At 41.5% G+C, this 72,089-nt stretch overlaps 1 protein-coding gene across 1 annotated transcript; it reads right to left on the bottom strand.

Annotated features, from left to right (window-relative positions):
- Window positions 1-9,825: 9,825 nt before the first annotated feature.
- On the bottom strand, window positions 9,826-36,832 carry EGLN3 (egl-9 family hypoxia inducible factor 3). The gene is made up of 5 exons (XM_018082837.2): window positions 36,442-36,832; window positions 14,901-15,020; window positions 12,877-13,013; window positions 12,121-12,194; window positions 9,826-10,951 (listed from the first exon to the last, which is right to left on the bottom strand). Exons 1-5 carry the CDS (start codon window positions 36,796-36,798, stop codon window positions 10,914-10,916), a joined length of 726 nt encoding a protein of 241 aa, XP_017938326.1. The 5' UTR covers window positions 36,799-36,832; the 3' UTR covers window positions 9,826-10,913.
- Between the last annotated feature and the right edge of the window lie 35,257 nt (window positions 36,833-72,089).

Below are 72,089 nucleotides of genomic sequence, written 5' to 3' on the forward strand. Positions count from 1 at the left end.
CAACATTTCCTGCATTTTAAGACACTCACAATGCTTTTACTTCTTCCTTCACTCCTCTTTCCACTCTCCCTGTCTGTGGAAGAAACAGTACCAGGTCTTTTAGCTTGTCCTCACAGGCTATATTTTCTAGGTCTCTAATTATACTCATTTTTTTCAGTGGACTGATAGGAGAACATTTTTTTCCACATCTTTCTTGAAAACAGCTGATCCACAATATTCAAGTTCACATCAAATTTTCTCTTGAATCAATGAAAATGTACTTGTTCCCTCATGTAACGACTTCAATGGGTTAACCAGAAAGGTCACACTCCCCCCTCAGCACACAGACATGCTGTGTAGCCTAATACTCAGGATCTTCTCCTGGAGGGAGTATGAAGCCAGTCTGACTCTCCTTGGGTAAGCTTGGTGTCAGACCTTTGGCCTCCTGCATCCACGCATTGACAGACAGGTGTAGAGGGGGCAATTCCCCTCCCTCTCGCTATGGTCTCAGTGCTGGTTTTGGCTGGGGTAAAGTTAATTTTCTTCACAGTGGCTAATACTGGGCTGTGTTTTGGATTTCTGCTGAACACAAGGTTGAGAATATAGAGATGTTTTTTGTTTTGCTGAGCAGTGCTTATACAGAGCCAAGGCCTTTTATGCTTTTCATACTGCCACGTTGGCAAGGGGACTGCGAGACTGGGAGGAGACATAGCTGGGACAAGTGACCCAAACTGTCCAAAGGGATATTCCATACCATATGGAATGCTCAGTATTTAAAGCAGGAGGAAGAAGGAGGAAAGGGGTACATTTGGACTGATGTTTTTTGTCTTCCCAAGTAAGTGTCTGATGGAGCCCTGCTCTCTTGGGGATGGTTGAACCCGTGCCTGCCAATGGGAAGCAGTGAATTCGGTTTTTTACTTTGTTTGTATGCATAGCTTTTGCGTTCCCTATTTAACCATGTTTATCTCAACCCACTAATTTTCAAGCTTTCACCCTTCTGATTTCCTCCACAATCTGGCTGGTGAGGGAGTGAGCAAGCAGCTGCACAGTACTTGGTTGTTGGCTGGGCTTAAACCATGACGTTCACAGGGGACCCAGGCCTAGAAAATTCATGTCTGCTCAGCACTGTCAAGACTGAGCCAGCTCTTGACCAACCAGCAGAAGATCTGTAGGTGTGCTGGGAACTCTGCTAAAATAAATGTAGATGATTCTGGTTGTAGGCAGGAGATTGGGAAGCTCGAAATGCAGGTCTTTGGCATGCAGTGTAGCACGTGGGCACCCAGGGACAGATGGTTATTACAGTTTAATAAGCTGTGCTGCTCAGCTGATAGTGGCTCAGATTCCTCCATCTTCTTGACCCTGGGAGGGGCCCAAGCACTGCATTCATACAACTGAACCACAGACCACAGCACTGGCTTGGTTCCGTCATGTCCATGCCTTAGAACTGCAGCGCAGGCAGCTAAAAATAAAGTAATCAACCTTTCCCAAATCAAAGAAAGATATTGCAGGTGAGAATCAACACAGTGGAAGCTAAATAGAAGGCAAAGTAAAACATTTGAAGAAAGAGAAATCAAAACAAATTTCTGTATTGACACTTGTTTTTAAACTAAAGACATAATTATCCTGTTGCAAGCCTTGGCTACAGAGAAAAACATCTTGTTGGAAACTAATTAAAGAATTAGCCAGTATTTAGCTTCTCATAGATAAAGGAGCATAAGCTTTGAAACAGAAGTGTTTGCAGTAAGCTTTTGAAAACTCTCTGAAGACAGCTGAGCTTAAGTCTGTTAAGACTCTTACTTTGACTACTAAATGTCTGTTCAAATGTCTTTTTTTTTCTGCCTTGATTTTTTTCTTCTTATAAGAGAAGCTCCTGGTACCTCTAAACAACAGGCATTTTCTCCCTTGCTTGGAGCATGGGGTGGTGTGTTAACATATATCACAGTGATGAACACAGGTCATCCACTGAACCACTGTAAAGGTGGGACAAGTGTTAAAACTGGCATGGAGTGTTTAGTAAATTAAAAGCAACCTGCTGTCACTGCATGCCACAACATCCACCTGAGGTTACGTTCTGACCAGACCTTTCCCAAGCACACCTATCTGGCCTGGCCCACCTAGATCAGCACCGTGTCCTTGACAGACAACCTCTAGGTGTTATAGGGAATGCCAAGCCCCTTTTAAAAAGCTAACCAACTTCTTGGTCCTGTGGGGGGAAACTTTCACCCAAGTGAAACGGCCATACACCAGCTACCCGCAAGCACCCTCAGTGGAGCCCCAGCTATGCACTCAGGAGTCCTGACAAAAGCAGAGGCAGCCACTGCACTTGGATTGAAACAGCAACTACATTTACCACTTTATCCCCTTTGTATAGAGCATTTAATAATTTTGTGTAATAACTTCTTGCTCCCTGTATGGACTAACCACCAAGACAGAGTGCTTAAATGCAACATGGGAGTTCTAATTCCCTCTTTGATTTAAGGATTGTTTCTCTCCCTGCCAGAAAAGTGCCATTAAGTCTTCTTTTCTTACTTTTCTGGAAGTGTTTTCCATTCAAGTTCAAGAAGAAAACCAAGCCTTGGTTAGTTTCTCTGTTATTTCACATGAATGCAACATATATTGAAAGACAAAAATATTTCCAGCATAAAATGTGGATTATACTCTCTGTCTTTGGGAGGGAAAAAACTTCAACATCCTCCTCACTTTACTGGGGTATCAGCAGTCACTGAGAAGGAAGGCAGGTATTTCCCATGGGTGATCAGGAGATTTTACAGTACTGCTGCAGGGAAATGCCAAGCCCTCTTGGGTTCTTCACACATGGTTAAAAATAGCATGATTGGCAGGTTGATCAAGCCTGAGTTTTTGGCCAAATGTATAGCGTCAGTCTCTTTTTTCCATATTTTTCTTTTTCTTCTTTTTATTTTTTTTCTTTTTCTCTTCAATCTAAATACGAAAGTGCCGTGCAGTTTTCATGAAATTTCAAAAGTTTTTATGCTTGTTTTCAGCTTTCCACACTAATGGTCCTTTCTTATCTTTGCCTTGAGGTCTGGCCAACATCTTGGCCATAGGCTCAGAAGGCCTCTCCAGACCCTGAGGTCTCAGAGCAGCTGGGACACATGCTTGTAGTCATGCAAGTCACTGCTGAAGCTCATCCTAGGCCATTTGCCACCACTATATTATGTACAAGGGCTCATCCCCAACAGCTTAGAAGCTTGTGGTGAGGGGGTGGCTGCTGAAGGTAGGTTGGCAAGGGCCTTGAGTCCCAGGTAAGAGCATTAAACTGTCTGGGAATACAACTTTGGAGACGTATTTTTTGGAGCTGTCAGGTCCATCACAGGCAGCCTCTGTAAAACAGCCCACAGCTGAGTTTTGCCCCATGGAGGCATTTGATAGGAGATGCAGCTGATTTAAACAAACAAATCCAGAGTTGGCAACTGTTGCATCAGTGATAGCACCAATCATATTTCCCTCTTGACATGCTCCTGACTGACATGCAGTAATGCCATGTTGCAAAACAGCTGGCAGGAGACTGGCAGGAGAACTGGGAACTGCTGTGATTTACTACAGTGCTGCAGTCCAGCCTAAGCCCGCTCCCTTGTGAGCACAACGCTAATAAGTTTTACTTATATCAAAAGCAAATGCTACACTTCTGTTTTTCTAACTCCTCTCCTTCAGTTTACTTAAGAAAAAAAATTATTTAAAAAAAAAAAACAAAAAAAAAAAAAAAAAAAAAAAAAAAAAAAAAAAAAAAACAACTTCAAAGATGCCCCTTTCAGGAACAGTAAATATTTAAAGTATAGATTCTTTCCTATGTCAGTCTTGGCAAAGGGAATGAGTCCCTTCTGTACACTGAAAAATGCAACATATCTTTTCTCCAGTAACGGTAGCTAGTGAAAGAGCCTGGGAGGTTAGCTGAGTGGGCTAACAAGGGCTCAATAGTAAAATTACTGCTGTCTAAATTATTCCACTTTCAAAGATGTGTTATGTGGTTCCATTCTGCAGTCCTTTCAGGAAAAAGAACTAGCTTTTATTACCAACCTTGGTTGGTAACAGAAGAGTGACTCAGTTATCTCAAATTAATTCCTTCAGGAAATCAGGCTTCCCTCCAGCCCAGCCGCACTGGGAAACAAACATACACTAACAAATGCAGACACACACACCTGCCTGCCACCTCGGATACTTTTGTCTTCCCACTTCCCACAGCATCTGTCCAAGAACTGCAAATTGACCAGGAATCGTGCAAAAAGGGGGCATTTTTCCCCATCTTCAATATTAGTGGTGGCCTGGCTGAGGTGTTTACATGCCTAGGCTGCTGGCTGATACGGCAGTCAAAACTGCCTGTCTCTTAGGTGTGGATATTAGGAAGGGAACTGCTCTGGGAACTAAGGATGTGACCTGTGGGCACTGTAGCACCCAGCACTGTAATGCCTGCATCTTATGAGCACTTAGTTTCAAATCCCTCCAGTGCATGGAAGGAGTGAAAAGAGAAGTTAAAAAAAACCCCACAATTTAGAGTGGTGGTACATGTGGGAACTGGCAAGAGCCATTTCCCCTTCCATGACAACACTTGCAGGTGGAGCCCTGAGGAGCAGGATCTCTCTCCGGTTCAGCACAGGACAGTCATTCACACATCTCCTGTCTCCCAGGAGAAGGCTCAAGTGCCTTGCTCGGCTGTAAGCACAGATACCTCCTGGATCCATCTACATGGGGTTGTGACAGCATCACTAGTGCTGGTGAGCTTTACAGAAGACAGGGGAAGGTTTTTACTGTTGTGCTGCTGGCTCATTCCTTAAATAGCTCTCTTGCCTATCTATGTAACGCTCTGGTGTGAAAGAGAAGCCTGAATGGAGGATGGCTTTGCTCCCTCTGATGGGAGCTGTGACTTCAATCCCCTCTGCCAAGGAGCAAAGGCAAAGCCTGCAGAGGGTGGTCACAGCTCCATGCTGTAACCGCTAAATATATAAATGCTTGGGTTCCCACTCTCAGCTTTCTATATCAGATTCCTGGGCTCATCCACATTGGCAGGATGATGTATCCGGTTGCAACTCACACTGGCAGAGGGCAGCTCAGTGCCAAAGGCCACTGTTCCCAGGGTGCTTGGCAACCTTGTCCCACTCTTAGCTCACATCACTGCCCTGTGGCCACTTCTGCCAGCCCAGGTCTGCTCTCACCTATTACTGTTATTAGAAAAGCACAACATAACTTGCTTGCCACAGCACCACCAGCAGCTGTACAGGGCAAAGAGGACCTCTTTTAAGTAGTGCCAACCCTTCTGCCGCTGTTTTGCTATACTGGATAATGGTTTTTCATTAAGAAATTGTCTATGCTGCATACAGCATTATGGTGTTCAAAACATCATGCAGCAGCAATGCTTCATAGGTCAGAGGCCATCAGGGACCAGGAAAATACTTTAGGTTCACAATTCTGGAAGTTACTAAATTTTAACAGCTGTATCAGAGAAACAAGGCTTGCAAGGGGAGATAGCATTTTTTATTAATCAGACTGCCACAGCTGGGAAAAAAGGGATACATTCTGGCACAGAAACCCTTCTGTTTAAAGGCACTGGCTCTACTCATCGGAGAGCTCTTTTCCCCAAGTGCACAAGTTTAAACCTTCATTCTGATTTTGCTGCTCTGAGGTGTTCTAGCACAAGAGAGTCAGCAGGTATGAGCTGAGAAACTGTCAAAATTAAAGGAACTAATAACAGCTGCATGTAACCACAAGTGATCTTCAGAGCTCCACCATTTAGACTACAGGGTACTTCTTTCCATGCTTCTCACCAGCCCCCCCATACAGCAGGCTTTTAAGAGCCAGTTACATTCCGACTGCCCTCCTGTCAAATCAGTGTCCAGTGTGTTGGCTAAGATCAGGGATCACAAACTGCCTCCTCTCTGGCAGGAAGACTTACCACTGTGGGTGTCCAGCACAGGAGCACTGGGCATGCTGGCACTGACTGCATTTGCTACAACATAGGAATTGCTGTTGACTGCAGTTGACCCAGTGCAGCATCTCCAACTTTGTTTAAAATAAGCACACATGCAGATGAAATTATCCCTGCTTTTCACAAGACAGACTAAAAATTCTATCTGTGCTTTGTGGAAGAGGATGGGAGTTTTACCAACTCTCTGAGAGACAACATTATGTGGGAAAGGGGAATTGATTTTTACTAACCTCTCTTCCACTGTCACGCTACTTTTCAATTTTCAGTGCAACCTCTGATATCAGATGCATTCTCAAGAGTCATGGGAATTGTCAGTGCAAATATATTTAGCCATATCCCTTTGGGTAGGTGGGGGAGGAAAGAGACCCCTAAATAGCTGTAAGATAACAATTACTGCAAACATATTTGCTTAGGGAAAGTTTAGTCAGAGTTCAGAAAGAAGTTCTTGGCAGCTGGATGGCCAACAGCCAGCTTCTCAAACTGTCCCTAAGAACCTTTAGTCTGTGAGGAGCATGATCAGAAGAGAAACGCCTCTGCTTTCCTTAAGTCTTCTCCACATGCTCTAAGCACTCCTCAGTGTAAAAGAAATGCTTAAATAAATGGCAAATTATTTAGCGATCTCTTCCCTTTAACAAAAACAAAAACAAAACCAAAAACAAACAAACAAACAAAACCAAACAAACAAACAAAAAAAAGTAAAATCCAAGCCCTGAATGATAGAACGCATGTTTTAAATAGGAAAAGGAAAATTCTCACTATTCACAATACTGCAAAGGAATCAGAAAGTTCACAGCTCTACTAAACGGGTAAAAATGCCCTGGCTTTCATTCAACTGCAGCGTTAGTGGGAGTGAGGAGAAGTCTCCCACACAGCCATAGGAGAAAACTGTGGGAGTCAGGGTGGAAAAGTAGCAGGGGGAGGATGTGAACACTGTTAAAAATAAAACTTACCAAACAACAATTGAATTGTGAGAATGTTATCTGGTTCAACAGGAGTGTGAAAACAAATAGGCATTTCAAGAAGAGGGCCACTAGCAAGGTAAATAACTTTCAAATAGCAGGATGTGACCAACGAAATGTACCAAACTGAGGACAACAAAAAAAGGTCTCCCCAGCAGCAGAAGACAGTGGTGGATATGGTCTTCAGTGTCACCTCTGTGCAGTGCCACTACCCTACGTCCAGCAGTGTGGCACTGCACCTATCCCTCACATCCCTGGCCATAGTAAGACACAAGACTGAAGAGATTTGCACAGGACAACGTTTAACATGACCCAGTGTTTATTGACTCCTGCTACAGTTTTTTTTTAATAGTAACAGGAACACAAAATGTGATGTATGGTAAAATACTACTAGGAGTTTCTATATGAATCCAATGCAAAGTGCCAGCATTGTTGACCAGCATACAACCTGACAAGAGAAGATGTAGTTATAACTCACTCTCAGATATCTGCTGGGAGTACATCACAAAGTAGAAGTAGTCATTTGCCTGCAAATAGATATTTTCTTCTAGATGCAAGTGGTGTTAGAGCCAGCTATTTTGCAACAACAAATACATATAATATATTCCAACATTTTAAAAAACACAATTGGAAAGGACTAAAACTGTTTAAAGATAGAAGGAAAAAAGAGTGGATCTTTTTAGTCACTACTTCGTAGAGGTCATTCCTCATAGAGTCAGAAGTAATCTAGAGAAAAAGATTTATTAGAGGCTACTTTGCTCAAAAGGCCAGTGGCTGCAGGTTTAGGAATAAAAATAATCTCTTGATTTTCAGCACTGTTTCCCGGCCTTTTTCCTCCCTGCACAACAAAAACCACCTGTCGAAAATTGTGGTTTGGTGGCTCTGCACATTTTTCCCATGCAACTGTATTTGAAAAGGCAACCGTATTTCTTAAGAGCCATGAAAAATTTGTATGACGTGCACATGTGGCATGAAATATCTTCCCAGATACAAATTATGAAGGCACATTTTCTAAAGGTTATGAAAAAAAAGCCCAGAACTTTTGGAGGATTAAACTTAAATGCCTTAGAGAAAACACTTTCCCAACTGGCTAACAAGTGCTGTTTGACCATATATGATTCAAACAGCTTACCATGAAGACAATACCCAAGGAAAGAGCCTCGTTGAAATGCCCTCCCCACTGTAGCAACCTGCTTCCCCCACAGTTCTTTAGTCAACTGCATTCTTACACAGCAGTTTGCAACAATTCCAGAGACAGGTAAGAGAAATCTATGTAGAAAACATCATACCTGGGTATTCCTACATGAGCAACACCCCATACCTCCCACCCCCAATTAAACTACAGTATCTTCAAGGAGATAATCCCACTCTTCTGGAAACAGGGTAAAAGTCCAAAACAGAGGACTGAGAAAATGGTTTTAAAATCCTGTTCCCTCAACTTTTTTGCACTTGATTATGTGTGTTAATAAAGACAGGGCTCTCTGACACAGAATAATCATTCTGTCTTCTATCTAGATGAGGAAAATATTGGCTAAAAATGAAAACATGTACTTTATTTACAATAAATGGAATCATACGGCTCCATGCTCCATCCACCACCCATGTGTTGCTGACCACTGCAGAAAACAGGTGGTAACAACATTGGTAACTAAAGTACTTCCCTTTTTCAAACTTTAAACAAAAGCCTTTCCCCTCCCATCACGTTGGGTTTTTCACTGTTCCAGGCTCCAGTAAGATGTGTACTAACATCTCTTATTAGTGCATTTTTAAAGTTACAGTTACTAGAGGCAAAGCAATACTTGCTCTGCTCTGTTTTAGCTGGTTTTACTCCTTTTAAAATCATGCAGGAGTTTAAAATTTACATAACATTATCAACTTTGCATAGTAATACAACAGGTGGTGTTCCACCACCTTTTCTAAATAAGGGCCCCCTTTTTCAACACCTCACATGTTTCGAAGGATTACCTCTCACTCTCAAGGAAGAGCCCTAACTTTCTCCTCCCACATGGGCATTGCAGAATGAGAATTAAGTTATCATTAAGTTTCCTTCAAATTTATGGTGTGTTACTTAGAAGCAACTATAGAGGAATAATGTTTTTCATAACATTAAAGGACATTTATCAGATTATTTGTTGTTTTCTGGTCTTGAGTTGTAAGAATATTTGTCACACATGTTCCCTCATACTCCTCTCTTAAGGTGCAGAGTGGTCAGGCCTATAAGACCATAGCTGGATCTCTGGGAGAAGCCAGAGAGAATGAGGGGTTTCTTAGCACTACTGTATTTACATTCAGCATTCAAGGACAGGCTGAAGAATGCCCAGTTTATTTTCTTTTTTAAGACATAAAACTGCTTTAAAAAATACTCCTTTTATATTATAATTTTTTAAGTTATGAAAGTTATTTTTTTTCTGTCCTATGCAGCTGTTACCCTTCTGCCGCTGACATTTAATAGTTGCCATTGCACGCTACTTTTCCATTCCCTAGCTCAAGTGCAACAGAGCTGGCCTGCAGACCCATCACTAGCATGACAGCCTGGCACAGTGTGGTGAACCAGTGCAGGGGCCAGTGGTCCAGACAGACGACCCTCACCACTGTGGGCAGGTGGCACGGGAAAATATGGGACACGGAAGGGGGCATCTATTTGGAACATTTAATAGGGTGTGACATACACGCTGACAACATGAGATAAAAATGAATGCAAGTGAGTATATTAAGTTGAGAACAGTTAGTGTGAGTGATAAATACACCCACCACCAGCTCCCAGCTTCACTAAGAGCTATTCTGAACTGCACAGAACGTGCTGGTTGTAGAAGCTTAGACAGATTGGAGATAGCTGACCAGTTACTCATTGAGTCTATTGTTTAAAAAAATAATGGAGAAAAAAATGTGTGCTTTGCCATTGAATAACTGATCCCACAGCTTGGGCACAACAGTAATAGTTACCTGGAATAACAGACCAACTGAAACGTAATTGCTGTTTCATTCAAATTACACATGCATGCAAAATTAAACAAGTGTGTTAACTAAGAATAATCAACATAAAAATCAAGTCTAAGTTACCCATTATTTATCATATATTTGTCAGACTGTCAGATATCTCTTTTCCTTTCAGATTCATATCTGTGTCATACAGAACATAACAGATGGAGAAGTCACAAAGCAAACCCTAAACTCTGCACATCACTGGCCTTTAGTGCCAAAGTATTATGTGCCATAAGCCTTCCAAGTTTACCAGACTTTAGGGAGAAAACAGCTGCTGTACCCAACTGTGAAAATAGAAAATGTAGAACCCATCCTGCTCAGAACAGAAAGGAAATGGTTTTACAAAGTTGTGAACAGATACATAACTACTAACCCCTCAGTCCTGAGACAGAAAGGGCAGTGCAACTAGTGCAACTAGCTAGAACTTGCTTCTTGAAAAGCAAACAAAATCCAGGAAATGCAATGATTGTGTAGACAAAAATCTGTTTGGAAAGTTATGCTATCAAAGAGCTGAACCAATGTTCTGCAAAGTGATGAACAGTACATCAACAGGTCCACTTGAGACAGACCATGAGATGACACTCTACAAATCTGTGAAATATCCAATTTAGTTTCACATGTCCAATATATCTCCGTGCCTATTAGCAGTCTGCCACAGATTTTAAACTTACAAAGCTCCTTCCCATTGAGCTAGACTTTTTCTTTACCATAAAGTGCAAATAAGACTCAGGTTTTTACCACTAGTTTCAATGATCATTATCTTAGTTACAAGAGTGATCAAAAGCCAGTTGGCTTAGCCACTACTACTAGGCTTAGTGATACTCTTTTTTTTTTAACCCTGGTTACTTTTTCCAGCAAAAGGCAAAGAGAAAACAAGTGTTCCTTTTGCCAGATGCAGCATGACAGGAGGCTGCCTTAAGTACCATCAGTATAAGATGCACATGCTAGACACAATCAGTACGTTCTTGTGCATAATAATGATTTGCCATTGTTTGCTGGAAATGGAAGTCATCTTTGGGATCTTATTTCCTCACAAAGAGTTCAGAAACAGTTCATTAGTCTTCATTAAGAGGTGCTTCTCTCTTCCTTGCATCTACATCAAAAAAAAAAAAGAAAAAAGTGAGAAGCAGTTAAACCAGGGGGTTCTGACAGTACTCATCTGAAAACTCAGAAACAAGTTGGTTTGTTTTCAATGGACAATACTTTCCATTTCAGAATTGTGATATGAATCCACTATGTGGCCTGAAATGCTGTATGACACCACAGCATGTTAATGAAACAGTCACACCAAGATTTTGTACCTTTGTCCCACTGAAACTGAAGATGACCCATACAGTATTTAAGAAGCCCAATAAACTTTCAGACTCCAGATTAGTGATACTTCCTCCCCCCACTTCTTGGCTCACAATCCCCTTTAAGGGTGAAGCCAGTATTTGCTTTGCATATAAGTACAGAGATGACAACAGTCTGTTCTGGAAATCATTCAACTAATTACAACTTTGCTGAACCCAGCTGCACATGTTTTCAAAACGACAAGTGCTCTCCACACTGTATTTTGAGGAACTGCCTGAGGCAGCCCCTGAAGACCAAATGTTACACTGCTCCAAACAGCAAACCTTTGATCATGGTCCCAGGTATGGTGCTGGGACACATCTGGGCAACTCAGTCCATGACTCATATGCCATTACTACACTAGCAGGTAGTGTGGCTGCCACTAGAAAGCTGGGGTCATCTCTTTGTGGGCTTCTGCCGAAGTGTCTGTGGGCTGACTTGAAGCTACTAGGTAGCTCTTGAAGTGCACCATGATCACAGCTACTCCAGTACTGCCTGCCAAAAGATGCACTTACATGTATTTCTAAACTTGGTTTCTTTCCAGCTCATAATCTATACGTTCCAAGGTCACTATAAATTTTTCCACTTAGAAATATACCTCCTAAATAACAAAAGATGATCTGACTCTATGAGTAGAACCTTGGGTTGGAAAAAAATCTCAGTCATTTGCTGGGAGAAAAATCAGAAACTGTCTCTCCTATTTTCCCCATCAACAGGGATACTAGGGCCAGGCCTAAATCTTCTTCTGCCACAGCTTCTCCAATTTGCATAAAATAACTCACTACTGATTAGAGGTGAAAAAGCTTTCTGAAAATGCATTATATACCCCTCTAGCTACAGAATCATTCCTGGTCTGTGTCTGACTTTGGAAATATCAAAATGCATTAAATTCTTTCTGGTGAACATTTATTAAAAAAAAAAAAATCATACCTGTTAAGCTCCTGAACTTTTTTTTGGCTTCTGCTCTTTCTTCGGCATCAAAATACCACACAGTCATGGCATATCTGTAAAAGAAAGAAATCTTGTGTTTGTTTCAACTTTTGCTATTAAAATAGAACTCTGGAGTTTTATGCCCATGGAGAAAGCAAAAAACAAAACTGGATTAGCAGATAAAAAAATAGGATGAAAATGGTTCATCTTTATAGACAAATACAGACAGCATTTTAGCATGTATTTTATCAAGTCAAATAGAAACATAGGTGAGAATTTCTGCTTGGGGGCACAACAGAGAGCACAGCCCCTGGTAACAGAGGGCAAAAGTAGCTTTCAGGCCTTTGCATGTTTTTCTGCTCTGGGACGCCTGTAGGCAGCTTGGGGGTTGCCCTGCATCACATCAGCTTTTCATAGCCTGCTGACAGATGGTAGTCCCAACAATCCCGATAGTATTACAAGGGCAAAAGAATAACCCAGCACTTCCCAGCTAAATAGCTATGCCTGCTTCGAAGATTTCTCCTGTCAATGGTTAAAGGCCTTTTTTTCCATCACACAAGGAAACTTACCATTCAAGCTTGCTCTTCCTTATTTAATGAGAGAATTCCTAGTGACTAACCAGAAAATTCACTCAAAACCTATTTTTTATGCACGTGTATTTAAACATGATGGCCATAATGTTAGATACAAATATTGGTAGAAGAGCTGCTTTGGTGTTTTTCCTAGCCAAATACCAATACCAAATATGCTACTTACCTGGTTGCATAAGAAGGCTGGACTTCATGTGGGTTCCTTCTATCTGACCAAAAAAAAAGTAATCGGTCAAAAATCGGCTCAACATCTGCTACATAGGACTTTCCTTCTGGGAATATTCGAAGAATTCCACCATGCAGCTGAAAGAAAAGGAAAGATTGCTTTTTACATATATAAACATCCATACATTCATGGGAACCATAACTTATTTCTCCCTCCTCAACACCTAACAAATGAGGAATAAACATCTAATGATAACCAAGACAGCTATGTGGCAAAACCTTACTGAATCTCCTGGCCACCTTAATTTTCCCAAACAGCTTGTAATGCTTCAGCATAACCTTCTATCTAAAGTAAATGGAACCAAGATAAAGATGACGCTAGCCCTGTAGCAAACACTGGGAAACTTCTGAGCTCCCAGTCACATTTCTAGAAACAGTGAATACCACAGAGCTGCTCCACCTGATCAGCCTGAATTCAAACTCTCCTCCCAGCAATTGGTAGACACTGCTTATAGTGTTTCAGTGCCTACATCTGATAATATATGAATTAACTTTTATGCCCTGAGAAGACTGAAGTCTGTTCTATTGTTAGATTTGTAAAGCTTCCCCTTAATACATTATAGCTCCCAGTCATCATTGTCCCTACTTAGACATAGCCTCGTTTCTCTCCCATATAATTTCTGCCTTTCCGTGTGCCACAATATTTAGGGAAAAGGTCTGATGATCTGCACGCACTGTGGAAACTTCAAAAGATGAAGATGAACCCTGCCTCATCCCTGTTGCTGTTAGAGGGTTCTTTGGAGGTTTTTATGATGCACCAGAGTACAGCGAAGATGCTGTCAACCCAGCACTGACCCAACGTAGTACCTCTATGCGGCATGCAGAGCTCAGTGAGAAACTACTAGGTCAGGTTTAAAGCCACAGTTGCTTTCAAAGCCCAGTACAGTTATACTGTTATATTGCATCTCCTCCAGCATACACTTACATAAAATTACTGTCACACCTACCTAATGAACTCCATCAGTGTCCTGGATTTCAGTTAGCTTTTCTTAGTGCCCACTCAGGTGCTTCCTCACTATCTGAGTAAGAGTGCAGTGCACAAAATAAATTGGATATTTGCATTTCCTCCCACATCTCCTCCTTTATTTTATTACATTGAGATGTTTCACTTTCATACTCTCTGTAAAGGGATGTGTTTTTCTGCAACAGTGCATTTTTCAATGGCATCATCTCTATACCTGAACTCCCTTATGGGGGTTCATAGTATTTACATGTGCTTAAAGAGCATCTTGGCCTGAAAACGGGTTAGAGAAGCAAAAAACACTGGACAATTTTCAGTAGATCAGCCACGTGAATGGTTTGTGCTGCATTATGACAACAGAATTGTAAAGAGACATCCTGCAGTTTTACAAACCCTTCTTTTGTTCCTAACTTAAAGGTACGGTACATTCAAGGCTGACTTAACTGTCTTAGTAATATAGGCAGAAACTAGAGCTCTGTGCTGTCAAGAGACCCACTGGTAGAATCAAAGCCAGAGAGCATGAACCAAACCATGTGTTTATTCCTCTTACTAAGCCCCACTGCTTCCTAAAGAAAACCACAAAGGGAACTGTCTGAAGATGTTCCGCGGGTTAGCCTGAAGTATCAAGAATGATAAAGGCACAAATTTGGACTGTCATTTTACTCTGCTCCCAGAATCCACTTATTCTTTAGTGGATTGTTTTTCTTTCTAGTGCTGTTTCCTCTAAATAAAGTGTTAAGAGCACACAGCCCAGTGCTTAGAAGCTTTATTTTATAGCAACAAAACAGTATGTGTGTATGATGGGAGAGAGAATGGTAAGGAAACGGTTCAGCTTTTTACTTCCAAAGGGTTGCCATAAACACCAAGAAAAAAAAATGGAGAGATGAAGAATAGATCAGCTGTTCAGAAGCTCAGAGTTCACAGAAACAAACCAACAGCTCCAAAGCTCTGTTTCTGAAGTAGTTTTTCTTTCATGTTCTGCCTCAAACCTGTGGCTTACTCACCTTGGAGTCCCAATTCTTATTCAGGTAATAAATACAGGTGATGCAGCGCCCGTCACCATTTGGATTGTCCACATGACGAACATAACCAGTTCCATTTCCAGGATAGCAAGCAACCATAGCCTGTAAGATACAGATTGTAAAATAATTAATCCTACAAGATGCCTAACTTCAGTTTTAATTTTCTAAGCATCCTCCCATCACCAGTTTGGTTCAGTATTTTTCAGCTTATCAATCCAAAACCTGCAGCAGACACCACCAGAAGGTATATTTGCACAAACTTCTTTCACAGGAGAGGTTAGCCAGAATGAAATTCCAAACTGGAAAATAAATACCCTTCATAATTCACAATATATACACTAAGGTAGAAAAAAATTGAACTAAACTAAAGCACTAATATGTGTGGTACAAGTTTGTCATCTACAAGCTACGTGACTTTGAAGGAGTTTCAGCTGAAGTTTGCTTAGGTTTCTAAAGATAAGCAGTCCTTGCAAAATTGATTTGCCAGTCATAATGAAAGTAGAAAGCAATCCGAGCACGTCATGCCTTACTACCATCATCCTCCTCTGTTCATATCTTCCAGTCACTGTCATAGACCCCTAAGTCCAACACAAAGTAAGGGTTCCCAGGAAGTGTGGGTAAAAGTCCACAGAGCAAAGTCTGCAAAAAACTGCAGCTCCTTTGTGCTGTGTTTGTACAGGGCAGGGCATGTTTGCTTTCATGGACTGAGCCACAGAACTAACCAAACAGCTTTCAGAGCATACTTCTCTCTTTGATCATCTTCAGACTTGCTGATACAATCGCTTAATTCACGGTTTAAATTTCACGTTGAATGATGAGATAAGCCTAACATGAATTACTCCAAACCACATGACAGTCAACGTCTTATAAGGCTTTTTACAGCAAAGATGTTGACATCATTAGCAGCCTAAGCAGAATGCAGGGAAGAGCAGGTGAGACTGTTGGTAAGGTATAGATCTTTGTCTCAGAGTCAAGTCTTCACTATTGGGGCTACTTGGTAGTAATACCAATCAACATTAAAGTTGTTGCAAAGTTGTCTTGTTCCCAGTCCTCTGACATTTCCTTTCATTGCCTGCCAGTAGTAGCAGCAAGAGTGATGGGAGATGATGAACTAAGTTTGGTTGGAAAGCTGCACACAGTATCCAGATGTGGTTTCTCCAGAGATGAGAGGGCAATAATCACTCCCCTCAATCTATGTGCTGTGCTTCTGTAAATAGTGCCCTGGAGCCTCTTGTGCAGGAAGCACGCTGCAGGCTCATGTTCAGTTCACTTTCCACCAAGACCACCTGAGTGTTCCCAGGCTCCCCGGGGTGGGGAGAGCAGAGCTGATCAGAGCTGCTGGCAGCCCCCAGCCTGCTGCAAGGCACTCTTCCTTCCCAGGAGCAGGACTTGTGTTTGCCCATATTTATTTCCATAAGGTTCCTGTTGGCCTGTTCCCTGAGTCCATCTGGGACCCTTTGGCTGCAGCCCTGCCCTCGAGGCCATCAACTGGCCCCCTCAGTTTGGGGTCTTCTGCACACTTGAAGAGAGGGCACTCTACCATCTGCTTCAGGTTACTGATAAATAAGAGTGGTTAACATGATAGGTCCCATGATAGATCCCTGTGGTGCTCCATTTGTTACCAGCCTCCAGGTATAATATGACTGATTGACCACAACCCTCCAAATCCAACCATCCAACCAGTTTTTTGCCCATCTAGTTTTCCATCCATTCAGACCATAACATCCTACCTTCAGATGCAAGAGTATTGTCCATGCCTGCCCCCCAGGACAAGGATATGACTGTGTACCATTTGTATGACCTGCTCCAATGATCTGCCATGCACAGTTGATAGCGTTGGAGATTGACAGTACAGCCTTTACTAAGACCAGTTGAAATTTTTATCTAAGAACCCCAGAAGTCTTGTTTTCCTCTTCCAAGCACATGCTAAAGCCATGCTGTTCTCATGGGGCACATGACCAGCTAGAGTATAGCACATGGTGCTTTAATCACCAAGGTAATCACCATGCCAACAAACACCAGCGCAGAAGCTATTGCCAGCCAGCACAGAGGATCCCTTGAACCCCCGGCTACCAAGAACAAAATCTATCCACAGGAGTCAGCATGTATGAATTAACTTTCCTTCCTCCCCACAAGCACCAGAACAGTACCTGCAGGCAGAAGTAAGTCACCAGGACCTGTTCTTCACCTTGACACCTCAAGCCACAGATGCCTAGAGACTGGTGGCCTACAGAGGCAGGAGATTATGCTAAACAAGAGCAAATACCTTTAATTCCAAGTAATAAGCTCTCTTCCATCACACCTGGCAGTTGGCTAGATGTTTTGCTGTAGACCCTGTCTGCTCTGTTGTCATTCTGCCATTATATATGGCTTCACAGCTGCATCTGCATTTCACTATCAGCCTGATAACAGCAGTAAGGGTCAGCCTACAGCCAGTGTTGGAAACAAGTCTGTTAGAAGCAGAAGTCTGGCGGAAACCGCAAGTCAGCTGTATCTGCAACGTAAAAATGGTCTGAGGGAGCTGTGCCCTCACTGGTGAGGATAACCCACCTCACACATCCCTCCCCCCATCCCAGCTGCTAGCACAGCAACTCATGCAGGTGCACTCTTCACCCATCCCATGCACAGCGAGCTGAATTAGATCTAACAATTAAAATAGTAACCTTTTGCGAAACTGGATCCTCATACACTGGGAAACACAACCTTGGTGCCCAGCAAAGCTGCTCCATCATTCCCCTCTTCAACTGAGCAGGGGCAAGAAAAATGTAATGAAAGGCTCACAGGTCAAGATAAGGACAGGGAGAGATCGCCCATCAGTTACTGTCACAGGCAGAACAGACTTGACCTGGGGAAACTAGTTTAATTTATTGCCAATCAAATCAGAGTAGGAAAATGAGAAATAAAACCAAACCTTAAAACACCTTCCCTCTACCCCTCCCTTCTTCCTGAGATGAGCTTCATTTCCAAGTTCTCTATTTGGTCAGCAGTAGGTCCACCTTGTAGCCAGCTGGCATTGGCTCTGTTGGACATGGGGGAAGGCTTCTAGCAGCTTCTCACAAAAGTCACCCTGGTAGCACCACCAGCTACCAAAACCTTGCCCTGCAAACCCAACATATCCTGGGAGCTGAGAGTGCAAAGGAGAAGGGGCAGCGATTCCAACAGACAGGCAGGGAGGAGGGCTGTGCCAGGGGAACTGGGTGCTCATCTCTACCACAGGCACAGCTGCTTCCAAAGGGGATGTGCAGCTACACTACCAGTGTGAGCTCGGCAGAGCTCTGCTAACCATACCAGAGGGATGACACAAGATGGGAACAAAACTTTGTTGACTGATAATACCTCGTTTTTAAGTCGATGTACAACACAAAATTATGAAGACCTTAAGTCTCTCTTTGGAGAGTAGATATTATTCCAAGATTACTGAACTGCCTAAAAAATTAATTCAATATTACTACTCTTTTTTAATGTCACAATCAAAAAGCTGCTGAACAACAACAGACTGCAGGCCAGATCCTTAAAGGGATTCAGGTGCTTTACTTACTATGGAAATCTGGGCAGAAGGCCAGCGTTTTCCCCAGCCTCCCCCACATAATATGTTCTCTTACCAGAACGTGTGCTTTGTCTCTGAGACACTGATGCATTATTTATTTATTTATTTATTTACAGTGTGCACCTTTTGCAATTGCAACACTGATTCCCTGGAGATGAAGTGGAACAATTTCCACAGAATTCTAAAGCACTGGCCACACTCTAGCTTAACTTTCAGAAAAGAAAAGAGAAAAAAGTTTTTTAGTAGCAGCAGCAAAAGGAGAAAAGCAGAAGTGAAATATCCTTTTCCTGGCACAGTGAATATTTGAATGAAACCTTAAACAATGAAGGGAAATCATTCTGGTCCTCCTAGATGAAATGATATCAAGCTTTATCAGAGCACTGGCTGGAGCAGCTCCAGAGCAGATCAAGCTGGCCTCAGCAGGGATTCCAGCTGTTAGCACTACTTTTGGATTCATTCGAAGCAAACAAGAAACAGGAGATGAGATGCATGACCCAGACTTAATTTAGGTAATTGGTGAACAATGTTATTTGCCAGTTTAGTGCACAGTCTAGCTACAAAAGCCAGATGCTCCATCACAATAATCAAACCATTTACCAGGTGCACATACGGAATGTGAGTAAAAAATGTTTCCTATACTTTTGGCTATTGTGTCCAGAAGAGCACACTCCAAATTTTTGGATACAACTCCTTCCTTCATTAACCAACTCCAAACCTAAACTAACTACAGCAGGCTGTAATGAGCAGGAACATACCTAACTTTTTTTTTCCCAATACAATCCATTACAATGACTGTTAGTTGGCTTAACTTCCTAGTGTAAGCACTCAGAAAATTTCAGCAACACTACCCTTTTCTAAGTTAAAATAGAAAGGTTGGTCTTACTGAACAGTTATAAATTCTGATATACAGATGCATGCCTTTCCAGTCACACATACACACACCATCATATGAAGACCAACGCTCTGTTAGTCTAATCAACAGTTATAAATTAGAAACTACAAAACTTGGAAAATGAAAAGCAAATCATTAAGACTTAAGTTTCTGCACTGTCATTTTCAGGAATGTTAGCTTTCCCAAGAGGGTGCAAATCAATCACAAGTTAAACAAGCGGCAATTACCAGCTTTAGTAAGGGCCCAGGAATCATCAGTAAATTCCACATTGCACAGAAGCTTGCAAAAATGTTATTCATCACTCAGGTTAAGTATTACACTCAAGTCAGCCAGAGAAATCTACAAGTCAAACTGCAAGACACCAGCAAAGTTTGGAGGCAGATAATAAACAACTGTTCCATAGAGAGGATTTTTCCCTGCCTCCCAGTGCTTCTAGCAAGAAGAAAAACAAATTCTCTTAGCTGATGGCCAGGATCATGCTGTGAGACATGATTCTGCTACGTTTCACAAAATAAGCAGTGCTAGAGCAGCCTGACACTTGGAACAAAACATTTCAGAAAATACCTCAGCTAGAAGATGCTAACACTGCTTAATAAGAAGCAGTGATCACACCAGGTCAGAAGGAGAAGCTCTCTGTACCTCCTACCACTAAGCTAGGGCCTCAGTACACTCCTAGTGCAGATTGCATAGGTGGTATTGTAACCCCATACCTGTATTTTCCTGTATTTTCCTCTCAGAACTAGTATGACCTTTGCAGCCAGCAGAGAAAATCCTGACCCGTGTAACTCTATCCCGCCAACACAAACCACCTTTGCAGATTAAGCTACAGACTCCATAATATGCTTTTCCATTTTCTGTACCAGATTTGTACTGTATATTGCTGAACAGCTGCTACTTTTGATCCCTAGTGTAGATAATTTCTTGTACATCAAACAGTTAAATTCAGAAATTACTTGTAAAGTCTGTTAGATGAAAGGTGCTATACAGGCCCAAAGCAATACTCCTCTACAATATCACTATGATGGTTGCCTAGAAAACCAAGGTATTAATAAGAATTAACAGTGCTATAGCCACTATAGCTTTCAAATATGTTTCTATTTGGCTACACACTTCCCAAATTTCAGCCCAATATGTGGTTCTCAGACCTGAACTTGAGGGCGAACAAAAATAACTTGACCAGTCCTCTAGAAAATGAGGACTACCAGGGTTCACTTGATAGTCTAAGCTCATGTTGTGCTCAGCCTGATTCTAGTTCATAGATGTGCACAGTCTGTACATCCAGAAAGTGAAAGGCACCCAGCATGCTCTACATTAAAAGAACATGAGTAGTCTGACATTTCATGATCAAAGACAAGAGATTCTCAGTTGAGGCTTGTCTGACACACAAGCACAACAGGATGTTTCTTTAGTAATTTCTTGTTGCACCCAATTGCACCCAAGAGTTTTCTGCCATGTAGCTTATAATGGTTAAGTATAAAATATTCATGAACATTATTAAATATTAGTTTGTTTGAATTTATGAAAGTTAAAACACTCAACTGCTATACTGAGGCATGAACTATGAAAATTGGTCTAATTTAATACTCTGTAGGGATGGGAAGAAACAGAGGGAAGAAAATTATGTTAAAACACCAACAAATCAGAAACATTAGCTTTGTGCCTGTTGGACAGGGAATCACCAGTTCCAAGAGGGGGTGAAACCCTGATCGCTGCAGTCATGCAACACATGAAATGGGCTTCAGTGGCAGTATTGCATAGGAAACTGGGCCCTCATTTCCTCACCCATAACTGGATTATCAGTCTTCAATCAAACAGCTGTTAGAGAGCTAAACCTTGCCATCTCCTCTTTTATCAGCTTCTTGCTCAGAGGCGGAGGCAAGAGAGAAGAAAAGTTTTGTGAGGAAGAAGCTTATGTTTTGAAATTAAGAAATACTGGGGAAAGTGCTAGAATTCGGCAGGGCAAGACACACAGAACTTTTCACTTCAACTTTCAAGTTCATATGGAGGCCTAAACAGAAGCCATGTGAAAGACATCTGAAAAGCAAAAAAGCCAACAGAAATAACAATAAACACCCTGGTGAAGCAGTTATTTTCTGTCTGAAACACAAAGCAGATCAAACTCAGCTCCAAAAACAAGTTGCTGAACACTTCCTTCTTAGCTTGCAGAAGTAGTCCTACACAAAGTCACCTTGGATGCAGGTTACAAGTGTCTAATGAAGGGGTAGATGAGCCATGGCAAACAAGATATGAAAGACTGATAGGACCCTTTACCAGTAGGTGACTCATCTCTGGAGCACTACATCTTAGATGAGATTGACATGATCACAGTTATTTTTGCTCCTGGCTCTTGTATTATGTCAGCAAACCTGAGCATTTTAGAGGAAAGAAGAACATTCCTATGGCCGAGATGCAATCACACAAGTGAAAATACATCCATTCTCAAAATTTCTCATCTCAGGTGCATAACACTGTTTTCATGATGCCCATCAGGGGGTTTTTTTGTTTGTTTGGGTGGTTGGTTGGTTTTTTAATACCTCTCTGCTGGGCAAGTACTTGCATCTGTACAAAAATCTTGTTTGGATTGCATAGCATTTTAGCCAGGACATCTGATACTTGTTTCTCTATGCTTACATGCAACCTTAACCATCAGATTCAGATCCTCCAAGAACTGCAACCTCATCTCTCCTTTATTATTTTATTTAGTCTTTTGCATGAACCAGGGTAGCTTGATTATTGTTTCCAGGTACATAAAAGCTCAGCTTTTGAGAATATTTTGAGGAACAGCCCAAGAGTCTGGGAAGGACTATTCTCTCATCTGCAGGAAAAAGATGACAAGACACTGGTTTATTTTTGCTTATCAACCAAAAGTCTATTACTACCTGAAAACATTCTAATTACCATAAGATGGAAAATTGTTCCTCCTTGTTAAATTTCTTCTAAGAACTAAGAGTAGACAGAAAGAACTACGAAAGCTCTGTTCATAGATTATCTCCATGCCACACAGCTGTTGATGACTGGCATGTTATATAGTGGTAGCTCAAGGAGCCCCTAATAAGCTTTCAAAACTTATGGAATGTGTCTGTAAGGATGCCAGATCACAGATTGATGCTGCTATAAAAATGAGCTCCCTATTAAATGAATATGTGATGGAGCTTAAGAAGCTTTCCTAATAATTGGCAACAAAATTTAGTTTTTCATGGCCTGAAGAGTCCTATTAATGTGGAAGACTGCTTTAGCCTGTGACAATTTTTTTAATTTCTTTTCTTCACAGAACACATGCTTAGAGATAAATCTGGATGCCCTTCAAGTTCAAGCTGGCTGCTAGAGCAGTGCCACTGTGAAATGGGAAGGCATGGAATAGCCATGCCTCATGTCAGTGGTGGCCACCTGCAACTGTCAAGAGAATAGGGAGCATTTGTGAACCAAGCTTTGGAGGCAGTGGTGAGTTCTGTTGAGCTATCTCCAGAATCCTATGGGATCCTAAAGTGAAGGGGCAATTCAGGAAACTCTGAAAGAAATTGACTGAGGGAGAAGTTCTCCAGGCTTCCAAGAAGAGGAGTCTGACTGGTGATTTCATCTGCCACTGTATATACTGACTACATTGCCTGCTTTTTAAAAAAGCCAAGAAAAATAAGATTGCTTTCCATCACCCAAACTCTCTGTATTCAGCCTCTGGGCATGGCAAGGAGAAAACAGAACACTGAAAGTTAAGGAAACAAATCCGAAATTGCCACGGGATCACAATTGTCCTTGTGGTGCACATCTTTGTTCTAATAATTAAAAGTATTAACCTCCTTTCTTGTGTGCTTAATTAATCTACACGTCTGCATGCCTGTCAATTAACACTTTTCTCCAGTACTCCTCTCATCTTATGCAAAGGCAAAAATCAGGTAAGATTTTTATTTTACATCCTCCTCTGACCTAAAACTACATTTTGGTCTGCGACATTACTGCTTCGTTGTGGCTTGCACGCACACAGCGACAACGCCGCTTGAGAAGCGATTAGCGTGCTGTGAAGAGCAGGCATACCATCACGGCAGGACCTGAAATTTAAAAGGCTATTGCCAGTGAATTAGTTCAGTCAAGGATATTCAGATTAAGTATCCAATTAGCAGCTGTAAACATGCGCAGTGCATCGATCTATCAATAAAGGCTGTTTCAGTTTAGAGAGACCGCCCGGCCCTGCGCCGCGGAGCCCTGGCTCGGGGCCAGCGAGATGATGGCTTAACGACAGTGCTACGTGCGGAGCGTGAGGCGATCGGCGATCAAACGCAAACTTTACTCCAGAGTGCACTTCAGAGACAGGCTGCGGAGGGAAGAGGGGAAACCCACATAGGCAGCGAGCGCACAGGCACTTAGGGCGCTTCTCGTCTCTCGTTCTTACTGGGCTCTCTCTCCCTTCTGCTGCACACAGAGGCACACACGCTTATTTCCCACACTTAAAAAAATAATACTGTTTAATTAAATTTTAGGATTATTTTTGCGTGTTCTTGAAGCCCTCTTTCATCACCCAGAAAATGCTTTCAGTCCCCTCCTCTCCCCCAAGAACCAAACCTGCCCAAGTTGCACTAATGAGAAAGCATCTCAAGCGATTGATGCAGATGGAGAAAGCATCCCCTGTAATGAGCCCTGGGGGGACACCATGACAAACGCCACCCCTGCAGAAAGGCAAATTCATAAGTAAGTGCAGCTCATTAAGAAAATCTGTAAGGACTGTCCCTGTATGTTCAGGTTCTCAGCAGGGAATAAAGGCATGGTAACCAGCAGAGACATCCTCTGAGGAATATCCTCATCTGTGTTGTAGAAAGATAATTTCATAGTTCCTGAAATATTCCAGCCTTTCATTCTTTGTCAGCACTTAAGACCTTCTCAGTTCTGCTACTAATCACCCAGAGGATTACACCACTTTTTTTTTTCCAACATTTAAAGAACTCTGCACATTTTGATGCTCTTCTGGTTGCGCGAAGAAAGGTCACGAAAGACAGCCACAACACAGGCAAACTGTGTTCTGCTGGTTTTGGAGTTGCCTGAATTGGCCAACATCATTTTTTTTACTATTACCCATGACTTTTAGCCTATGGGCCCACGGCAAGTGAGCAACACTGCTCATAAGACTTATCAGCTCACATATGGTATGCAGCACTTCATACACTTCCTGGGATTTCATCGGGGCAGCCCTGGGCACCCTGGCAGGCAGAGGTGACCTTGATCCAGGTGTGCCATGGGGACAGCAGGCCCCAGCTGTGCAGCACAGTCCTTCCTTGGGGACACCGCCCAGGACACCTCTTGTGACCTCGCATGCTCCCACAGCAGAGGTAGCACCACACCGGGGAAATGGTTTCCTTTGTCCCCTTTGGCTTAGTAAAAGTCTCTCTCCACTGCCAGAGAGGAATGCAGGGTTCAGACAAGCACCGTCACACTTGGCAGGTACCCCAAATACTCCTCAAGGGTCCTCCCAGAACTGTCAAAGCTGTCTAGGCTTCTGAGCCTGCTAAGACATTACTGCACTGAATAAACAGGGAGATCAATGGTTTGTTATCACAGCAGTAGCACCAAATCAAGGCTAATTTGATGAGACCAGTTATCTTCTATGTTAATTTTGGAAGGAAGCAGTGTCACCCTCCACACATCTTTTGCTCACCCACACCTTTAGAGAGGACCTTGCCTAGCTATCAATACATGTATTCCTGCATAGGATTTTGTGTGAATGAGTATTTATTGGTAAAACTTACTAAAATTACCTGTAACATCAGGAATAATTTCTGCTACACTTCAGTAGTTTGTGTGGTCTTTACCTCTAAGGCTTTGCCTGCACATAAAGTTGTACTGCTCTGTGTACATGTGCACATTACAACAGTTCAATCTCTTAGTTAAAGGAGATGGATGTATATGGAGTGACACACCATCTTTCCATGTAGGAAGGGAAACAAGACATTCAGATTCAAGGCAATTTCATAGTAATATAACTATACACCTGTTCTAAGGTTAGGTAATAAAATATATAAGTAAAAACACAAATAAATCTTTCTAAGTGTTTTAGTGCCTCGTCTCTCTTCCACCTATACAGTTCGTACTTGCACCAGTAAGTATAGACAGAAACTCAGCAACTCTGATCAAGGCAAGCTTGCATAGACACAGACATGCACACACACAAGAAACTGAGCTCCAGCCTTACATTTGCACAGCATAAAGATATTCACAAAAGCTCTCATCTCTTAAAAGGAAGTCTGGTCTTTAACCCAGATGCAGGACATCAGATTCTGGGTTTGAGCATGAGCTGCAGAATTCCCACTTCTCTTTTTCCACTGGTCAAGTCTCTCCCATGGATTTATGCTGCCACCACCTGACAGAAGTGACCAGCCCTAAAGGCTGCCAGCATTGCAGTCACTGACATAGGCTTTGACCCTCCTGCTGGGGCAGTGGCCGTGCCCAGGGACACAGTCATGCCTGACAGGTTCCCTGCACAGGGACACAGACATGCCTGACAGGTTCCAGCCTGCTCACTCCTGCTGCTCTGCTTTGCTGCGGTCCCCTCCAGAACATTATCCAGCCATTCCCACCACAATTCACTGAACCAGCAGTCCTTGGGAGGTTTCTCAAGACCCAGCTCAGGGCTGAGTCTTAAAGTAATAATGTTCTTTGGCATTTAAGGTAGTTTTTACAGGAAGCACAGCAACTGTTGAGCAAGGAAGGTGGTCTCTCTAGTGTGAGTTCAGGATGTTTCCTGAGGATGCAAAAAGCCTGGAGTGGTCTTTCTGGCTCATTCCCCTCCTTTTTCCTCTTCCTCTCCATAATCTTTCCTCTCTGGCTGCCAGAGTGACAAGAGCAGCATGTACTCAGAACCACCACAGGGGCAGCCAGGGTTGAGCCAAGCTGGAGGGTGGACAGGGGCTGCTCTCCCAGGATGCCAGCTGGTTGGGCAGCCAGAGGAAGAAGCAGCCCTCATCCCTCTCTCTTCCCTGGGATTGAGATGAGAGATGGTGACTGTATAGGCATGACAGGCTGTGGTAAGAACCAAGGTAAGAAATCCCTTAGTGGGGGTCCTGCAGCTGGCTTTGCTAGAGGTGTGGGGTGCAATGAGAAACACAAAGGGGAAAGGCAGGACAGATGAATGCAGGGAAGGCAGAGCTATAGCGTTACATGTGCCCATTTAGGCGTGAGGGTGAAACAGGCTTTTAGCCAAGTGCCAGCAAGAGACAAAATTAAACTAACAAAGAAATAAAATTGTATTTGTTTCAGTTACAGGGACATCTCAGTGTAAAGAAACAAACAAACAAAATCCAAGTCAACCGCATTTTTAACCTTGCCAAGAAATTATCAGTCCAAGTGTGAGACTTGGTACTGAGCCTTTAGGTCACTAGTTAAGCATCAAGTTTTGCACTCAGAAATATAATAGTAAAATGCACAACTTTGACACTTCAGTGTTTGACCACCACAAAATGTTGAATTACAGCAAATTTGGCAACGAGGACCAGCATTCATAAATCCTCTCATTGCTCCTGCATGAAGAGGAAGTCTATAAAACAGTTAACCAGGCGGTGATCCTTCATGTTGGCCTGCTTGATGTTAATTCAGTGGAAGTGGAAACATTGGTGAATATTGTAAAGAACAGAGTTATTGATACAACCTTGGGGACCCTGTTCTGTTTGTGCACATATGACATAACTGTGTCTTAACAACAGGACATGTTACAGCATCTACAGCAAAGCTTCTTTTTCCACGTTTTAGACTACTTCTACCAGGTTTCCTGTGGGAAATCAGAAGGGGAAGATGCAGTTACACAGTCATCAGCAGCAAGCACAATACCCTACGACTGTTAACAACCAAAAAACAGGCAAGTTGAGGACTAATTGACACTTCCCTTCTCCTCCCCACTTCTTCTTCACTATCCTGGTTCTGCACTATTCTTCCTACCCACGTGGTCCAGTGAGGGGCTGTGCAAGACACTTTCTTCACCCCCTGGAGTCTCGAGGCAGTCAAGAGGCTCCATCCACTACAATGAAGGCCACTCAGAATCAGAATCATTCAGGATCACATTCTGAGTTGGAAGGGACCCAAAAGGATCATCAAGTCACACTCAACAGAATGGCCCATATAGGGATCAAATTCACGACCTTGATGTTATTGGCAATAAGCTCTATCCAGCTGGGGTCCTTGCACCCAAGGCTTCTCCCATTCAGGGGGGTGTTCCCCACCACGCGCTGCCTATCTCCTTGTATGTATTACTGGAATAACTGGCACTGTTAATGGTATAAGACAGGTTTGCCACAAGACAGTCAGTTGCAAAGGTCATAAAAATCACAACTTACTATTCCATCAAGTAAGGCTCCTTGTTGCCTCCCAAGAGACCATATAAAAGATGGCTTGCACTTCAAATAGAAGAAAAAAATTTATAGCAAGACCGTGAATGGCACGAGAAATCACTACAACTTTTCCTGAAGCTTTCTAAACATATTCTAGCATACTCTAAGCCAAGCACCAAAGGATATGCTTCAGGTCCCATTTATCTGAAAGAGCTTTAAAAAAAAGTAGTTAAGTGAATTGCTGAACTGGGGCCAAAACTTTAAAAATATTTGTTTTACTAATTTGCATAAAAAAATAACAGCACAAGAAGACATAAGCAATGATTAATTATTATTATGACTTAGAGACAAGAAAAATGCAGACATATTTCTTGTTTGGATTTTCAGGTCCAGAAAGAAAGCACAGAAAACAGACTTCATATGAACTACATAGATACAAGACTCAAAATGGTTATCATCTTTTTTGCTACAAACTAGGATGCAATTCCCTGATGTCTGGCAAAAGACGAAGCTACCCTGCCATTTCCAACTGTCAAAACTTTGGACAAACTGTGCTCTTTCCAGTCAGTGCAAACAGCATGCTATGCTGTACTCTTGTAATTTACACTATTAATTTTTAGCTGGATGGCTGATGGCATGAACATTTAGTAAGCCTCCATGGAACCATTGTGGTCAGCAGAAATCTCTTGCATTACTTTATTTGCAAAAAATCAGAGCAACAAGTAACTTATTTCATCGACCGCTTTCTAATAAGTGCTTTGCATGTGGCACTAAGTTTCTTCATCTACTAATCTTATCAAAGCACAGTATCAAGAGAAAAATTACTGCAGGGCAAAAAGCTCCTTTCTATCACTGAGAAATAGTAAATGCATATGTGTGAGTGACAGAGAGGAAATGGGCCTTACAGCCAAGGAATCAAATCACTCACAGCAATGATCATGAGTGGTGTGCTGATGGGATGACATGCCTGTGAATAGTTCAAACAGCAGGAGACAGAGGTTTTACTTGGCATGAGCCTCCTTCATGGTCTTACTCCATCTCACTGCCTGAACAGAGACTTTGCTTTTCTGACCTACTCCCTGTCAGCTCTTTTTAAAGCAGTAAAAGGTCTAAACTAATTGCTATGTAGTGCTATGCATCAGCCAAAGCCTTTTGTCAAGGCCCACCACATTCTGTACCACTGCATCAGTTATTCACCTTGAAGCCCACCATAGTAGCCATCATCTGCCCTAGGCACAGATACCACAAGCAGTTTCCAAAACACCTCTTACCAAGAATTCATCTATAAATAAAACAAAACCTTTCCACAGAAGCCTAGGGAGGCTTGTGTTGCTGGCAGCTTTCTAACAATGTTATTTCAGTCTTCAGCTTTGTCACAGAAGGATTAGTCATGATAAATCCAACCCCTTTTCCATTAATCTGAAACCAGCAACACTTACTCCTAGGCTTCCCTTCCTGATCTCCTCATTCTCTCAAGCCATCTACTGCAAGATAGGTGAGTGTTACATGGCCCGTTAGTGCCAAAGGACCACTTGCCCCTGGCCCATTACATATTGGGAAAAGGCAATCCAACTGCAAGAGGAACAGTAAAAAAACTTTTTAAAAAGTAAACACCTCAAAATTATTTAAAAAAAAAATTAAAAAAAAAAGGTTCTTTGACTTTGTAAGAGTCATCTTGAAACATTTGATAAAAGTATTAATCTCTTCCAGGTCTGTCAAGTCTATTCAACAACCATCAAAAATTCATCTAATTAAAAATACATTCATGCTTGGACATTGTGGTTTTATCTTCTCCCTCTATCTCATCCCTTCTACACACTTGTGTAAAGGACTTGCTGAAGGAGTAAAGACACTGTTGAACAGCCCCATCACTGCAGGGGAAAAAAAAAATTAAACAGTGTGCAACATAGAAGAGGAGGAGGGAGAAGATACTTCCATGTAATTAATCAAGCAAATTTCTCAGGAAACAACATTCAAGGTAAGGCTGTATTGAGTCACTATCCAGATAAACTTTGAAGTCAAAGAAAGAAGAGTTTACTGTGAAATCAAATAAAGACACTGGGATTCACACAGTTGGAATCCTTAATGCAAAGAAACAAGCCACTTTTACTGTGTACATCCTGCCCTGCATCAGTGTAATAAGCATCAATCTCCATTTTAACATATACTGTTATTAGCAATGAGCTGTATGTAATGGACTGAATTATCCATTAATAATTACCTTGGGAAAAGGCGTACAAATATTAAGGACCATTAGGAAGAAATTCTTGAATGTTAGGAAGAAATTCTTCACACAAAGGGTGATTAGATATTGGAATGGGCTGCTGGAGTTACCATCCCTGGAGGTGCTTAAGGAAAGACTGAACATGGCATTTAGTGCCATGGTCTAGGGGACATGGTGGTGTTTGGTCATATGTTGGACTCGATGATCTCAGAGGTCTTTTCCAACCTGACTAATTCCATGATTCTGTGACCAACTCTCCTCCCTCTCAAAATGCAAGCTCAGCGGGATGGGGCACTGAACTCTGATTCTTGCCATTTGCCCAGTGGTTCTCCTCAGGATAATGCACCTTGCAATGCTGCACACTCCCCCGCCAGTCCAAAGGACAAACACTCCCTGTATGCAGAGGCCTTAATGCCACCTGTATTACAGTTTCACTGGCATTTAATGAGCAACGAGCCCTCATACAAACATAAACTAGAAGCACATAGGCATTTAGGGCTCACAAGTAATCAAGATATTGGCAGGCATACCAGCAGGGCTACCACAAGTCTCTGGCATTAAGAGCTGACATAGTGCTGCTAGCAAGGAGTGGCACCAGAGCAGGCACTGCAACAAATAAGAAGTTACTGTGAAAAATACACTACCAATATGGGAGAGATTATGGAAAACTTCACCGCTTTGCCATCAATCTCTAACTCCAGAGTCTAGTAAGACTCGTGAAGAGTCTTTGCTGGGCTGCAAAACTACAGACAATAAAAAAAATTAAGTAACCTGCCCTGATGCCACAAACACATGCACAAACTCAGGATAAACAGACCACTCTGATCTTAACATTATCTGAGAGCACTGCCTGAGAGCACTAGTTTATTTCCCTTCTCTTACAGGATTAACAACCTTCTGCTTTCCTCTGGGACTGTGACTGTAAAGCACATAGAAGGCTCCTAGCACAGTGTAAGAAAGGTCACTAGGCAGACATACTTCTCCTCTGTAAGAGTGGGAAAGGAGGGCCAAGAGAAGACACCTGGCTGCCAAGGGCTCTGGTGTAACACACACTGAAGGCAGCATGTTTTTGTCACCATGAAATAAGTCTAGCAGTGCACTACAGTCAGGTTTTTAAGAGCGATGATACATAACAGATACCAAATTCTATCTGGTTGTAACCTCCACAACCAAGTATTACCTCAAATACCATTTCATAGAGGCTCCGCATGCTTCTGAACCCACTTACAGATATGTGCATCACTGTTTGTAAAATATTGACCCATTTCTCTAATACCCAGTCCCTGCTGAGTGAAAAACAAATCTGAGAGATTCTCCAAGTGCCTCTTTCAGAGAAGTAGTTCTTTTGAAAGTTTCAAAAGTCATTAAGAATAATTTGATGAAGAACAAAAACAAGTGTTAATATGCCCAAGTTTATACTCATCTGATTGTCAAGTAAAAATTATACATTCCTGTGTATAATTAACCAGGCTAACTAATCTTGCTTGACAAACACAGATGTAAACATCAGCTTTGACAACGAGCCAAAGCAACCACTCTAGGATCTGTGCCAATGCTGAATTCTTCTGTCTGATATCATAAAATGACTTGTCTGTTGTATTTACAGTTCCAGTGGCTCTGGACTCTGCCGGCAGCTGGCCAGAAGAGCAGATTTGAACTTATCCATTATGCCAGAACATGTGCATTTGATTAAAAGAAAGAAGTTATGCATATTTTTTCTGGATGGTGGTATTCATCGGACCTCCCATAGTAAACTAATTGCAAGGCATGTTGCTACCAAAGTATCAAAAACACTTCGTGACATATAATAAACCAGTATATTTCTATAGGCAGTATTGCTCTTCAGCCTACCATGCCTATAGTTTTCTGTTATCCTGCTCTTCAAATCTGCACCTTAAGTTAGAAAATTCAGCATTTCACGGTGTTTTAATTGCAAAGGATAGAATTCAAATGCTATAGAACAGACCTCTTCTTTCTTCGCACATAAATGCAAAAATACCTTACCTGAGTTATGAGGGACTTTGTGAAACCACTCCTGTGACATCTCATCTACTCCTCCAATCCTCAGGAACAGAAACCCTGGTAACAACCTGCTAGGCAGACCATGTTTCAAAACCTACCTAAGAACACCCTATCATGTGATAGGCAGAACCACCCATTCTGGTTTTCAGCAAACACTTGCTAGGCATGAAGTGCCACCACAGAAGACTAGCTTCTCCTGTGACCATCAGAGAGGGTCCAACAGGGTGAGGTGAGCAGGGTGGTTTCACAGCAACAAATAAAGGAAGCAAGTTTTCAAGAAGGTTCAAATCCCACAGGGACTTCTAAATTAACTAATCTCATATTGAAAACACTTTTTTTTTAACTTCAGGCCAGATATGCTGAACGTGAACAGTTGTGTTCTGAGCTGAAAACATCAGTCATGGGCTTCCTTTAACAACAGATCAACTCTTAAAATTACGAATTCTTGTCTTATTCTCTAACCAGCAGGACTCATTGGTATCCAGGCACAAGATGAGTTCAAGGTCCCCAATGGCAGACCTGACATAGACTCCAGCCCTTGATGGTACCCAGGAGGGTACTTGTGACTCAGAGCAGAATGTGCTGCTGTCAGGACGAGGTGCAGAGTCCATGCAGAGTGCAGTCACACCAGTTCAAAGTACCTTCCACCCCTCGCCCGTGAGGACCAACGCAGCCTGTTGGCAGCACGTCAAACACTGAGGGCAGCAGGCACTGACAGCACTGCTCTGGGACCCTGCCCACCACTGGGAAAGCTGCCCTTCACCAGCAGAAGCAAAAGGAGAATGAGGGAATAACCACAGCCTCTTAACAGCAGATGAGCTGCCCAGCCATCACACTGCAAACACAGCTTTTAGGTTTGCACATCACCAGCCAGCCAACCTGGTTCCTACCATCCTCTGTCCCCTGTCTCCTCGCAGCAGGGACTTCCAGGGCCCCCCAGAAGCTCCTAAAAAACCAAACAAACAAAACAAAACAACAGAACAAACCAAAAAAACCCCACAAAAGATACCACCAAACAAACAAAATCTAGCCCACAAAACAAAAAACCTCCACCCACCACCAAAATATTTCTCAGGTCTTGAAGGAGAAATTGAAAGGGCTTCTCCTCTGGAATATTTTCTGCCTTTAAAAAAGAGTTACTGCCCTTACTTACATATAATACGGGGGGAATTTTCCACAGGGCATCCCGTCAAGTCACCGCAAATGCCAGTTAACCCAAAGAAGAGACCCTGGGACCTGAGGAACTGGAAGCTGCAGCACAACACCCTTTCACACATGGTCCCTGGAGCATCATCTAACCCTGGGGAGCACTCCAGGTGACTGGCCTCACAGACCAAGCTGCAGCTTTTCTTCCTGGCCCCAACCACCCACCAGCTTTTCTTCAAGCAAAGCTCCAATAGAGTAGAAAGAGATCCTCAAAATCAGAGTGACCTTGGTCCCCAGGCCAGAGCATCCCCTCCACTCAAGGACATGAATATTCTCACTCTGAGTAGAGGGCTAAACCTGGATCAACAACACCTCAGTGATATTCTCAGCCATTTACCTACTAGAAAAAGGGAATCTTTGTATTATCTTACTGGAAAACAGAGGCTCTAGTTGAGGAGAATGCAAAAGCCAACAAGCAGTGCAAGGCTATCAACAGAAGAATCCTTTTATTATCTGGTTATTTTGATCATTTAACCATGTTTTGATCATCTAATCAGCTAATATTTTAAACTATGACTTACTCCAAAGATAGATTTTTATCACTAGTCTGCAAAGATTAAAGGTTACATTTCATTATCAGCCCTCAAATGTCAACCAACAGCTCATAAGAATATCCAATACCCTTGTAAAATTTTACTTCTATCCATTCTCTTTGATGCAATCTTAACTTTCTTGAAATGCTCTTGAAATTCATTTGGAAACAGTAAAATCCTAACTGGCTCACTTCTCTCATGTAGCTACAAGGAAAGTTTCCTTTAATGGACAAAAGTTCTTCTTGTGTTCCTTTGTGTAGCTACAAAAACATGAAGCACTTCACACTAAGTTGATAGTAATCTGACATAAGTTCATTTACCAGGCAAACCTCTCCTCCTCTTTCAACACTTAGGCTGAAGACTGAAGTCACACTATTTATTTAAAAGTATAAACCTTTAAATAACGATGGGCCAATATGAGATGGATACATTTTCATGACAAGAGGAGTTACCATGTAGCCAAAGGCTTACATTTTAAACAAATTGTTCTGGACTCTTAGCTCGTCTAATATCTATATTCCAAAACAATAAATTACAATAGCACATGTCCCACAAAGAAGTTCTATGAAAGTTTATGGGCATCCATTTATGTGTATAATCTGTCTGATAAAAATACACTGAATTTAAATTAGGGATTTGTGTATATGCATTCACAAGACTTTAGATGATAAGCAAAATGGGAAGGTTTAATGATGGAACAGAAACGTCAGTAGATGACGTGAGAACCTGCATGCACTGTAGGAGTCAGTTGATTAGTCACAGGAATAATCTTCCTGCTGAAGACATCCAACATCTCAGTTACAGATGGCAGCTGCTATTATTCCAGGGCCTCACATATCCATGGTGCTTATTATTTTAACAAGGGGATTGGTGACTATTAGTGTCTGATAAAAATTTCTCTGCATTTAGTTTTACAAACAATATTGAGTCCCTTTCAGTCCTTGACTGCTGTGTAGCCCTTCCATGAGTTGTTCAGAGTCCGACGCTTTCCACACTAAAGCACAGGCATCAAAAGTCTCTCTTTAAAGTAAGTAGCTTGGTATCTATTTGTAACACAAGTTCTATCCCTTCTGTTATTACCATTTGTGCAAAAATGACTTCAAGAACAACACAATTCAGTTTTAAAATCATCTCCAAAACTTAAAGTCACTCAGCAAAAGACCCTTCTCCCTAGCCAGTGCCAAAAGCCTTCACTCATCCAGTTGTCTTTTTCTAAATACCTTGTAAAAAGGCTGGACAACCTCCCTTCACTCCAATCCAACTTTAAAGTAAGCCCCTATTCTTTCACCCCCTGAACACCCACTCCATTAGCCAGTAACACACTTTCAGCAATAAACAGATAAACAGAAGTCACCCAGAGAAAGGACGAAGATGACCTTAAAGGTATGCCAAAGCAGAATGGTTATTTATACCTCCTAATACCAGGCTCCCAACAGGAATAAGTGAAATCCAATCTACCCACATTTTAAACCATATCTACCCAAGCATTAACTGAATTGATGATCAGTAATTCAGTGGAGCTAAGCATAGGAGCAACGTTTCAACCTTTTATTACTACCACCACTGAGAGGAAATGTAGGGGGGTGCATGTGCAGGTTTCAGTGTATTCCCAAGCAACTGGTAAGCATCACCATTCTGTTTTCTTCATTTTTGTGGCGGGGAAAAATAAATCTCAGTACCACTCACACATCCTCTTAGTCCAGTGCAAGTAAGGATCAAAAGAAATGCCTAACTGCTCACTGTTGTCATTTTTTTAAAGTTTCATTGTTTTTTGTTTCTGGCATATCTCTGAAAGCAGTGGACATTTTGAAAATATACTATATATTACAGGAATACATAAATGGGGACGTTTTCAGCATTCAGGACAACGAATGAACTTAGTTCCAAGCCAGTCGACTTTGCCACAGCAAAACAGACAAGTAAAAAAAAGACAAGTTATCTCAAACTAATGACGTTGCAAGTGCAAATAAACTTCATTGGGAAAGAAACCAACAATACAAGTGTCCTATAACAACACAAGTGTCCTCTCCATTTCTGAGCAAAAAAGCCTAGAAAAAACAACTCTTTAAGACAAAAGTTTGCAGTGCTCAAACTGAGCATCCCTTATTTTGTGCCACATACCCAATGCAATAACGATAATCTCTTCTGCTACTGGACGCTGGCATGAGTAGGAACCTCGAAACTACTTTGTATAATACCACCACATCGGCGCAAACAACCAAATAACCGGATCCGAGCTGGGTACGTTCGCAGGGAGGGAGGTGGAGAGCTTCCTCACCCCCGAAACATAGACAAGGCTAGACGTTTTTGGTGGGGTACTCCCCGCGCCGGTCCACCCTCTCCGCACCTGGGGCGAGCAGTAGCGAGCGGCGGGGTGCAGCGGGTCCGGCCCCACCACCGCGAAGCGGGGAGCTTGCCTGCAGCCCCCTGGACGGCTGCGAAGTGATCGCCGGTGCCACACAGAGGAACAGGCAAGGGACTGACCAGGGTCCGGCAGCCGAAGAGCCCAGCGAAAACCCAGCAAGAGGAGCCGCCCCGGAGCGCTGCCTGCACCGGCGGGGCGAGGGACCCCGCACCCGGCCGCCGCCGGCAAGGGCGTCCCCTCGGGCAGCGCACGGCGCCTCCGCCACCCGGGGCGGTGCTGCGGGACAGCCCGAGCCACAGGCACCCACAGGCGGACAGCGCGGACGCCCATGTTAAGTTTCCAGCAGGTCCCACGAGCAGCTGCGAGGCGGGTCGGGTCGGCTGGGAGCCGGGGCGGGCGGGCAGGAGGGACGGGACCCAGGGGACCCTCACCTTGGATCGCTCTTTCACGTAGTACTTGCCAAGTCGGCTCCCGCAGTACATCACCAGCCGGTCTATCAGCGTGAGGAGAAAGTTGATGGCCTCGCAGCCCTCCTCCGTGCCCCCGATCCACTTGATCTGGTCGCCGCGGAGGTGCCGCTTGGCGACGCCGCGGCTGGGGCCGGCCAGCTGCCCGTCGGCCAGCTCCCCGTCCCGGTGCATCCGCTTCACCCGCTCCAGCACGCAGTCCCCCACCACCTCCCCCAAGAAGTTGTCCAGGTAGCAGAAGCCGATGTCATGCAAGCAGGGCACGACGTACTCCAGGGCGATTCTCTCCAGGTCCAGCCTCATGATGTGCCCCAGCGGCATGGCGCGGCGGGGCGGGAGCGCGGTGCCCTGCCGGCGCCCGCGTCGGGAGGCGATGCCCGCCAGTCCGCGCCGGCTCCAGGCCGAGCCGGGCAAGGGCTCCGCCGCGACGCGGGGCCAGGCGAGGCGAGGCAAAACTTTCGCAGCGGCGGCTCGGCTACGCACCGGCGGCCCGGCGCTGGCCGGAGCGGCGGTGCTGGCCGGAGCCCCGCGCTGCTACTGCGGCGCCGCGCCCCAGCAGCGTGCGGGACCGCCCCGAGGCGTGCGGGAGGGCGCGGCAGCCCCGCCCGGCGCGCGAGACGGCGGCGGCAGATGGCCCGACGCTATTAACACGCCGGCTACGTGCGGGATGTGTGCTCGCGCCGCCGCGCGGGGGTGAGCGCCGGCGCGGGCCGAACGCCCCCGCCCACTCCTTGCCCGCGGCAGCGCGGGCAGCCAATCGCCTGGGGCGGGGCGGGGCCAGCCCCCGGGAACAGCGGCGAGGGCTCCCACACGTGCACGCGGGGGCGTGGCCCCGGTGCCACCTCCTCGCGGGGTGGGCGTGGCCAGCGCCATTGAGGAATTCTCGCCTTGCATGTCGGCGGGGCTGAGAACCCCCCTGGCTCCACCGAGCCGTCCCGCAGGCGCCCTGGGGGACACCGCACCGCACCTCGACGTACCCCACCGCTCCGGGGCTCTTGGACTAGTCCAAGTGAACTTTGCAAAAGCCTCCCTGGGCTTCTCCTGCCGCCTCTCACCTCCGACTGCTGCAGCGGCAGTTTCAGCACCAGACAGAAGTGTAGCATTAGGCGGCAGGTACCGCTTTTCTGGGCGAGGAATGCACTCCTTTATAAAGGTTTATGTAATAAAATAACACTTCCCTGAATTATTTACCCCAAAGGGCCCACCAGGTTGCTTGGCTCTGCTAGCAGGAAACACCTCCTGGACCGTCGGCGGCTTCGTGCCACGCCGGGACAACTGCAGTCAAACCGTGACAAACTTCGTTCCTCGCTTCCAAACCAAAACTCGCTGTTCCTCCGCGTGACCCCTTGCCAGTAACACTGTCCCTGCACTGGCCAGCCACGAAATACTGTCCCGCTGTCGCTGTTCAGTCTGTGTCCGACCGAGCAGCACGCTTTCGGGGAAAAACGCCTCATGAAAAAGGAAAAGTAAATAACCGCTCAGCTCCTCTCACACACGCAACAAACACACGAAACCTCTACAGAAATCAAAACCAAAGCAAAGACACGTTGCGGAGAGACGCTGCCTGCGGCCAAGCCGGGCGGGACACCGGGCGGGACAGGGCGGACGTGCCTCACTCGGTGTCCCTGAAGTTACCGGCATCACGCCCCGCTCTAATTTCGCCACCCCGCATCCATCCGTGTGACGAGGGCATCCATTCTGCTCGGCGGCGACCTGTGCTGTCCCAGGCGTTCCGCGGCACCGCGTCCCGCGGTGCCTGCACACGCACACCCACCCCCCGCAATTCCACCGATGACAGCGCTGGCTCAGTGCCGCCCGGGATTCCCGCAAGATGCGGCGGGGGTGTGTGCGTATCGTGTCCCGGAGGGCCCCGCGCAGAACCCGGCACAGCGCGGGGTGACATGCGCTTCAGCTGGAACCCGGTACATTTCACCCCCTAAAAAGGCAAAATCCATGCTGGTTCTTTTCTTCCCCTTCACGTCGCGAATCCTGACGGGATTACAAGCAGTGCGTGCTGCTGATGCTGCTCGAGCTGCAAACTCCAGGTCCCGGCACATGCAGGAGTGGGTCACGTATCCCACGTTTGTTCTCCTTGAATCCAGTAGCATCTACCCCTCAGTGCACAGCACTAAGCACAGGTCTAATCTAAAATTACCCCCTGACAGCTCTATCAACATCCAAGCAGTATGACATCAGATAAATTCATATGTGGTGAGATATGGACTGTGAAAGGACTTCCTTTGATTTAGGTACACACTTCACATTTAAGTGGTTTTATAAGTAATAAGATACAATTCTGCATCTTATTAATCCCTTAATGCTTACCTGAAAAATCAATCAGGCATGATAGACTAAGAGCAGCTGTCATAATCAGCAAGGGATGCAAGGTTCAACTACAAAATCTCAAAGTTATGAAATTTGGATACAGTAGGAAATATTATTGCTGCATTCACACTTTCTTTGTCATGTAAAAGCTATTATGTGCCAAAATCCTTTGACTTCTCTTGGATTTCCCCCATTTTCTTGTTTACACACCCATTCAAGCACATACTCCTGTGCCAGAATCAGGTATTTGTAGATTCTGACCTTCTAGCCTTTCTGTCAAGTGTAATGATGCTGCCTTGACAAGTGAAGGGCTGAGAGTGGTCTTCCAGCAGTAGCTGAAGTTGGTCATTACATCTTTATTTTTCTCCTTTTGAGAGTTTTTAATTATGAGTTAGGCAGATCTGCACCAGAAAAAGCCACCTTAGAGAGTCAGAGTTTTGTCTTAGAAAACTGAGTCTGTGGCCCTATTTGCAGAGTGAGGTTCACAGAGTTGTAAATACTTTTATTCCTCAAGCATTGATAAGTCATGTCTTCCTCGGGAGGGCATCTGCTGCCCTTTGTTTGCAAATCAGGTTTTCTGGTGGACAGTGTGCTTTGTCCCATAAAGCATGATGTGCTTTTCACACTAGCATTTGCAGTAGCAGTCAGACTGTTACATGTGAAGATAAAACATCAGGAGAAACAAAACCAAAGAGTGGTGATTTTTATTTATATTTATTTACGAGTGCTATTTTACTTCATCTGTTTGCCCATTAGTTTGTGAGAAATGTGATGATGATGAAGATGCGTGATTGAGATTGTGATTGTTTAGGTTAGAAACTCTTTCTCCATGCATACAGACTGCACCAAGCAGCAGTCTTCACATCATTATACATGAACAAATTTGTAAACTGAGTAATCACAGCCTCTATCAGACACCTTCATCATCACCAAGGAAGGACAGATTCCTGCCTAGCCCACAGACACTCTGCAAGAGCTCTCTTAATCCCCTTAAGGGTACCAAAGCTGTATCAAGAGATGCTGGGCTGCAATGTTAGTAATTCCCAAGCTAAACTATGAACTTGCCAATAAAGATGCAAAGCAGCCCTCAGCTTACGCTATCCTGTACAAGAACCACCCAGAGGAATAAAAGCCAGAGCAGGACCAGACACTGAACCTTCCCAACCACTCTACTGCTCGCCAAAAAAAGCTATCATGTGGGACATACAATGTAAGTGTTGCACAGCGCACAAATAAAGGCATGAAGGTGTGAAACCAGGCAATTCACAATGTCACCCACACTTTTGAACATGGACAGTTTGTCTACATTGCTGTGTATCACAGGTATGAAAGGCATTACCACATTCAATTATATATGAGCAATCCCTCTGCCATGTGAAACCCTGTTTATCCTTACATTGTAGAAAATTTTATTTTCCCTTCTAAAATTAATTCTGTATTTTCTTACTTTCCATTCTAGAATCTCACTTTCAAAACTTCTAAGTCTGTCGCTTACACCTGCCGCTATGGCACATAGTAAAGTTCAGTAGACCAAAACAGGGCATTAGCATGCTGGCAGAATGATTTTAAGGAGATTTGTTTCAGAGGATTAGAATAATTGGTGTCAGTCAAGCTGGATACTTGTTACACACTAATGCATTTTTCTTACAACAGAATTTACAGATGAACTGCTTTACACTTTTTTAGAGCAGTGAGTTTTAAACGTTTTAAGTCTTGTTTTCGGATTTTTTCTTTTTGGAAAGCCAGACCACTTCAGTACCAAGGGCTGAACTGCAAAGGCCCCAGCAAGAGAAAGGGAAGAAGGGAAAAGTATTCTTTATATCAGTGAGAAATGGTAAAATAGTATTTTTAATACCTCATAATGCAATTTGTAGAGCTGATGTCTCATGATCTAGTAAGGCATTAATTGAAGCCCTGCCTACAGAAACTACTTTTCTGGCAATGTTGATATGGTTATACAACCCCTTTGGCCAAGGCAGTGTTTGTACAGGGATGGCACACCAGTGCTAGCACATCTTGCCATGCCTTCTTGAGAGGTCACTAACCCCACTTGCCTTTCTCATCCCTCTGCTGCAGGTTGCAACCTCTCCCCTTCAGGGATGACAGAAGAGAACATGTGTTTCTGCCTCGGCCCCTTCAAAAGTGCAAAGTCCAGAGCCTTACACCCACCTTCACTGGAGACTTAGTTTTACACAGAAAAAGCTGAGGCATCAGCACCTGTACCATTACTCTGCCTGCTGTGCACATACCAACTCCTGGCAGAGCAGTCATGTCTTGGTGTGGTCTCCTCCAACTGCAGCAGCGAGACTTGACAGAGCTCCTTTGTCAGCACCCTTAATATTATGTCATACTGAAAGTAGGCATGAGAGCAAAGGTATGTGTCATGGCCTGAGCTGATCTAGTAACACATTCAGTGCCTTTTCCCCCACACCTCTCTTTGCACTCGCTTTGGCACACTTTAAACTCCTTCACAGCCAATCCCACTTGCTAAGGTGACAAAAAAACTATCCTGAGCAAAACAATAAAGAAAGAGTCATTGTATGCCAGGTTGGAGGGTTAAGTTACCTTGAGTCAGGTCCAGTGAGATGCACTGGAAGGATGGGAATCATTGGGACTGACCCGCTTGGGAAGGAGTGAATGATCTGATAAACAAGAAGGAACACAGGTTACAGAGAAGGCTGGGCTACTCAAAAAGTTCTTTGCCACAGTCTTCACCAGCAGTCAGGCCTCCTGTGTCTCTCAGTCCATGAGCCTCTAGATGGGAGTTGGGAGAGTGAAGTCCCTCACCTTGTAAGTGAAGAGCAGGTTCGAGATCCCCTGATGATACTGAATAGGCACAAGTCTATGAGGCCTGATGAGATGCATCCCAGAGTCCTGAGGGAACTGGTTGATGGTATTGCCAAACCACTCTCCATGGTATTTGGAAAGTAATGGCTGTCAGATGAAGTCCTTGTTGATTGGAAAAAGGGAAACATCACTTCTATTTTTAAAACGGGGAGAAAGGAAGACCTGGGGAACTACAGACTGGTACCTCCCCTCTGTGCCTGGTAAGATCATGGACCAGGCCCTCATGGCTGCCATGTTAAGGCACATGTAAGACTAGGAAGTGATCCAAGACAGCCAACATGGCTTCACTAAGGGCAAATCATGCCTGACTAATATGGTGGCCTTCTGTGGTGGAATGACGGCAACAGTTGACATGGGAAGACTGACCGATGCAATCTCCTTAGACTCTTGTAAGGCCTGCAACATGGTCCCAGCATGACATCCTTATCTTTAAACTGTAGAGATAAGGATTTGAAGGGACTATTCAGTGGATAAGGAATTGGATGGATGGATGCAGCTAGAGAGTTGTAGTCAATGGCTGTATGTCCAGATGGAGGCCAGTGATGAATGATGTCCCTCAGGGCTCTGTCTTGGGACTGGAGCTCTTTAATGTCTTTATTGATGACATAGACAGTGAGATGGAGTGCACCCTCAACAACTTTGCAGATGACCCAAAGCGGTACAGTTAACACAACAGAAGGAAGATATGCCATCCAGGGGAACCTGAACAAACTTGAGAAGTGGGCCCATGACAATCTCATTAAGTTAACATGTCAGGTGCAAGGTGATGCACCTGGGTCAGGGCAATCCAAGACATGAGTACAGACTGGGAGAAGAACTCACTGAGAGTAGCCCTGAAGAGAAGGGCTTGGGGGTTCTTGTGGATTAAAAGCTGGACATGAGCCAACAGTGTGCGCTAACAGCCCAGAAGGCCAACCACATCCTGGACTGCATCAAAAGAAGTGTGGCCAGCAGGTTGAGGGATGTGATTCTGCCCCTCAGGTCTGCCTTTGTGAGACCCCACCTGGAGTATTGTCTCCAGGGCTTGAGTCTTCAGCACAAGGATATGGATCTGTTAGAACAGACCCGGAGGGGGGCCACAAAGATAATCTGAGGGATGGAGCACCTGTTTTATGAAGACAGGCTGAGAGAGCTGGCGTTTTTCATCACAGAGAAGAGAAGGCTCTGGGGTGACCTCATTGTGGCCTCCCAGAGCTTAAAGGGTGCTTATGAAAAAGAGGGAGAGGGACTTTTTACACAGGCAGATAGTGATAAGGCAAGGGAGAATAGTTTTAAACTAAAAGAGTAGAAATTTAGGCTGGATGTTAGGATTTAGACTGGATGTTCAGGCACTGGCACAGGTTACCCAGAGAAGTTGTGAATGCCCCATCCCTGCAAGTATTTAAGGCCAGGTTGGATGGGGTTCTGAGCAATCTGATCTAGTGGGTGGCATCCTTGCCCTTTGCAGGGGGTTTGGAACTAGGTGATATTTAAGGTCCTTTCCAATCCAAGGCACTCTGTGATCTATGATAGCTCAGCCATCACTGCCACAGTCACCTGGCCTGCACTAGGTTTCAGAGTTAGTAATGTGATGAAACTTCAGGATAGGCTTTGACACAGCTTAACATCTGTTAAAGATTCCATTGTTTGTAGTAGGCTGTGTATCTGATGCACCAGTAAGTATCTTCCACATCCTAGTCTTGGGAAAATATAACACTAGAAATGTTGTTATGGCTAAGGGACCTCAGCTAGCCTCAGCCACAATTGAGTGTTCTATCAAAGTTTTCCTAAAGCATTCTAGGTGCAAAAATGGCCTTCCTGATAGGATTAAGTGCCCTTATCTTGTGCCAGCCATTCCTGAGGTATGCCAGATGTTAAACTTGCAGCTTTTACTGGCCTGTGGTGCATCTCTTCTAGAAGAATGGTTGTTTGTGGCATCCTGTCAGCTGCTTGAGGAGCCGTGGGGCATTCAAAACTGTCCTTCAGGGAGTTAGCAAGTGAGCAGAATGCAAGTAGAGGGAAGTTGTATAGTAAATGCAGTTAATGCACAATCTGACCAATATAGCACTAGGCAGTTAATTTTATGGCTATCAAGTATCATACCACCAAGAACTTGGAAGTATGGCTATGAGGAAAAAAAGGCAATTATTGGGACTTTCATTACGTAAACAGAGAAGTTCAATGTGGTAAGTAAATAGCGCAAATAAGGGAAAGCAGTAAACTTTGACAGTATAATATTTTTGTAAAACTAAGTTTCAATGAATTTTAAATTGTTAATATCTTTATAGAAATCTGAGTGTACAGATATTCATATATATATTTCCATGTTTTAGAGAGGTTTGTCTTACCTTTTTGACTTGGAGTGATCAGTTAAGAACTATATCTATGCAAGTACTTACGTTTGAAATTAAATAGAAAATTACCATAGATAACATTATGATTACCTTAAAACTTATTTCCATTTTAAGTAGATATTCTTCCCCAGAAACCATATAATTTGCTCCCAAGTGTATCTCAGTGTTTCTGGAATTAAACAGTAAATCCTGAGAACAGGGAAATAAGTGTGCGCCAAATGATGCATTGTAACAAAATAGAGAATCTGTCCAGGAAAACAATAAGCCACTGATCAGAAGACTGGAGCCATAGCCGAGTTAGCTGCATTGCCAAGTATTTCAAGTCAGAGATATATAACAGCCAGAAACACAAATTTTGACAGACCAGAAATCAAAGTTCTTGATATTAAAGAGATTTCTGCTGATAGAACCTGACTTTGAAATCTTTTTTATGTCTTTTCTTTCTCAAAGACATTAACTGGTCATTTAACATTAATATAGGTGAAGAATAAGAGAGCCAGAAATAAATATCTTCTCTGGTGGTCTGCAGGTGAGTTTTCACATTTCTAGTTCTCTTCCAGCTTCCAAGGAAAACAAGAAATAAGTATGTGATGTAAACAAAAACCAAAACAAGAGGATCTTAGAGGATGGACAATTTTAGGGATCAGACTTTCCACTTTTCCTGTCGTGTTAGTTAATGAATGAGCAGTAGCTTATTATCTGGATTTTATAATTAAAGCCTCCACTGTGCAATTGTCAGTACAGGCAGATTTAATTTCTGAGAAACCCCTAGCTGGCAACAAAAATTACAGTTGACTTTCAGCAGTTACTGATATGCCAGTAAATAAGAGAGTTGTCTGGGTTAGTTTGTTGTTGAGTTTTCTCTTTGAGTGTTTTTTTTTTTCGGGGGGGGCTATGTTTTTAAAGTTGCTGAAACAGAGACAGCAAAACACCTTATAAGGGAACAAAATCAGAATTCCGGTTCTTCTTACCTGTTTCTGATCAACATGGCTATAAAAATAGTCTTCAATATGAGTGATGATTTTGCTTTATCTTATTTCATCTCTTTGCCTTTTTATTTAGGAAGCCGTTACTAACTACTGGAAAATTTTTAAGCAGCTTAGTGAATATACATTTTAACTCTCATGCCTTATCTCTCAAGAATTATAGTCCTCCACTCTGTCTTTAGATTAAGATATGATACAAGTTAAACAAACAGAAAATAAGATTTTTTCAAACTGCCTGAGTGAGAAGTCAAAATATGTCTAGACTACTTAAGATAATTAAAGCTGTGTATTTCTGCCCTCTTTTTCCTATTCTACAAGTATTGGTGTATTTATGCACATACAAAGGTACTTTATACTAGTATATAGGGTTTTTTTGCATCAGATGGAGAATAAATCCTATAAAATATAAGGCACGTTTCTACTGCTGTACTTATATCCACATCAGTACTTATACCAGTATAATTATTCAGTTAAAAAATGTAAAAAATACTGATTATCATGTTGTGTATAGCCAGGCTATAAATAATATGCAACTTCTGCCTTCCTAAATGCTTATCTGTAGCATAAAGACTTTTTCAATTGTGTTAATGAAAATATAGAACATACCTTGCTGGGTTTTTTTATTTTATTAAAAATAAAGTTGGCACTTTTGCATAAAGATCACAATAAAATATTTGGGATTTGGGTTTCTGTCATACAAAATGAATACAAATGTAAACTTTTTCTATATTGTAAGTTTGATTATTAGGAACAGATGTTCAAGGAGTTGGACGTCTTATCCTATATATAATTACTAGAGCTGTCCTCCTAATCATAGCATGCAAAACTGATCACTTACCATATCTAATTAAAGCAATTTTTCCTCCTAATGCAGAACCATGAAAGTACTGTTCCCTAAATTCTCTTCTGAATGGTTTGCTAATAAAACACAAAATATTTGTTTTCCTCTCTTAAATTAATTTTTCTAATAAAGCTCATCTATTTTGTAGGATGTTTGCCACATGTTACTCCAAGCAAGTACTGCCTAAGTTTTAGTTTGCATAACATATAAAATACATGTCCATAGGAAGTTATAAAATCAATAATTTATACATGTAAAGTTGTAGAACCAGCGTTAAAGCAAAGCTGCACTCAGTTTGTCCTATACACAGTTCTAATTAAACACCCTTGTGGCAGGACATAGGCTTTGATCTACTTAAAATAAGACTTTTTTTTTTGTAAATAAAATGTAATTAAAATCTTGACACTCATGCACTTCTGAGGATCTCATAGGTGATTACCTCTTGTTCACACATTTGATTTTCTGATAAGCATTTTTTTCCTTTACAATTTTTGCTGCCTCAAGCACTGATAGCAAGCTATCCAGATACAAAATAGCAACAAAAATCAATGTTATTAGGTGATTCTCATAAGTCAAAAGTTAATAGCAGAAGTTACAGTAGTTATCAATCACACTGGCACAGTTTTCAGCTGGTGTTGGCCAAATGCTACACTATTACTCCTAAACCTGAAAGTCCTTTTCCCAGTGTTTGAATAGTGTGCACAACACTTTATCATCTCTGACATGGGGCTCCAACAGTCTTTGCTGGCCAAATGACATTGCCTTTCACAAACCATATGCAATTCAGTGGAAAAAAAACACTACTCGTAATTAAAACCTGACTTTTCAAACATACTTTGTGTTTCCAACTAGCCAGTAGTCTTTCCCCAGCAAAACTTTCAAAAGGCAATGCAGAAAAGAAAATCCAAGCCTTCATGTAGTGCCTAGAAAAAGCAGGCTCTTAAAAGGATTATAAGAATTGTGGCAAAAAAAGATACTGTGCATATCTTTTCTCATAAGTGTTGAAATTATTTTTGTGGCTTACAATGGGAAAACTTAAAAGGAACTTGTGTTACAGGCACAAAATGATGACTTAACTGATAGATAAGGGGGTTTAATGGAGAAAGGCCTTGCGGAATGACTGTCTTGCTTAATTAGTTCTGAAAGCAAAAGGACTGAAAAATATTATAATCAAAGGAGCAGACTATATATTTAATTTATATACAGTTAAAGCGTTAATGTGGTAGACAAGGCAATAATCCTACAATTCATCTTGTAGCAAAAGCAAGGATCCAGTTACTCCTAGTTCATTGTCAGAATGGATTAATTGACTTTAATTCATGTTTTTCATCATCTATCCATAGAGGCTGATGTTATTTTGTTTTTCACTGTCTGTTTGCCTATGAAATGTTAGCATGTCAGAATGCTGATAGGTTCAAATAAAACCCTTGGACATGGTGACCATAATCTCCTTTGAAGAGGTATATTTTTGTCACCAATTTTTTTTTCCTGAGGGATTTTTCGAGCTGCCTTTCCTGCACAGAAATTGCAGCAATTAGATTCAGTTCAAAATGTCATTCTTCCTTAATAAACAGGTCAATCTCACTTTGCAGTTCCTTCTCTGCCTTTCTGGGGATTTCCGAGTCAGAGGGTAAGTAGCTATTTACTGCCAAAAACCCAGTGGAGGTTCAATAGCAATGTCAAGGAAGTCAGGCTTGGAGATCACAGAGCAACACCAGCTTTGGGAATGTGGGTGCCCAAACCAGATGGGAGCAGCTAATATCTTCAGTGGAGATTTACCTAGATTAAGATAATTTGAGTAGATACCAGATACTTGCCAAATCCGGAGATTGGAGCAACTAGGCATGTGTTCAAGGCTTTATGTCTATGGTAAGTGAGATACATGAATCTACATGATTCATTCTTTAGCAATTTTCAGAGAAAAATATCTATTTTTTCTGGATATATGGAAGAAAGAGAAAAACACTTGGAGAACACCTATGACTAAGCTTGTCTCCCCATTGTGTGGTGGTGAATGGAAACTTCATCTGGGCTCTTATCTGCACTGCTGTGCTCTGAATGATCTGACATTATGACCTGAATGAATTAAAAAAAAAAAAAAACCAAACAAAAAACCAAACCAAAACAAACAAATAAAAAAACTTAAAATTGTTCATTTTCTCCCTTCCCTAAGGAAGAAAAAGGTGTTTATGTTTTACAAAGAAAGATTTTTAGCAAATGACTGCACCCTTACTTCACTAGGAATTACTGATTATGCTTTCTGGCTTGGGACTGAGGAGTCACGTGAAGAGATCTGTGCCACATTGTATTGTAATTTGAGAGGTTGATTACACTATTTTCTTAGGCTTGATCTAGGTAAAAATCTATCCTGGGGTCCCAGGAGAGTATTTTTAAGGCATGTTATATCCTAGGAGCTACTCTGCCTTATAAGCATAAGAACAAACTGCCTGATGAAAAGCCCATTGAAATCTTGCTTGTGATCTCAGTAAAATCTTGGGGGAAAAAGACATTTCTTCTGGCAGAGTTATTGCTTTTCTAGAGGCCATAGTCTCAGTAGGTTATAATGTATTGATCACAGAGTGGATTGATTCATATTCATCTTTTTTTCTTGTCATTTCCCTTACAAATTCCTATGTCTTTTCAATTAAATACAGAAAAGATAAATCAACATCTTAAAGATAATCTTTAAAGTAAGTTGCTGTTTCATCAACAAGCTGTCTGAGTGTATGTGTATTATTAAATATATAACCAGGAGTAGATGTTATTAAATGTGACCAGTACTGCATCAATGATAAGGACAGGCTGATTTTACAGAGAAAAGTGGATCATTGCATTAGTCTATCTGGTATCAACAACACACATTTTAGTGCAAATCAACTATGCACTGAGAAGTAAAGAACATAGATAAGATGTGGTCTCTGTGTGCATGTATATTTAGATGTATAATAGCTGAACTATATACTATTTTGTGCTCTGGGATCCAGAATGATTTTCAAAAGGCCTTAAAGGTCAGGGAAAATAAGTTTGTTTTGTAGGATCATGGCTGAGAAACTGTTGCAATCATGACAGAACTGTTGGTCTAAGCGCAGAAATTATGTCATGAGAATTCATTTTGCTCTAGTAGAAATGTGTGTGCATCCTACCCATATCTACCTGACACTGACACATCCTACTGACACTTTGGCATACTCTTTTCTCATAGTGCAAACCCTTCCCAGTGGGCCACATCAGAGCAGTGGAAATGGTGACTTACACTGATACGGTCCTCTGAGTGCAGGTTTTCTCACATTCCACAATCAAGAATCTGGCAAACTTTTTGAGTGCTTCTGTTCATAATTCAAAATTGCAATGATATTAAAAGGCCTTTTTATATTATGAGATGCTACATTCCCCACTTCTATTCCTTGTCAATGAACATTCACTACATGATCAGTAAGGTGCAGAAAGGAAGTCATGTATCGTCTTGGACAGAAAGGCAAAGAACAAGTACAATAAATTGTCTGAAAGCCCAGCATTGGTCCATGTCCAACCCTAACACAGAGGTGGAGCTCAGAATCTTACTCAGATGCCTGAAGTTTTATTCCACAAGAAACAAAACTCAGCTAAGCATTTTATACTAATCTCTGTCAAATTACCTTGCATTCAAAGTAATGTTTACTGTACTTAGATTTTCAGTAAGCATCTCTGGCCCCTACCTTCTCAGATGATGAAAACAGGTATGAGTTAAAAGATAGGGATTCTGTCTTTTCTCCACTTAATTCACATGGTTTCAGATCATCGTCCATTTCCTTTCTGGCAAGATTTTTTTTCCAATTCTCTACTGCCTAAAAGAAACAAACACCACCCAAAGCCCCAAATAGTTTCTTGAAAATGGATCATAAGGTTTCTCAAACTCACTAAAATTCTCTTTTATAACAGTTCACTAATTTCCAGCAAGCGGCTTCTTCTATCCTTACATAACACCCAGAGGCACCTAATTATTGCCAAAAGCTGAATGTAAGAACAAAACACGCTGCTTGGAGATGGCAGCATTTTCACCTCAGTGATAATAGTATACAATAACTTGTTGATCTTTTTAAAGCACATCATTCAATCCATTAATGAAAACCACTTAAATCACATGAAGTGTATTATACAGGATTTGTATGACAAAACTAATTTTTATGTAATGCCATCATATAGAAAAATAGAGGAGTAAATTACATGTATAGATGCATACAAACCACATATTGATTGTGTTACATGTGGTGTGAAATGTGATGCACACATGTAAGCAACTACGGGAAAAGACATGTAAGCTCACAAAAATTCAAGTTTTTAAGTAGAACAGGATTTTTTTTCCAGACTCAGTCACAGATACATAAACTTGCCTTGCGTGTGCATCAGAAACCCACCTTTTTTGTTTAGACACAGATTTGAGTAGTGGATTGTGCCGTGCATGTTTCAGGTCACGCTCTGCCTGTTTTGGCATGTGATACAAGTACGGGCAAAGGCAGTATTTATTTAGGGCATGGGAAGTAGAGGCATTATCTACAGGGTAATGTTACTGGGCTATAAGGAGCTTGCCACGGCCACTGAATCCCCAGTGCAGACACACAGTGATGAGCCAGTACTGGAGAGGCAGAGGGGAGGGAACCAGAGAGACCGCTTGGTAGAAGCCTCTAACAACTCGCTGGAGGTAGCCACACTCAGTCCTGTGGTTTACAGCTATAGAAACACGTTAGCATTCATGTATTTAGAGACAGTATTTCATAGGGTGCTTAACGTTTTGCTAGCACTGCACAGAAGAGGAAACAATGTGGCAAGAAAGGAAAACATTCGTCATATTATTCCACCAGCCTTTCTCAGAAGGCTGTAAAAGATATTGGTTTCATATTTTCCCAGATTGTGTCTTGCCACTTAGGGATTCCTCTTGAAAGATATTCCCTCAAGGATTCTGTCTGGAATGGTTTAACATCCTTTATTAAATACTTCATCTGCTTACCCTTCCCTATCCCTTTAGCTCAGTACTCCCAGGAGAAGTTTTACAATATGCTGATCTTGCACAGTAAGGCCTTAAATGGACTTCAAGACTCTAATTAAGGTTTAAATTCATGGTTTTAAGTGGGGAAATAAAAAAACTAGGAACAATTATCTGTTCTTTGTTTTTTCAGTTCATGCATAACCAGAAGAAGTAAATTTCTGCAATATCTTACAGATATTTTACAATACCTCTGCAAAATTTCTGGTCAAGGTTTGAACCATAGGAGAAAAAGAGCGGTGAGCATGTATTTTGTAAGCTTAGGTACAGAGGCCAACAAAAACACCAACAGATACTGTCCTTCAGTACGTACTGCTGCCACAAGGAGAATGGTAACTGGATTTCCCCTACAGTCTAGTATGGCCATCCTTCTGGGAATGGCAAAGAAATACTGAAAGACATGCTGTTAGATGCTATCTGGACAATGAAACACAAGATTAACTACTGTAAATAATAGCAAGGAGTACACTTGCAAGGACAGAAAATATAAGCCCAGAGCTATAGAGCTGAAGGCATGCAAATCCTTGCCACCAGCAAATGCATACATCATACTCCATCAACTCACCTCCTCCTGCTCCTCCTCTGGAGCTCTCAATTGACTTCATCATCTTACAACAATGCCTTGTTAATGAAGTTCAAGTGTTTTGTAAATCAATGTCCTTTTATTGTAAGTGATAACCATAAGAATAGATAGGAGATGAACAATAGAGAGAGTAGAGATAAGCACTAGGGTGCAGCCTTACAATCACTCCTGTATCATGATCACCTACTCTCAAACTAGTACTGTATTGCCATCCCCATCCAAAATGGTGGTACATTCACATGCTAAAAGTGAACTTCACAAATTCTATATACCAAAAATGAAACAGGAGAGGTAGTCTCATGTAGTTTTCTTGTTGAACTTAAGCCCTATTATAAGATACATCCACTTGCCTATTGACTTTCCACAGAACTGCTCAACACCTATGATCACCTGCCACTTGTCTCCTTTAGCAAGAAGACAGCTCTGCTTTTTATTAGCCTGGAAAAGAAGAGAGACAGGCAGGGACAGCTAGTATCTTGATTAGTGTCATGAATATCAACTAGGTGATTAGGGGAGGGAGAAGTCCTTACAAACAGCTTTGCCAAATGTTTTGCCTAATACTCTTATCCACCCCAGGCTGATGGTACTGAGGCATCCCCAGTAACCTGCTAACATGGGAGTTACTAGCTCCCGTAGGTGAGGATGACAAAAAATCACAATTAATTACACACACAATCAATTAGGAACTTGGAATGAGTACATATGGGGAATGTAGTCTCCCTGTACATTTTGTTGCTGAAAATCCACAGCTCCAAGGACGTGATGCACCCTGTTTTTTTAGTTTCGTTGCTAGCCAATATAACAACCAGATTCACCAAATTGTTCATCTGCCCTGCAAACACTACACTTACAAGCGATTAAACTTTATTCCTCTCTGACATGTTTTCCACCCTTGGACATAAATACTTCCAGGGTCCTCCCTATTACAGCAGTGTATATCCTGACCTAACAACACGAAAGTACTTAATTATTCGGTCCTTATCCGTGCAGGTGATGGTACCCTCAGGAATGAGACAGTCAAATAAATTAATAGATTAAACAAAGAAAAAGTCAGTGTTTGAACCTCAGCTCCCACTATTATGATGAGAGATGGTATGCTGACAGGGCTCCAAGAGTATCCCTGCTCCCAGAGGTCTGGGTTCAGGGTCCCTTTGGTGGCTGTGGTAAAAGGCTGCCAAACAACACTTCTAGGAGCCGCAGCAAGGGCTAGCCCCCCTTTCCACGGGAGCTGCTCCGAGCCAAGTCCCAACCATTTGCCTGCCACCTCAACTGGACCATCCCAGGGCTGTCTGACCCTAGGCCTCCATCCACAGGCTGAGATCTCAGCCTGGCCATATGCCTGTCCTTAGTGCTCCCCAGCCTGCCCTGGAACCTGGCTGGGGATGGTGGGATGGCCCTGTCTGGGAGGCCCTGCCCTGCTTACTCACGGCTGCTCACAGCACCCTGATGCATGAGTGGTCACTGCTGACCTCTCTAACAGACACAGCTGCAGCGAGTAAGATCATGGACATTGGTTATCCATGTGTGGTGGACTTCCACACTGTCACATGGAGAGAAGAGCTGGGACACAACAGGGCTCAGAATCAGCCGCCCTACCAATAACATTTTTTGGGTAAGCAAAATCAACAGTTGTATTTTTAGCTAACTTATGTGTAGATTCTGAAAGATAGAAGCATTAATATGTGGCTTGTGCTAATACAAGTGTATCTGGTGCCACCACACACCACAGCAGATAGACCATGACTGGAATAGTCCAGTGTCCTATTCCTATTTCCTAAAGAAAATGTAAAAAAAATTTTTGAAAGGTTCCTAAAGAGAATGAATGGCAGAAAACCCACCTTATAGGGAGCCCAAGGAGACTGTATTACTTCACAGGGAGAAAAGTCTTTACTTTGGTATACAAACATAGAAAACAATCCAATGGCTAGAAGCCAAAGCTTCAATGTCAGATTACTAATAGGGGGCACAGCAAAGGAAATAACTTACTAAGTGCAAAACAAAAATTTTCATCCTTTAAAGTCACCATAAGTGAGCATGAAAACCTTCCAATGCCCTCTGTCTTGACCCAAGATAGGGACTAAAATAGGAAGTTCCACTGTGAAAGTTCAATGGTTTCTGCTACACCTATGGGCAGACGATACTTCCCAAGGGCTAGACAAGTTATTAAATCTTTTTTCCCCCAAGAGTTTAACAAGAAAAATTATTTCAGAGTTTTTTTGTAAGAGTAAATATCTTTTACCAAGCTTGGATAAAGATGTTGGAAAGTACAATGTCCTCAATCCTAGTTTAAGGAAGAAAATAGAAGAGAAAGGCAGTGGGAGGTGATCCTTCCCCTCTACTCAGCACTGATGAAGCCATACCTGGAATACAGCATCTAATTTTGGACTCCCCACTATCAGAGACATGAACATACTGGAGACAGTCCAGCAAAGATGATAAAGGGACTAGAGTATCTCTCATACAAGGCTGTTTAGCCTGAAGAAGATAATGCTTGGGGCATCTCATCAATGTGCACAAATACCTGGGGGGAGGGTGCAAAGCAGATGGAGCCAGACTCTTTTCAGTGGTGCTCAGTGACAGGAACAGATGCAATGGGCACAAAATGAAACACAGGAGGGTCCATCTGAACATTAGGAAACACTTTTTTACTGTGATGGTGACTGAGCACTGGCACAGGTTAGCTGGGGAGGTTGTGAAGTCTCCATCCTTGGAGATATTCAAACCCCAACTGGACATGGTCTGTGGCAACCTGCACTAGGTGGCCCTGCTTGAGCAGAGGGATTGACCACGTGATCTGCAGATGCCCCTTTCATCCTAAGCACTTCTGTTATTCTGTGTTTCTGAGAACAGACAAAATCAAGTGGGTTGTCATTGGAATTGCTTACATATATTTTTAAAAATTACATTCCATTACAATTTTTTACTTGTATCTCAGGTGGTTTTTTTTCCTCTTGTCTGTGGAACTAGTCTTTGCTCTGAGTTTTATCAGTAGAGACCGAAGGCATATTAGTCCAAAGAATCTGTGTTACGATGTCCTTCTGCTAATCAAAATTCCACTTTTTGGTATGGTGACATTTGTACCTGGGGACATAATGAAAGGGAACCTGTATGAATTGTCCAGTCAGTCTCTGCCAAAATTCTTTCCAGGGGAAAAGTACTAACACCTTGAAATGGATGAAAATATTTAGTGTAAAACATCAGACCCTCATCCTGCTCTAACGCCAAAAGGGTTAAGCCTTCTATTCTGTTAAATCAACAAAAACACTGTTACTATTTCCTCCTTGCTTGCCAGTGTGGTTTCCTCTGCAGTAACATCTGTGATACCACAGAATTTTTTCAAGACCTAATTAGTGATGTTAGAAGACAATATTAGTTCACCAGACAGTTTGAGGAATAATAAAATATTATGTGTGCGTGTATATATAAGTGTATATATATATATGTGTGTGTGTGTGTTTGTTTAGGATTTTGATTCTTCCTCATGTCCCCATGAATCTTGTGTGGTAGCAGCCCTGGAATGCAAAAATAACCTAGGGAATTCTCATCACTAAATTTAGTGCTAAAGAGTTAATGGCTTCAGTGTGTTGTATTCTGTAGATGCAAGGTTAAATTCTGAGATCAGGCTCTGTTGCTTTTCTGGAAAACCAATCTAAATACAGTTAGGGTGTGCAAGTTCCATTTTTACTGCCTTGCATTGGACTATGGAGGCAGGATCCTGGAAAGCACAGAAAAGTTTGTTTAGCAGAGTTAAACTGACATTAAGACAGTTTTACTTTTTCTAATTCCCCAATCATTAAAATATTTTCTTTCATCGGGAGAAGTGCTAAAAAGGACCACTGGCTTTCAGGAAAAGTGCATTGACTGAATTCTTCAGAAAAACAGAGCTTACATGTAAATTTAATTTCCACATCTTTAAAGGAGTCAGTTTATATAAACTGGCTTATATAAATCAAAGGTTCAAAGGATCTAGATCACTGCAGTTCCCTAAAATCAAATATGTCCCACTTCAGTTTTATATATTGTTATATCTAGAATTTGCTTTCCAACCCATGTTAACTCTGTGTTTGTTGAACTCTTTTTAATCTCCTGATCTATTTTCAATGGATAAGAAATTGACTTTTGGTCACATTCCTACATTGCTGAAGTGATCTTAAAGGTCTTTTTTAACCTAAATGATTGTATGATTCTTTGATTCTATGACTGCTGATTTTGGCCAGAATTCTGTCCTTTTAGAATGCAAGAACTGAAATCTGCTGATAATGGCTTCAGCTATGCCTAGAAAGACTGGGATGTAAATCAGAGTTGTGCAATCTGCCAGATTAAAAAAAAAAATAATTGAATTGCTGTCACTGGAAATAGCTGTCCACCACTGAGAAACAGAATGGAAAAAATAATTAATTTTAGCTGTATTTACACAGTCTGGGCAAAAGATAGGTAAATCAATAATAAATTAAAAAGATTACTCAAATATAGTCTTCCATGACCTGTGCCAGATTCCAGTAATGAGAACAGTCTATCAAAAAATATTGTAGTATCAGCAAAAGATATAAACCTCTATCTCCATCTGCTTTCTTTTACCCAGTCTTGGTAATCTCACCAGAATAATCAAATATGATATGAAGATAATCTGGGAGTTATAGAAAGTGGTTCCCATAACACAGCACACCTGTGACAGACCACCTGATATTTTAGATGTATTTTCTTGGGTAACCTGAGAAGGTTCACTACACCACAGAATACTGTTCTCTGATCTCTCATGTAAGGCCTTATGATGCCTTATATGTGCTTAGCATAATCTTTGAATATGCTAATGAATACTGATGCAAGAGGGTAGCACTTTCAAAACTTTCATTGCATCCTGTGAACTCCAAACATTCCTATCCATAACATCCTCCTCCCTCTTGCTGCTACCTGGCAATACTCTCCTCTATAGAAAAAACAGTCAGTAGTGTCAGCCAAGCAACTTATGTATTGAAGCCACTGAGACTAATGCCCACCTTGCCTTCTTGCTTTGCCCCATCTCCTTCAAAGAGAGGGGAGTGACTGCATCCTCTGTTTTGAGAGAACTGTGGTGCAGCTCCAGTGTACGCGACATCCAGCCTCCCACTCAGCAATCTGTCCTGACCTGTGCTTTTCAAACCTGCATGTCCTAAACGACTAGAAATATGAAAATTAAGGCAGATTTTGTGATTCCCGCAGCTTATTTGTGATTTTGCTTTTGTGCATCACCCAACAGTATTTTGGGCAACAGAAAGCATGTTCCTTGTTCACCTTCTCCACACCATCCTTAGCTCCTGCCATAGCCTCTGCAAGTCACAGATCCAGATTGGCTCATCATCCATCTGGACTGGGCAGCAAACAGAGAAGAGATTTTGGTCCCATATTCCAAGTGCTGCACTGGGTACTCACCTAGGGCAAAGAACTGGTCTACAAGATACCAGATTATAACTGCAGATATGGCGCATTAATATAATACATAATAAACCATATGGCTACCTTGGTGAGGGTTCACAGCCAAATCCTCTTTACTCAAATGAGACTACACCTTTTATATGCACCCCAAAGTAACATCTCGCTGTCCATGTGTGGGAGTACTTCGGGACTTCATTTCCCAGGATGCCTCATCCAGCATCCTTCCTGTAACCTGACTCCTACATGCAGATTTTGAAAGAGTTGAAGCAAAACATCAATTGACAAAAAACCCTCTGACATAACATCTCTCCACACTAAACAGAAGGGATCGCATGGTAGAGAGAATTGTCGTGATGATTCAGTAGTGCATCATAAGCTTTCCATAAGCAATTTTTAAAGTCCTATGTTTATGAAACTGGTGGCATGCTTGTAAAACTGTATAGCATGGGTTTAATATTATACATAGACCTGATAAATCAGTATAAATGAGAAAGACAAGTTTTCCTACCTATGCTATTTAATTTGTGCTGAGAGTAGTTAGAGTTAAGTAAGGAAAAGAAGAAGAACATAATGTAGGTCTTTCAATGCAATACATCTGACTTATCCTTCCTTCCTCTAAGTAGATTTAGATAGACATAGTGCAGAATGTGAACCCCTATTAAGAGATAAGCAGAAGTGTAATGTGGCAGTGAAATTGGTAACTTAAGCATTTCTGAAGAGAGTACCTACTCTTTAAGGCAGATACTTTCAACAATCAAAGAAAAATCTATGCAAGTTCATTTTGCTAAAGATGCTGTCATTTTCTGCTAGCAAGACCATTGGTGCTATTCTGTCATTCTGTAGAAAAAAAAATATCTGCAAAATTGTCCTTTTCTTTTCGTGGTAAGGACAAAATAATCTTTCCACACTAAATTAATCTAGATTGAAATTGATGCTATCTGAACACAGGAAGCAGGTTGTGTCAACTATTACCACTTCTTTTACACTGAAAATATTGTATGTATGGCAGAGGTAGCTGACAATAGTAAATCAGTTGTGTTATATATTGAAATGAGAAATCAGTACATGAAGGAACGAAAAAAACAAAAAAAAAATCCATAAAGTGCATTTTAATATGACAGGAAGAGATTAGGTTTATGATGACAAAGACCAATCAGAATATGAATACTAGCAACTTTTTATTAAATGTATATGAGGCATAACATGTAAGTTGCTTTGTAGTGACAAAATTTCTTTCACCCCAAGGTGGATTTGATGCTGAAACACATTTCTATGAAGAATACTGTTTTCTTGAAAAAACTGAGATAATTGTAATGACTCTTTCATTATTAGCTGAGACTTATGACAAAATATGTCTGCACCTAGAGTTGCTAATAGCAGCTGGTTGATGTAGGTCTTTGTGCCTTCCACACAGCTCAAGTCACATGAAGATAACATTGACCTTATTTCAAGGAAGAATTATTCATGTCACTTCTTTTATCACCCAATCATGCCTGACTGATAGAAAGGATGGACTTACAAATTCAGTGCTAGACACACAGAGTCGACAAAGTACTTCATTTGTGAAGTAAAATTAGTTCCAGAGCTATAAAAGGCAAAGGAAGATACAGATCCAGCATACCCACTGAAATCTATGATATAAACTCTAATATCATTTAGGACCTCAAGCAGTGACTTGTCAACTCCTATAGTCTCTTCTCTGCATACTTTTTCTCTCTATCTTTAATACAGTTCATATACTTGTCTATTGGACCACATTGCTCCATTAGTCTTTTTTTTTTCCACTTCTATTGTCATCTCTGCATTACCATCTTTCACACAACAGAGCCTCTGAAAACCTGGCATTCTTGAGGATTCCTTTATAGGAGTGCTGTCTGAAAAGTAGACTGATTTCCCACTCCCCAGTCACCAGTCCTTCACTTTTCTTTAAAATCCAGGGAAAGAAAACAGAAGCTCTGATATGCCAAGGTGACAAGGGAAGGCTATGTTAAGCAGAGAATTAAATTCAAGATACACACAGTACTCACAAGAGGACATCCTTCATGTGTTTCAAGTTCCCTTTCCCTCTTCTTTAAGTCCGTTCTTCTCACTAATTGGAATTTAGCCAGGGAAACTACTTGTAAAACAAATGGTCTACATTTTAAGGACTCCAAACCTTTTTGGTCCTACATGTCAAATAAAAGATATCCCAGTCTAGCAAGTAATGCTGCTTACACTGGGACGCAGGTCTTGGAATAAATCAGGCTATACACCCCTAAATACCTGTTTGAATATGTCCCTAAGAGTAGAAATTGTATTAACTTACTTTCATTCTGAGGAAAAGTATCCATGCTGTAGGATAAATAATATATAACCACTGCCCTTTGGAGTCTCATTCACATTAGTCAAATATTCCTATTATACAGGAGCTTTAATGGATTTTCCATGCAGGTACTAGTCCAGTCAAGCCCTGTTCAGCATTAGAGGTGTGCCTTATAACCATAAGACACCTTATTTTTCAGATATATTTTCTGTGTTGTCCACTTTTGGTAAGATATGCTATAGGGCATAGCACTGCATTTTAACTGTCTTAATGTTTATTAAGTAAAATTTTTAAGTAAAATAAAGGCCAGCAAATGACAAGAATTGCTTGTTATGTCATACACCATTACTTGTATGGACATTATAGCAACCAGCACTTCTACTGACATTTTAGTTCAATGTGACTGTTGTTTTGCACAATGATACAAGAGCAGTAACTGATAACAACTATCCCGTGACAAGCTTATTTTGTAGAGCCTGAGAACCCAAACAATGAAGGGATCAGCAGCGCTGCTTTTATACTTCATGTTCATATTAGTATGGTAAGTAGCTAAAGTAACAAAATGGCAGTTTTTCACTTGAATATCTTTCTATTTTATCTGTTTTATGTACGTGCATCCACTTCTGTCTTTATTCCACCATCTCACTAATACAGGAAATAATTGTGAGACTTTCTTTCAAATAGAGCTCTGCATAATTTACTTTATCTTTGCTGTAGTTATGCTAACAAAAACAAGTTATGTGAGCTAAGACTGGTCTTGTCACAGCCATTATCTTTCTCCTGATGGTTTTTTCAGTTCAACACAAACTATTTACATGTAGCTTCTGCAATCACAGAAATAAGGTCCAGAAAGGACCTCAGGAGGTCAACCATTGCCTCTCCCTGCTGCAGGGCAGAGAGGAGGAGCTAAACCACAGCTAAACAGATCTGAGTTCTCCCTGCTGGTGCTGTTTACTTCAGCTTCAAGATCTGACCTATTTATAGCTGCTGTGACTTGTAATACATGATGTGATCCATACTGTGCATTGCATGTATAGTATTTTTCATTCCTTGCTTTTACTATCTTCTTTCACAATGCGCTGTGTCCTCTGCAGGTCTGGAAATCTAAACATTAAATTAGAAAGAACGGCATTTCCACTGTTCCTCTAACAAACCCTATGATCTGCAAATAGTTTGCATGAGTCTCTGTGTTCTCAGATAAATCCTCTACTTTCACAACCCTGAGCAGTTATAAATAGCAAGACATGATATCATGTCTTGAAAAGCCACAAAACTTCCCAAGAAACTGATTACCCAACAGAAAATGCAGGAAAAAGGGCAAAACTGACCATAATGTACCAGGTAAGCAAAATGAGTGAGACTGTGTATCCTGCTTTCTTTCATTTGCAAAATGCTCATACAAGAGTGTCATTTTGAAAATGACAGAGCTTTCCTTGAAAATCCTTTTGCACAGTGGGAATTCCACTGGGAGAATGTGGCTTGCATAATGAAGTGGTCTCAATGCTGGTAGTCTGTGTTCTACCGACTCATCCATATGTTGAGTTTTACTCCTGAGGAATGCATCCTTTTCATGGATGAGCAGGAATTTTGCCAGTGAGTGTCGGATTTCATCCCTGAGATTGCCCCTCTCTTCAGAGTTACAGATGAGGTAGAAAAGTACTACTGGCTTTGCTTCAGAAAGGGAACATCAGACAATTAGTAAATTGCTCTATCACTGTTGCTGAGGGAGTCTCAGTAATAATCCCAGCTCATTGCCTGAGAAACCTTGTCCTTGTGTCTTTTCTGATGGAATAGCAGTAACAAGTTTTACAGTTTAAAACCTTGTGTACGTTTTTTAGGTTTTTTAATCCGCCTTTGGGTGGGAGTTACATGGTGCAATATGCTTACATGATACAACCAAAAGTGAACCCTAACTAGAACAATCCAGGGAGACAAGTCTAATGGTGCGGAACAGGTTTAGAATAACCAGAAGGGGCACAGATCTGAAGAGGAATGGCATCTTTCAAGGACTCCAAATACACAGGGTCTTTTAACCTATTAGAAATTATGAGCCCTAACCTACTGTGTAGTAAGAAACAAATAAATCACAGAATCATTTAGGTTGGAAAAGATTTTAACACTGAGTCCAACCGTAAACTTAACACTGCCAAGTCCACCACTAAACTATAATAACTCTACTGCCTGCTTATAAATTAAAGCCCCATAGCCACCTTGACAGCACTCATACCCAAGTGCTCTCAAACTTGTACAGCCTCCCTCTGTATAGAACATGCTCACAGCAAATGTCAGGGGATAAAAATGAGAAGTAGCACTTGATTCACACTATAGAAATAGAAATTTAGAAAGATTAAATGACCAGGATCTTAATTTCCAGACATAAGTCCCAGGCAAAAATTACAGAAATATAGTTCATTCCTACTTCAGGATGGTGCCCTATGATATGCTGTATTGTAATACGCCCCAGGATAAGACAACATAGTAGATTCACTGGAGAAAAACTGGGGTTTTTCCCATCTGGGTCTGAAAAATATAGGGCCTGATCTCAGGAACAGTCACTGAAATAACTGACTTGCACATCTGTCGACAGAGTTGTTTCATGTTTTCAGCACCAAGTCTAAAAATTGATGTGTCAAAGACAAAAATGCAGTGTATGATGCAGTGGAAACAGTTGATTCTCAGCACCCAAACTCTAAACAGTTAAGTCATGCCAAAAATATTTCCAGCAATATTCACAGATGGCAGACATGTATCTAACTGCCTGTTAGTATAAGGACATGCAAAGGAGCGTGTTTCCAGCTCTTCATCATCAGAAAGTGAGAGAGACAATGTCCTAGATTCCAGTGATACAACTGGAATAGATGCAAATGTAGGACTCAATGCATATGAATCATCCCAACAACCAAATTCAGACTCTTCTCTCACTTCACTTAGCTCCTTTTTAGGCAAGGTTCCCATTTATATTAATGTGACTACTTTCACAAGAGAAGGTCTTAAGTGTAAGGGTCCTCACACTGCTCCTAGCAGTAGACCATGGTCCTTAGGCAAACACACATTTTCCAGAGACCTGATAGGTAACAGATGACATAACACAATTGATTAAAGAAGGTATTTTTTGGGAAAAGATTAAATGTTGTGAATTAACTTTATGGATCAAAACCCAGTAAAGCATAGGAGGCCTTCTGAAGAACGAATGTTTTCATTATTGAATACTTCTGCTAACAAGAATGTAATGTGCAACCTGCACAAGAACAAAATAATTTCTTTATTACTCAGAGAAGATCAATTAACTTAATTGAGATTGCTTCTAAGAATAGTAACTCTAGATGATTTAGAAAATTTTAGCTGCAACCAAAGCCTCTTCTTAGATTTTAAGGATATAGAGGAGTTACGTATAGCAATCCTAAAAAGAAGTACCTAAAACAGCTGGATAAACCATCTATAACAAACACATGCTATCAAAGTAAAAGCAACCAGGAAATAGATTTCCAAGTCTCAAGTTTAGGAAGACAGAGATACCAAGGAGCTATTTGCCAGGCTAAGCAAATATAGGGTGGTTTCCAGAAGAAGCTAACACCAAGGGTCCCAATGGACATCAGTGACAAGTGGTGTTCCACAAGACCAGTGCTATTTAATATCTTCATTAATGACATAGATGAAAGGATCAAGTACACCCTCAGCAAATCTGCAGATGACACCCAGCTGAGTGGTGCAGTTGACACTCCTGAAGGATGGGATGACATCCAGAGGAACCTGGACAAGCTCAAGAAATGGATCCATGGGAATCTCATGAGGTTTACAAGACCAAGTACAAGGTGCTGCACCTGGACTGGGGCAACCCTTGGTATCAATACAGACTGGGAGATGAACAAATCAAAAGGAGCCCTGCTGAGAAGGGCCTGGGGGTGTTGGTGGATGAGAGGCTGGACATGAGATGGCAATGTGCACTTGCAGCCCAGAAAGCCAAACGTATCCCAGGCTGCATCCAAAGCAGAGTGGCCAGCAGATTGAGGGAGGGTATTCTGCCACTCTAATCCACTCTGGCAAGACCCCACGAGGAGTGCTGTGTCCAGTTCTGGGGTCCCCAGCACAGAAAGAACATCAACCTGTTGAAGCAAGTCCACGGCAGGGCCATCAAGATGATTAAAGGGATGGGCCACTTCTCCTATGAGGAAAGGCTGAGAATTGGGTTTGTTCATTCTCGAAAAGAGACAGTTTAGGGGTAACCTAACTGCAGCCTTCCAGTATATGAAGGGAGCCTACAAGAAAGATGGAGAGGGACTTTTTACAAGAGCATATAGTGACAGGACAAGGGGGAATGGATTAAAACTAAAAGAGAGTAGGTTTATATTAGATATGAGGAAGAAATTCTTTACTGTGAGCATAGTGAGGCACTAGAACAGGTTGCCCAGAAAAGCTATGGATACCCTGTCCCTGCAGGTGTCCAAGACCAGACTGAATGGAGCTCTGAGTAATCTGGTCTAATGAAAGGTGTCTCTGCCCGTATAGCAGGGTGGTTGGAACAAGATGGTCTTTAAGGTCCCCTCCAACCCAAACCATTCTATGATTGTATGATTCTATGAACACCGAAAGGGAATGGAACTTGCTGGAAGTATGTTTGAAAGTTTGGTTTGGAACAGAACTGTGATTTTAACTGCTGCCAGTGGAAGACTTAATTGATGCTGTTCTTCCTTGTTTTGCAGCTATTTACCTATGTGCAGATATATACCTGTCAAAGCAGTATTATTCCTAGGAAGGGAGATTAAAGCAGTGGTTCCAGAGTCTTAGAGAGTCTGGTAAAAAGTAGGATTTGTGTAGAAAGTTATTTGTGATTTTCAGAAAGAAAGGAGATGACAGTACCTTCAAAGGATACTCGACTTCAGAATGATATGTGCAGAAGGGACTATAAACATGCAATTTGACTAAAGGTATACATGCAATTTGACTAAGTGTGATGGACCAAGATTACACTTCTTTCCTTGGCTATATCTGTCTCACAGGTTGTAGATCTCCAACACCAGGGCTTCTAGCCTTGCTGTGAGCAGGTCTCATCAATAAGGATTTGAAACTACCTATGGCATCCAGTGATTCATCTTTTATAATGACTCAGTGTTACAAGCTGATGAATCTTAGCCAGACTGAGCAACAGTGGAAAGTTTTCAATTTTTTTTTCTTTCAGGCAAGATTTTTGAGACTACCGTCTACTCTTCTACTCACAGATCCCTGTTCAGAGCCCACTGACCATCCATTTCATAGATCTCACTGCAGGCTGCTTCAGTTTTGAAAATTACTCAGTTCCCACAGTGATTCTATTCCTAGCATGTGAACGACATAGTTACAGCATTCTTCCTGGGGATGTCCCTCTGTTTTAAAGCAGAGACCCAAGATCCACAATCAAATTATCAGATGTGAACTTACATTATTGTCCTTATGAGGAAGTATGATTCAGGAAAGCAATTTGCTGATTTTAGAACCATAAAGTTTATGATATTTGTGTTGCAAGGCAAAACTCTGCATAAGCAGACATTGAGTAACGTTGGTTCAGCGGGAGCTGTACTACCCACGTCTAACCATTCACCTCCCTGTTACACTGCAATAATCATGTTACGCAGGGACAGGCCTCCTGGAAGTACCTGCATGATTCGTGTGATAGATTGCTGATGTTCATGCAGAAAAGCAAGACCACCGAACCTTTGCACTTGTCAATATTTGTACTCCAGCAGTTGGTGGCTAATGGCTTAACACATTGATTCTTGTTGCCACCCTCCCCCTGTCTTCCAGGAAAAATAAAATTCAGTTTCCCAACTCAGGGGATTAGAAAAAAAAATGGAAAAGGCAGCCCAGGTCCAGCCTCCAAAGTAAATATCCTTTATTCTCAGAGAGTCTTGTACATCCAAATACACACCAGGCTTTTCTTAAAAGCAAACCAAATTAAATAAAAAAGAAAAACAAAAGCAAAACCACCAAAACCAGAAACAACCCCACCCACTACTAGCAACAAAGCCAGCAAGGACAGTGGTGTATATTTCAGGTGCAAAGCCTTAGTGTTTTGGTTGTGCAAAACAGGAGATTTCTACCTGACCTGGAACCAGAGCCCAAGGCTTCCAGACTCACATTTCAGTACCCCATCAGCTAGGTCAGTACAACCTACCCAGTACTTCCTCACCCAGCTCTTGCCAGAGGGTGTTTGCATCGAACTTGCAGCAGTGTCTTGGCAGAAGTGTGGAGGGGAGGTTCAAACAGCATGCTCAGCAGTGAAGTATCACCTCCTGCATCTTTGAATAGCATTGCACCAATTTAGAGGAGCTGCCTCTGACCACTTCCATTTAAGTAAAGGATGAATTAAACACAAACCAAATTCATCTTCCATAGGGGCATGGTCAGCACAGGCATACCTCTGCAAAACATACCTCTGTAAAGGGTCAAAGACCTGCAGTTCAACTCCTTTGCCTACCAAGATCAGGCATGGTCTTCTCATCCACTGAGCTCAGTGGAGAGAGATCATTAAAGATCATTTTACTCCTCCTGTTTAGGAAAAGGGCTGTTTTATTAACTAGGAAATCTCTTCTTGGCAAAACCAAACAGACTTGTATTGCATTACACAGGCAGCCACATTTCATGCTATGCCAGGGTGGAACTCACCAATAATTATAGTTTGACCTCCTTAATGAATCTTTGAACATTTTACATTTATAGGTCTCTCTTTGAAAAGAAAAAAAATGGAGATGGAAAAGGGAAAACAAACATGGTCCAAGGAATCCTTTAATTCTCTTAGGTTGTGAGTTTTCTGCCAAAGCTATCCACAGAAGGAGAAGCAAAGGAAGGACAATGTCATGAATTAGTGACAGAAATGTCTGTCATAATTACGTTTACAAAGAGGTAAAGGTAATTATGACACTGACACACACATACACCAAAAAGTCTACTTACTTTATTAAATGAAAACTTTTCTCAATTAAAAAAAAATTGCAATGGAAATGTTTGTCAGTTTTTGATGGAAGTATTTTTTTCTAAGTTTAGATGAAATACACTTATAAATTAGTATTTTGGCTCAAGACTTACTCAAATCTGCTATTTTGTGGACGATTCTTTTACAGAAAACTACTCGAATACATAGGATTATGGCTTCATTCCTTTTCCTATTATTTTTAAAAGGTGTTCCACAGAAATCACTTACAAATTTGCCAGGAAGATAATAATGCTTGTGGATAAGTCAGCCACATTCTTCAGAGTACAACAAAGACATTACTATTTCTAATGTAGAGGGTTAGAAACAGGTGATCTCTTAAGTCCCTTCCAACCCAAACCATTCCATGGTTCTATGATTCTAATGCTAGCTTTATGGCTTTTAAGACAGATATCTTAAACTAGAAAGAGCAACATTTAGCTATAAGTTCTCTGCATTATCTGCAAAAAATATGGTCAGGTAGTAGACTGAAACAAGTAAGTTATGTAAAGTGGCAGAAAGTTGGTGGTCAGGCTTCAAGATGATAGGGTGCTTCAGTTAAAAAATAAAATACCTGACCACTTGAGCTGTTACAAGATATTGCCAATATAAACTACAATTATTTATTCAGATGATGTTCCTTGGCTTTCCTTTCAGGAAAACTGCCAGAAAATAAATGAAGAATTCACTGAATCAACAACACGAAAAACACAGTTAAAGAAAGATCTGGAGTAAGAATATGCAACATGCTTCATTTAACTAAGCAATATACTTAGATAAAGACTAGTTTTCTTTAGCTTAGTAGGATTGCTTTTTATCATTTAAAATATAACAGGTTTATTTAGAATGAAAAAATAAACAGGGGAATGAATTATCCCACCATAAGAAAAGGCACCCAAAATAATTGTTTTATTTCCATTTATGAGAAATATTTTCCTCTCCAAATTCTCTCTTTTTGATCAGCACTACTTGGCCAGTTTAGCCTTTAGTGTTTTTGCTACATGTTTTATTATACACAGGGGACAACTTTTAGCTGCCTGGGTTTTTTTCATTAAACATGTACCTGAGATTCTGAGTTATGGGTGCAATAAATATGAATAGAGGGAAGCGGTCTGGAGTTCGTCAGTCACCATCAATGTGAAAACACTGACTGTCAAAAGCCAGGCAGCTTGAGGGGTGAGCCCTGGGTGCTAACAACCCCTGCCTTGCATGGGAAATGTATGGAAATACTCTTAGACCAACTCGCCTTGGACCACCATCTGGAGATGGGCACCAGTGGAAACTAGGTCTCTTGTCCTTTGCTGTCAGGATCCATCGGCTTTGTCAGAATTCAGATAAGAAGAAGAGGCTGCAGGAAGGGTGGAATGGTGGTGGTGACAACCATGGGGAGTCAGGTGGGCTGGGTCACTTAAAGAAAGGCATACATCTCAGGATGTAAGACCTGAGAGTCCATCGCATGCCTGCATCTAACTGCCATCTGGGTGTCACTGTATGCTTGAAGTAAAACAGGCACTGGAAGATATTATACCCAGTTGCTGTAAGAGTAACTCCTATAGTGTTAAAATATTTTCTGGGTAAAATCATTTAACTGATACATCTGACAGGGCAACTTCTTTCTTAATGTCTAAAGCCTGACTAAGGCAAACCATATGAAGACAAATTAAATTAAAATGTACCCTGTCTGCAGTTCATATGTTATTTAAGTAGATTAGCTCATATCTACAAAAATAGTTCTCTCCCCTTATCTTTTTCCTGAGGAGGTCTCTACCTTTGGAACAATTGATATAACTCTGTACATAATTTTCACTGTTTGGTGGCAAATGAAACCCTCAAAATTGTCTCATTAAACCTGACTAACAGTTGTGTCTAAAGCACTCCAAATGAAGCCAATGTAAGGCAATTTCTCTGTAAAAGACTATTAACAATGAGAGAAAACATGAATAGAGAAGTTTTGAAGAACACTAACTTGCATTCTGTTGCTAAGGGATACACTTCTTTGGTATACATACCCCCATGCTGTCAGCAAATCTAACTCACAAGAAGTCTGGTTTTCAGTAAATAATGAAAACCCTAAACTAATGAAAATAATATAAGAAGGGTCAAAAATAAAATAAAAACAGATAACACGCAAATTAAATGTTACTTTATACAGCCAGTTCCAGATAGTACATAGGGTAATGTACTCCTGGAGTACTCTCTGTAGGTTGCATAATGCACCTGGAAAATTTATGTTGAGACAGACTGTGTTTTGTTCCACTTGGAAAGTGACATTTTTACCACTCTACTCCCCTTTCTTTTGAGGCTAAACATCTCCTTGCTATTTGTGTCTCCTTTTTTTCCTTATTTTCTTTTTCTCTGCAGCAAATGCCACTGCCAGACATCTTTCTCCCATGATATCTCCCCATTCTTCTCACTTTTCATAACCTCTACTTGTTACATGGAATGGTTTCAGAGACACAGAGGTTAAGGCCAGAACTTACCCAAAGTGACTTCCACTTTTGGATGTCTCTATACAGGGTATGTGAAACTAGGGACGTCTTGGGGATGGAGTTTTTAGTTCTCACATATTTCAGAGAAATCTATTGGTAGTTGTAACTTCTAAAATCAGGAGTTATGTCTGAAAAATTTTCACCAATCTGCTTTACTATAGGAGTCACTGTGTGAGACAAATCCATTTGCTGGGTAGACTGCAAAGGAAAGCCGTAACCAACTTGTTCCTCCATAATTGTAAGATCCTCTCCCTCATTTTGTTATGCTTCTACCAGCATGACCACTGTAATGACTGGCTCTGTATTTCTTATGATATTTCACTGAAACTATTCATGTAAGTGAAGATAATAATGAGTTTAGAGACTGACCTTCACCAACCAATTACAAATAACTTCAATTATAGAGACTACATCCTCAAAAATATCTGCATTTTAAAGTCAACATAGAATGTATGACTATATTATTACCTATATTATTATCTGTATAACACCATAGATTAGTAATCAAAATATACAACTTGAAAATCTCAATTATAAAAGAGAAGAAAGCCACTGTGATATTTGTGGAAAAAATACAGAGTAGGATTTTTACCATTTGTTCATGTGAAAAGCAGGTTAAGGGAATGTTTTCCACTATTTTCAGAAGGTCATATGCACAGCTATTAATCCTGTGACTCAGAAGTCAGTAAAAGGTCAGTGGTCTTTTCATGTATACACACTATTATAATATAACAAAGTTAAAAGAAAATCCCCATTGGGCCAAGATAATAAAAAACGGAAAAGAAATGTGAATAATAGAGGAAGAAAAAAATTTAAAGGATCTAAATTTATAATGCAACATTGTTTTTGATTATTACAACACAGGTGTTACAAGAGAAAAAAAAAGTTAGAAAATATCTGGGATGATTTTTTTTATGCAAACACAGGAACTTTCTTACAAATCCTGTATCCCAACTTATTTCCCCTTTGTTTGTCATTACACTTACTATCAAACTTCCCACTAAAATAAATAATTTCTATGAAATTCTGTGTACTAAATCCTGTAGTTCTTGTTCAAGCAAAAATTCCCACTGACTTAAGTGGAAATTGCATTTGAGCATGGCTTTGATCAAACTTATTTTGTATTCCAGACTTCTGTAAGTGGAGCAGCAGGAAATTATATCAAGAAGATAAAAAATTTTGTTTAACAACCGTCCCTCTATAATCTACTCCTCCTAATGCACTTCATGTCTGGAGGGATACCCATGCTAACCAGTATTTTGTTAAAACATCTCTGAAGTTAGGAGTTCTTCATGTGACTCTTTCTTTGCCTCTGTATATGGTTAAATAGAAAGAAATATGGATTTAGAGAATATTTTACACTATGTGTAGTTAATTTAGCCATGTTTGTTATCAAGTTTACTAATGTGGAGTCTGTAATGAAAAAAGAGTGCCCATGGCTTTCTGAAAATTATGTATGAGGTGTTTCTGTTTACTTTGAATTCTGACTGAAACTACAGAAATGTACCAGCAGTATTGGATCCTGCTTTGGCTGGAACAGAACAGACCGAAGCACTCTTCTTTTCAAAGGCCTCAGGTCTGATATTGTCTTACCATCCTACACACAATGAACCTCAGTGGCTGACTTTGTACCTTGAAGGTTTTGCTTGCAACTCGGTGGGATGAAAGGCTCCCTACAGTTGCACAATGACATCTTATTACCATGACATTCAACTGGGAAGATTCACACAGAAAAAATATTCACCTGGACTTTTGATAGATTCTGTAAAGAACCCAAGGGTATGTAGTTCCCAAATACTCAAAATTAGGAGACTTGCTACCATTCAGAGAGCATTCATTGCAGCCCTGTTGTCACAGTAACAAGTAACAGTAATACTATTACTGAACCAAATCACATTTGCAGTCTCCCAGCATTGTATTCGACAGTATATATCTGAATGCTTTCCATCTGTTAGCACAAAGAAGGATGTTTACCTAAATAGAAGAAGGGACACAGGATTATGCTCTCAACTCTTATAGAATATGAAAGCAACATAGCGGGAAAATCATGAATGCACTTTCTAAACTATAATACACAGCATATTCTCTAAAGTTCTGCTGCAACTCTGGGCAATTCAACTTTAATCAAACTTCAGAACTTTGGTCATTCATTTGCAAATGTTGAAGTTTTGTGTTGTTTCTTCTTTTTTTTAAAAAAAAAGGAAATCTCTAATTATTGATATAATTGGTAACTGTTCAGCTGGTTGCTATAGGAAACTTTTCTTTTTTCAGCTAACCCAATACCTCTACAGATACTTGAGTTACTTAATGCTTCATCGGAAGTAGACGATAAGTCTTATATTTAAGAATCTGCATGGGTGGCCTTTTAACAGAGATAAAATATTTGTCCTCATTAAAAACAAAACCAACTTTACAGTGTCTTCTATCCTAGCTTTATGGGGGTGGGGGGGAAATTAACTTCCTCTTATATCAGATACTTGCAGGCAAAAAAAAAGTAATAAGAATACTAAAGGAGGAAGAATCCCCATCTATATAAAGTGAGAGCTTGATTAATTTCTTCTCTTTGCTTGTGTCATTTCATTTTGATTGATTGTTAGAAACACAACTTGGAGGGGAATGTTTGCTGCCTGTGACTGGTTTTCATGCTGAGTCATTGCTCCATCTAATTCAGAGATCTTAAAAAACAACCATGTTCACTTTGTAGTCTGGACTACAGGCAGCAATGGAGCTGAGTTTGAAATTATGCTTTCTCAAATAGGTACTGAAAGGGAGATCTTAAAAACAAGCATATTCACTTTGTAGTTTGTTTTACAGGCAGCAGTGGAACTAAGTTTGAAATTATGTTTTCTCAAACGGGTAGTGAAAGTGGCTCAAGGATGCAGAAAACCCCCTGAAATGTTTTCCATGCAGTTTCAAAATGAGCTTCAGGAACTCTCTTTACTTTGGAGAAATGTATTTTTTTAACAAGCATTCCTTCTAACATGTTCGTAAAATACTTTGTAGCAGCACACAAGAGTGCTCTGAACTGTGTATGTGCTTATTAAATACTGTTTAGGTAAGACTTGCTCCAGCCAATTGCACTGATTTAATAAAAATGTTTTTGAATGTCTCTGACAGAGCCCCAGCTAGCCCTATCCCCGACGTTCCTAGCCACCAAAATCTCCCCAAATCCTGGCTATCCAAAGTGAAAACTCTGTGTGAAGGCAACAGAAATCTCTAGAGCTGCTTCAGGTCGACATGGATTCAACAGTCCAGAAGAGAAAGCACCAAGAGCTAGTGTGGCCACAGCTACTGGCGACCAGTACAGACTAAATCCCACTTCAGTTCCTACACTGGAAGTTCCCCATTGGCTGCAGCTAAGTATACATGCACTTTCTAGGCTGTTCACACCTAGATTAATTCTTCTTAGAGGTCAAATATGAAAGGAGAAAATACCACACTGATTGTCCCCCATGTGAACTGCCTGCTTGTTTTCATCAACTGTATTTCAGTCAGAACCTTTCAATGTTAATTAATGACAAAAACCCAGAA

Source organism: Manacus vitellinus, unplaced genomic scaffold, assembly GCF_001715985.3.
Source record: "Manacus vitellinus isolate BGI_N305 unplaced genomic scaffold, ASM171598v3 scaffold_6_pilon, whole genome shotgun sequence".
NCBI classification, from domain to species: domain Eukaryota; kingdom Metazoa; phylum Chordata; class Aves; order Passeriformes; family Pipridae; genus Manacus; species Manacus vitellinus.

What these genes read in the sequence shown, in the direction of transcription:
- EGLN3 (XM_018082837.2), bottom strand. Translation starts at nt 36,798, where the DNA reads ATGCCGCTGGGGCACATCATGAGGCTGGACCTGGAGAGAATCGCCCTG. An exon ending in CAGCCTTCTTATGCAACCAG is followed by an intron (nt 12,195 to 12,876) that starts GTAAGTAGCATA and finishes TTTCTTTTACAG; the next exon opens with ATATGCCATGACTGTGTGGT. An exon ending in AAAGTTCAGGAGCTTAACAG is followed by an intron (nt 10,952 to 12,120) that starts GTATGATTTTTT and finishes TTTTTGATGTAG; the next exon opens with ATGCAAGGAAGAGAGAAGCA.